The sequence below is a fragment of the Arachis hypogaea genome, chromosome 12 (genome assembly GCF_003086295.3).
Source record: "Arachis hypogaea cultivar Tifrunner chromosome 12, arahy.Tifrunner.gnm2.J5K5, whole genome shotgun sequence".
Lineage (NCBI taxonomy): Eukaryota > Viridiplantae > Streptophyta > Magnoliopsida > Fabales > Fabaceae > Arachis > Arachis hypogaea.
Genome location: NC_092047.1, coordinates 41274833 through 41346921, shown reverse-complemented (window position 1 = coordinate 41346921; position 72089 = coordinate 41274833). Strand labels below are relative to the sequence as shown.

Sequence of the window (72089 nt, the reverse complement as noted above, 5' to 3'; positions counted from 1 at the left end):
TTGTAGTTGGCGCTGCCTTGGATAATGCCCCCTTCTTCTTGGTGTTACCTTGGAAAACGCCTTATCATGCTCATGGGCCATGGGTTCCACTTTTAAAAGCATGGCCTAAGATTCCAAAGCGTATCCAAGCTTCAAAATGTGTCCAAAATCTCCTATTTTCTTCTTTTGAGCTTGTTTTGTGCTTTTTTGCTTTTTTTCCTATCATTTTCTACAAAATTCATCAAATCAAAGAGATCAAAGCAATAGATGACTTAAGCACAAAAACACTCAACAATTGAGCATTATGAATATATTTTTGATATGAAAAAGTAAAGAAAAACACCACATGATGCGCATGCATCAAGTATAACACAGGAATTCTCACATATAACTCAGGTACTCTCACGTATAATGCAGGAATTTCCAAGTATAATGCAAGAATTTAACGCAAGAAGAGGCTATGCTAGATGCATGTCCCTTATATACTGTTATATATCGTTTAAAATCCCTGGATGTTAGCTTTCTAATGCCACTAAAATCTCTTCATTTGGACCTCTCTAGCTAAAGTTATGCTCGTTGGAGTATGAAGAGGTCATATTTTGGCGTATGTAAGCCAAATGGCATGCGTATAATGTAGGTTTCAAGTATGTACACCAGGTTCCACGCATTATACGCATGGGCTAAATTTGGCCACTAGAAGATGCATGTTTTGTGCATATAACGCCTAGGATTTGGCATATAATGCATGGGCTTTCTTCAATACTCCAGGGGCTTCAATTTTTGCATGCTTGGTCTAGAGAGCTCTCTGTTTGTTCTAGGAATCTTTTTGTTTGCTCCATAGGCTTCTCTATTTGCCTCTCCTTCCTTGCTTCTAGTGCTTCTCTTGCTTGTTTCTATTCATCCTTGTTCTTAGTTATTTTCAACACTTTCCTACACATACTAAAGCTCAAAGCAACTTCAAGATATATTGATTAAGGCACTAAAAATCTCAATTATAACAAGGAATTCAGTAACTTTATTAAGAGATTACTAAAAAAAATAACTAAAGATCCTCATGCATCACAACACCAAACTTAAGATTTTTCTTGTCTCCAAACAAGAAAAGGACTATGCACAAAAGAGGCCTCTAAATTGGAGTGTGTTGAAGAATTATTTGACATTTTAGTGAGTGAAGTGATCAACTGACAGTGGGGTGAACTTCGAATTGTATGAGCATGTATTGATTCCAATGCTTACTAGGCTTACAATTGAAAGTCTTAGAACTTAGGAATTCCAATGGAGGTCTCTTTATAGATTTTTACCATGAAGACAGCTTCCTCTTATCTTTTATTGAGTTCTTTGCACCTTAAGCCTAGACGTGACTCTAAAAGTTTTGTCTCAAGCTTTACTCGACACAGAAACACCACAAGCACTTAATTGGAGAATTCTTTGAGTCCGTGCTTCTTTTTATTCTTCCCAGTTAGTGGTGCTTAGAACCTTTGGCTTCTCTTTTATTGAGTTATTTGCACTTGGCTTTGACTCTAAATATCTTGTCTCAAGATTTCCTCGACACAGTCACATCACAAGCACTTAACTACGAAAACAACTAATGAGCAGATATTTTATACGCTTTTTGGCATCATTTTCATATAGTTTTTGTTATGTTTTGTTTAAGTTTTATTATATTTTCATATATTTTAGTTCAAAATTCATCTTTTTGGATTCTAATTTGAGTTTGTGTGTTTTATGGTGATTTCAAGTAAATTCTGGCTGAAATTAACAAGTTTTAGAAAAGTCTGATTCAGAGACAAAGAAAGGACTGCAGATGCTGTCAGATACTGACCTCCATGCACTCGAAGGAGCATTTCTGGAGCTACAGAAGTCCAAATGGCGCGCTCCCAATGGCTATGGAAAGTCAGAGCTTTCCAGAAATATATAATGGTCAATACTTTTCTCTAGAAATGAAAATTGGCATTCAACACCAGTTTTCAACCCCATTCCTGGCGTTGGACGCCCAAAGGGAGCAGCTGGCGCCCAACGCCCAAAAAGGAGTCTAAAGCTAGCGTCCAACGCCCCAGAGGGAGTACCACTCGTGGCTTCATCCCAAGCTTAGCCCAAACACTCAACTCAAGTGGGCCCAAGGATGGATTTTGCACCTCTAGTCTAGCCTTTCATACTTTTGTACTTCTTAGTTATTAGATTAGTATGTATAGAACAAGGATCACCCATGTTCAGCACCTTACTTTATGCCATATTTTTGAATACATTACTACTTTCTGTAAGCTATGAGTCACTAACCTCCTAGGTTAACGTTAGGAGCTCTGCTAATTCTTATGAATTACTAATATCATTGTTCTATTTCAATCTATGCTTGATTCCATTCTAAGATGTATCTTCGTTCTTCATCCAAATGAATTGGGAGTGTAACTTGACCGTCATCCCTATTCTACATGGGTTCTTGTGAGTCCTTGACGGGATAGTATTGAACCACAAGCTTGATTATACATCTCTTAGACGGCTAATCCACAACTTCATTGGGGACTTGGAGACATCAGTTCAGCCGAGGTACGGGGCGATTTGGGCCTTTGTGATATAGGCTAGAATCAATGGAGCAGCATTCTCTGATCCAAAAAATCCAACCTTGTCTGTGGCGCTTTGAGTAGGATCATCAAGGGAATGGACTACAGGAGCTTCACCCCCGTTCAGATTGGATGACCACTGACCTAGCATTTGATCTGAAGCAAAGGAGAGTAATGACCACTAACCTATCATTACTCACTTACAGCCTGCCATGGAATGAATCATCAGAAGTTGAAGTAGACAGTGAGAAAAGTTGATCCAGAAGGAAGAAGTATCTCCGAAGCCTTAACCATTCTCCTATCATTGATTTCACACCACTTACTAATTCTATCTTTATCTTGCTTTTATGTGTTTTCTACAATAACTATATTTTTCAATCCGCCTAACTAAGATCTACAAGATAGCCATTGCTTGTTCAAACCAACAATCTCTGTGGGATCGACCCTCACTCACCTGAGGTATTACTTGGATGACCCGGTGTACTTGCTGGTTTATCTGTGCGAATATTGCGGAGTCAATTTCGTGCACCAAGTTTTTGGCCCGTTGCCGGAGATTGTTCGAGTTTGACACACTACCGGACTATCTTGTTGCTTAGATTAGGTATTCTTTAAGCTTTTGTGCTCTTTTGTTTGTGTGTCTTTTGTTTTCTTTTTCAAAATCCATCTTTCTTTTGTCTTTTGTTTGAGTCTAGTGTTAATTTTGTAACTTTGGTGTCCCTTGCGTGTTCTTTATTTTCCTAAAATTTTTTCGAAATTGTTCTTGAGTGTTCTTCTTGGTATTCAAGCTGTTCTTGTTTCTTTTCTTTGCTTGATCTTAAAATTTTTAAATTTGGTGTCCTTTGGTGTTTTTCTTTTTAATTTTCGAAAAACTAGTGTCTTTGATCTAAAAATTTTAAGTTGGTGTCTCTTAGTTGTTTTTCTCTTTCTTCATTAATTCGAAAAAAAATAAAAAATATTTCTTTCATATTTATTCAAATTTTCGAAAATCTTGCTTTCTTTTCTTATCATGATTTAAAAATTTTTATGTTTAGTGTTTTCTTGTTAGTAAAGTTAAATTTTAAATTTCAAATCTTATCTTTTTCAAATCTTTTCAAATCCTGTCATATCTTTTTAATTTAAAAACTTTTCTATCTTATCCCCTTTTAAATTTTTAATTTCAAATCTTTTTAAATCTTTACTATCTTTTCAAATTTGATTTTCAATTCTTTTTAATTTTAAATCTTATCTTTCTTAACTTCCTTTTACATCTTTATCTTATCTTTCTCTTTTTAATTTTAAAACTTACCTAACTTATCTTCCCTTTCTTTTTAAAATTGAATTTCAAGAAAAAGTCAAACAAAGATTTTGAAAATCACTTTTTCTTTCCACTTTTTCGAAAACTACCTTTAAAATTTTCAAATCTTTTAGTTGTTTTAACTTTTAATTTCCTTCTTGTTTTCGAAATTTAATAATAAATAAAATAAAAACAAAAATATTTTAATTCTAGTTTCTCTTTTTATCTCCTAAAATTTGAATTCTTCTACCCCCTCTATTCGAATTCTTCTTCTCATTCCTCTACCCTCATTCTTCTTTCTTCTTCACATCTCACTGGGAGTTCTCTATACTTTGACATAGAAATTCCCATTCTCTTTCCTTCTTGTCCTTCTTTTTCTTGTTTATGAGCAAAAACAGAGATAAAGAACCTTTCTTTGATCCTGATCCTGAACCTGAGAGGACCATAAGGAGGCGTTTACAACAAGTTAAAGCACAACACTCCAGAAAGAATCTCATAGAACTTTTTGAACAAGAAGCTGAAAGTACAAAGGTGGCAGCCATTCCGAATGATGGAAGAGATACAAGGAAGGTCCTTGGTGACTTCACTACACCCACTTCTGACTTCTATGGAAGAAGCATCTCCATACCTGCCATTAGAGCAAATAACTTTGAGGTTAAGCCTCAATTAGTCTCTCTAATGCAACAGAATTACAAATTTCATGGACTTCCACAGGAAGATCCACATCGATTCCTATCTGAATTCTTGCAAATCTTTGATACTGTTAAGACCAATGGAGTGGATCCTGAGGTCTATAGGCTTATGCTTTTCCCTTTTGCTGTTAGAGACAGAGCTAGGATATGGTTGGATTCACAACCCAAAGAAAGTCTAGACTCTTGGAAAAAGTTAGTCAATGCATTCTTGGCTAAATTCTTTCCACCTCAGAAGATGAGAAAGCTCAGGGTGGAAGTTCAAACCTTCAGACAAAATGAGGGTTAATCCCTCTACAAAGCTTGGGAAAGATACAAGTAGCTGATCAGGAGATGTCCTCTTGACATGCTCTCAGATTGGACTATCCTAGGTATCTTCTACGATAGTCTATCTAATATGTCCAAGATGTCCTTGGACCATTTTACTGGTGGATCACTTCACTTAAAGAAAATGCCTGAAGAGGCATAGGAACTCATTGAAATGGTTGTAAACAACCAATTCATGTACACTTCTGAGAGAAACTCTGTGAACAGTGGGGTAGCTCAGAAGAGAGGAGTCTTGGAGGTTGACACTCTGAATGCCATATTGGCTCAGAACAAGATCTTGACCCAGCAGGTCAATATGATCTTTTAGTATTTGACCGAAATGCAAGCTGCTGCTGGCAGCACTTAAGACACCTCCTATGAAGGAGATGCTTATGATCCAAATCAACCCATGATGGAGGTGAATTACGTGGGAGAACCCTATGGAAACACCTACAATCCTTCATGGAGGAATCACCTCAATCTCTCATGGAAGGATCAATAGAAGCCTCAGCAAGGCTTCAACAATAATCAAGGTGGAAGAAACCAGAATAGGTTTAACAGTAATAAACCATTCCCATCATCTCAACAACATATGGAGACTTCTAAGCAGGATCTCTCTGACTTAGCAACCATAGATAATCCCTGAGATCCCTCCTAACACTCTTTCTAGTAACACTGAAGTAAACCCAAGAGAAGAGTGCAAGGCCATCACTGTAGAAGTAGAGGCCAAATCTAAAGGGAATGGTTTGGCGTTGAACGCCAGTAAGGAAGTCCCTAATGGGCATTCAATGCCCAAAGAGGAGCCATCCCTGGCGTTAAACGCCAGTAAGGGAGTCCTTACTAGGCGTCCAACGCCCAAAGAATAGCCATTCCTAGCGTTGAACGCTAGTAAAAGAGTCCTTACTGGCCGTTCAACACCTAAAGTGGTACAATAGCTGGCATTGAACGCCAGTAATGGGGTAACTGGGCATTCAACGCCCACTAAAGACTTCCCTATTGAAGAACTAAATGCAACTAAGGCTCATGAGGAGACCCTAGAAGTTCCATTGAATGCCTTGTTACAAATTATGGATTATGAAGATCGCTCCTCCTCTGATAAGGAAGAGGAAACTAGGGAAGAGCAAGTTGCTCATTACCTAAGAGTCCTCATGAAGCTAAATTCCAAGTTATTTAGAACAGAGACATTGGAGGAAGAACCTCCAGTGCTCACCAAGGAACTCAACGCCTTGGTTCAAAAGAAACTACCTCAGAAGCTTCCGGATCCCGGACGCTTCCTAATTCCTTGCACCATAGGCACCATTACCTTTGAGAAGCCTCTGTGTGATCTAGGGTCAAGCATAAACCTCATGCCACTCTCTGTAATGGAGAGACTGGGAATGTTTGAGGTGCAAGCTACAAGAATCTCACTAGAGATGGCAGACAAGTCAATGAAAAAGGCATATGGTTTAGTGGAAGATGTCCTAGAGTTCATACCCTGGGCCGAACTGTAAGGCCCGGGTTGGGCGAAAACAAAGGACCGACCTCTTCACAGGTCGACCTGTTGTAGCAAACTGTCACAAAGAGTTCGGACGAATCACGACAGGACCCAAGAAAGGCCCAAAGAGGCCCAAAACAAAGAGTCACGGCCCACTAGAAGGCGGCTAACCAAAAAGATAAGGAACTCACCCACAAAAGATAAAGATAAGATAACAAACTTATCTCAAAGGAAGGTCATCAAAGCACTACTATAAATACACTGGAGCACCCAGGTATAATTCATACTCCAATTCTACAAAAAATCTGCCTAAAGTCCGTACTGACTTAAGCATCAGAGTCTCTTGCAGGTACCACCCCCCTCTGGTGACGAGGACCAGCAGCGCCTCCCATCCTAACAAGTCGGACACGACAACCTCGATCAGTCCAGAAGTTCTCATCCGAGATCGACCTCCCTGTTTCAGGTAACCCTCAGAACATTGGTGCTGTTGCCGAGGACCCTGGAAGTCATCCCATCATCATGGCAAACAACCCTACCAACGACCATAACTCTGGATTAGAAGAAGGAACACCAGCCAAGAACACGGATGGTATACCAACCTCCCCAAAAGAAGCACACCAGTCCAAGGGAGACAAACAACCTCAGAACACAGAAATCTTGGACGCCATCCATGAACAGCAGGATCGCCTCAGACAGCTCGAACAAGAAGCCGAACGTCAGCGAGAAGCCGAGCAAAATCTCCGAAGAGAAATAAGACGGCGTCGGGAGCTGGAAGACAAGCTCCTAAAGCTCGAAGCTGACCTGAAAACTAAAACCGCTCGATCCAACCATGAGGATAGCCCCCACAAGGATCAAGATCCGTTCACTAAAGAGATCATGAAAGCTAAAGTCCCAAAAGACTTCAAAGCTCCCGACATGACCCCATATGATGGTACGTCCAATCCAAGCCACCACCTTAGCAACTTTAGAAGCCGAATGTACCTCACAGATGCCTCGGACGCAAACCGTTGCAATGCCTTCTCGACCACCCTGACGAAAACGGCGATAAAGTGGTTCGACAGCTTGCCTTCGAGATCGATCACAAGCTTTGACAACCTCGCCAAAAAATTCCTAGCTAACTTCTCCATACAAAAGGATAAATCCAAACACGCCCCAAGTCTGCTAGGGATTAAGCAAGGAGAACGGAAAAGCCTCCACAGCTACATAAAAAGATTCAACAAAGCATGCCTTGACATACAGAATCTCCCTACAGAAGCGGCCATTATGGGACTCATCAACAGCCTACGAGAAGGACCCTTTAGCCACTCCATATCCAAGAAGCATCCAACATCTTTGAACCAGGTACAGGAATGGGCCGAGAAGTATATCAATATGGAGGAGAACTCCCAATTAGGAGAAACTTCCAAGACCGGATTCTCCTACCCACCTCAAGATAAGGATAAGGAGTCCAGGAAAAATGAAGACCAATCCGTAGAGAAGCCCAAAAAATACCACAACTACACCCCTCTTCGGGTATCCCTTGTAGATGTCTACTGAGAAATATGCAACACAGAAAAGATCCCACCACCCCGCCCAATAAAGTACAAAAGGGAAAGAAGTCGGACCGAATACTGCGAATACCAGAGAATCTATGGGCACCCCACTAATGAGTGCTACGACTTAAAGAACGTCATAGAAAAACTGGCTCGAGAAGGAAAGCTAGACCGGTTCTTGGCCAACAAAATGGACGAGCCAAAAAAGAGAAGAAGGGATAAAGAGGAGGGACGAGCTGAACGACCTCCTCACACCCAGAAAGGCACGTTCATATGATCAACAGAGGATTCGCAAGAGGAGGACTCTCCAAATCATCCCGGAAAAGACACCTTAAAGAAGTATACTATCTCCGGACACGATGACCCCGTGGTCATCACCATCATCCACTTTTAGTACCTCATGATCATACTAAAAGTTTAGGTATTACTTACCTCTAAACCTTTTTATTTTATACTATCTTTATTTAGTATCGAGCCTTTGCCAATACGAACCGAAACTTTAATTAAGAAAACGAAAAGTCTTCACTTAAAATCACTTAATCACAAAAATATATATATTCACATAGCAATATATGCATAGACTTATTCAAAGATCATCAACTACAAGTCCTACCCCTCTAAAAAGCCAAACAGTAAACGATGAGGGAAAATAAAATCTAAGATTAAACTAAACATAAAAAAGTATGAATACATATATGCGTAAAGCTCCGTAGTTCAGTTGCGGCTCTGCGCCAAGGATTCCTAAACTTATTGCTAAAAAAAAAATTTTTACGGGGTGAGAACTTCGTCCTCGCAGGTTTCAGTAAGGACAGTGAATGCCGTGAGATTAAGGAAATAAGTTGCAAATAATTGCTTTATAACTTTAAAATAATTACCATTAGAATTCCTCAAAACTTACTTTAAAGACTTTAGTTAGTTCCCTTCAAATTATATTATTCTAAACAAATCCCAGTTACATCACTCAATTTTCGAGTTACAGTAATCAGTTCTTAGCTATCTTAATCCTTGACACATACAAGAACCAATAAGCACAAGCACACACGCAACACAAACACACAAACGGTTCACACATAAATCAAATACAAGGAATTCACAAATAACATAGCACATCATACAGGAACACTTAAGTAATTCATGCAATGCATATGATGAATGCCTTTTCTATGCAGGCCATGAGCTCATGCGTCGGTTGCCTATTCGCACCCCGACGTTACTCGAAGCGAACCTTCAATATGGTTTCTTTACCGTGTCAGTCAGACACAATAATCATCATGGGCGAACCCATGTCAATTAGGATATCTTGGCATCACGGTAAGAAACAGGCTATCAGTTAGGCGAACATTCCCACATTAGCAACCTTAGGCTATCAGTTAGGCGGGCACTTCCGCATTAACAATTTGGCACAAAGCCCCTTCAACATAAATTATGCTATCAGTTCGATAGACATTCCCGTATTAACAACCTTAGGCTATCAGTCAGGCGGGCACTTCTGAATTAGCACTTTAGCACAAAGGCCCATTCAAACATACAATATTCAATTATCCTTTCATTCCTAGTTTCTCATTCTTTTTCTTTTTTTTCATGCCTCCGCATCACTAAATAATCAATCGCACGTCCGCATCACCACATATTTATTCACACCTCCGCATCACCATATTATTGTTCACACCTCCGCATCTCTAGAAAGGTACACGTTTAGTCGCTCATCCCTCATAATGTCAAAATGCTTAATTCCTAAGTATCCAAACTTCTTTAACATTTAATCAAGATAAAGGTCATTTTCTTAATAAACCGAACCCAATTTATAACTTAAAACAAAATCTTTTCTCAATAGACTGAAATTAAAACATTATACTTTTCTTAATAAATCAAACTGAAAACAAGAATCTTTTCTTAATACATCGAAATCAATTAATACGATTTTTAAATCAAATTTTCTTTTAAATAACGCTTTAAACAAAGCATCAGTGTTTTATAAAAATTTCTGCAGTATTTCTTCTAAAATTCGGGCTTTGCCACCCTCCAAGGGTCTCAACCAAACCATTTCTCAAATATTCTGAATATCAAATCGTTTTCATTAGTCAAACCATTTTTCCTTTAAAGGTAAGCCACTTTCTATTCCAATAAAATTAATCCCGTTTCAAATCTTTTGCTTTTGAAATTAAAGAAAATTCATTTCTTCATTCAAACTTTACAAAACCTTCCGACCATATTCATTTAGCATTTAATACTAACCAAAATTACCTTTTCGCATATTTTTACCAGCCTTTCATCAGCACTTACTCACCATCATACTAACACCAAAATCAATTACCATTCACTTCCACAACCATAAATTCCAGCATCAATCACAATCTCAATTCAAATTCAATTCATAAACTCAATTCATATTTCAATTTAACAAGCAACACCAAATTTATCAACATTCTCAATCACAATTCAACCAATACTAAACACGTGTAAATTATTTACAATTACTCAATAAGCTTTTTGGCATTCTTGAATTAAAATCTTTTAGTTTAAAAATGAAATTCTCTACCTCCGCTTGAAATCAAAACAACAGAAATTACGAAGAAGCATTTTGACCGAGCCGCTGAAAAAGAAAACGTCAGAAATTATCTGTACCTCTTAGAACTCCAATTGACTGATCTCAAGGGGAAGAAGAACTATATCACCATCAATTTTTATCGGACAAAAATAACGCCAACATATAAAAAAAAAATACAAATACTTTTACCAAATTAGATTTTTTATTAGAGTTACGAATCTCAAAAAATTGGAATCCAAAACTCATGGTTTTCATAGAAGCTCACATTCTCTGTCGGTCTTTCTTTCTTTTTTTTCCCAAGTTCAATTCGGTGGTGAAAGCAAAGAAATGAAAGTGATAAGACTGATAAAAATAAATTGATAATTTGTGGTGGCTAATGTTTCATTAGGTGTCATTGATTAATAAATAAAAGTGGTATGTGTAATATATATATATATATATATATATATATATATGCAAATTAAATCAGCACATAAGCCACCTTTCTAATTCTTTCATTTGGTTATATATAAAGGGAACATGTGTCATGTTATAAATAAGTATTAATATAATATTATAATAAATATAATACAAGCCACGTTTGGCTTTCTTTTTTTTTAATTCATTTTCTTTAATGGCTTCGGCCAAAGAAAAGATAATAATAATAATAATAATAATAATAATAATAATAATAATAATAATAAATTAATTTTTATCTATTATAATATTTTTAATAAATAATTTAAATTTAATAAAATAAGTTATAATTAAATTAAATTTTAATAATTATATAATTCTTTTTAATTAATTTTATTTAAAATAGTTTTTTTAAAAATAAAATTTTAATATAATATAATAACTCATAAATAATTAATTATTTAATTTTTAAAAATATGAGTGTTACAAATCTTACCTATTAAATTCCCTATGTCTAATATTAATGCCTCATTATATTTTAGTTACTTCCGTAATATTCTTTTTTTATAAATAAAATATCTAATACATTATATTTTTAACTTATATCATGTGATTGATTTTTTTCTTAGTAGAATAATGTATTAAATCTTGTTATGAATGATTGATTTTTTTTATTAATGTCATTATATTTAAATTATATCACATAATTATTCTTTGTATTAATCTGATTCTTTTTAATTAAATGTATCCTCATTTTTTAATTATATCCTGTGATTGTTTCTAATTATAAATTTTTTTTTCATTATTGTTAGTTCGTGGAAAAAATACATTGTGATCCTGATACTTGTTTTAGGCAATTTACACTTCTTTTATGAGGTTCGTTCCAACACATTCAACACCCTTTTTTATTATCATGGAGACTCCTCTAATTTACTTTCTTTTATTATTAAATTTTACGGGCCTGCTACACATACAAGCAAAAAGGCCTTACAAGTTATCCAAGCTACCAGCCCACAATCCTTCCAGACGCGCAGTGAACAGCATTGAATGGAGCTTCATTTACACGCGCTCCACTCAAACGGTTACGCTTCGCGTAAACCGCCCCTTAATGGCAGACTCTTCCACTTCTTCCACTTCTCAAAGCCATTCAAAGAAAAAGCAAACATTCCATTTTCGAGCATCATTCGATACTGAAGATATACAACTCGTCGCTAAGATTCGAAAATTCCATCAACACAACATAGAACTCTCGATCAAGAATCTCCAGAGAAAACAAAGCTATAATACTCAAGGTACGTTACATTACCATTCCTGTATATTTTCCACATTTCAAAATTGAAGAACTAGGTTTTACTGTTCTTCTACGTTGTTGTACGTTTTACTATTCTTCTTGCTCTACGTCTCATTTTACAGTTTATCATGTTCTACTTGTTCTAGGTTTTAATGTTATTCTTGGTTCTATGTTACACTGTTCTTCTTAGTTCTTCTAGGTGTTACTGTTCTTGTTGTTCTAGTTCTTCTGGTAACTGATTTTTGGAGGTATATTCCATAGTTTGGTGGGTGTATATGAGGTAATTTGTTGGGTGTATATGGCACAAATTGTTGGGTGTATATTTCTGAACTGATATACTGTAATAGTCAGCAGTTGCAACTGTTCTTATATTTGCTTGTCCATGGGTGTATATTGCTTGACCTTGTAATGTTGCTTGACCTTGTATATTGATGCAAGTTTGAGTGATATCTGACTGATATCTATGGGTGTATCTTACTGATATCTATGGGTGTATCTGACTCATATATATGGGTATATCTTACTGATATCTATGTGTGTATTTTTCATTTCAGAAAAAATGGCAGCGAGAAACCAAGCTGGAAAAAATGCAAGAACAAAAATATGTCTTAGATGAAATCAGTTTTATATAATAGAAACATATCTGACTATAATTTTATTTTTGTTTACAGCAAACCAAAGACCTTAAGTGTGCAACACATTTGTTAAGTGATAAATTCAGAAACATGAGTGAGGAGAAGAAAACGATTGTGAGGGATTTGGGATTCGGTGGCTTGATGCACATCCCACCACTAAGGGTGCATCACAAAGTGTTAAGGGAGCTGGCTAACAACTTCAAATTAGGGGAGAATGGACTGTAAACCGGATACGGTTCTTTTAAAATAACACCAAAAAAAATAGGTGATGCGCTTGGCGTCAATGCAACAGGTAACTCGCTAAAAATTATAGGTGTATATTAACTGACGCTTGGGTGTATTTTAGTTGATGCTTGGGTGTATTTGAACTGATATTCATACTTTGTTGTTTTTCTTTTTGTAGGAGATCTATTTCCTCAGAAAGTCAATTATAAGAAACTTTCTGAGGATGACAAAGAAATTTTTAGAAGATTCCAGGGTAAGACCCTCAAAAGTCTTACAGATGAGATGATGGATATTGGCGTTGGTAACGAAGAGGATCGCCTAATGTTCAAGATAATTTTCATCCTCTATATACATATGGCGTTCCTTTTACCAACGACAATAAATAAAATCTCGCCTGTGCACCTGGCCCCAATTTTTGAGATAGACACCATAACAGAGCGAAACTGGGGAGGACATGTTTTGAGTTTTATCGTCAATGGCATAACCGACTACAAGGAGAAAAAGAAAAAGGCAATTGATGGATGCCTCTTTACCCTGATGATAATTTACTTTCATCTTTCTAAAAATAAAGGCAAGAAGAGGGCTGAAAGACCGCCAAAACCCTGGATTGCCAACTGGAGTAAGGAGCAGTTGGTCGAAAGAATGAGTACGGAAATAGAGAAAAATATGGTAAGTGAACATAATATGTTGGGTGTATTTTATTTACCTGAACGCTGCTAACTAAAATTTCTAATGTTTCAGGAGATTGTAAAGATGGCGCAAACAAGAGAGAAAAATGAAAAAAATAGAGAAAAAAGAAAAAAAACAAGAAATCAAAAACACAAAAAAAAGGAAGGCAACTTCAACATCGTCTTCGGAGACAGAAACAACTGATAGTGGCAGTTCTACCTCTGAGTCTGAGACTCAAGAAGACTCAGACGATTCACCAAGAAAACAACCCAGCAAAAAAGAAAAAAAGTAAGTACCATACTTGGGTGTATTTTCTTTATCGAGTTGGGTGTATTTTGTGGAACCATTTGCGTGTATTTTCTTTATCAAGTTGGGTGTATGTTGTTTATTAAGTTAGGTGTATTTCGTTTGTTGTGTTGGGTGTATATTATCCATTCAGTTGGTTGTATCTTGTGCATTCATTTGGGTGTATCTTATATCTTTAGTATGTTCTAAATAATTATTGTTTGCCTTCCAGAATGGACTCCAAAAAAAGGAAGAAGAGTCAAGAAGATTCAGATTCTGATTCAGAATCTGAATCAACTGATGAGTAATGTTCTGAAATTATTACTCCTTTCTTTTGGCTTAATTATCAAGATTTCGTGTATTAACTGAAGTGTCTCTTATTAACTTATAGAAGCGAAGAATCATCACCGGTGAAGAAGCAAAAAAAAAAAAGAAAAAGACACAAAGAACACCAAAAAAGTAAGCACTTATTTGGATAATATTCTGTGATAAAATTAATTTTTTATTTCTGATTCATACTTGTTTTTTCCACCCAAAACACAATCCAAAAAGAAAAAGGTTGTTGTTGAACATTCATCTCCTGAAGAAGATCAATCCTATGATGGGTACAGTACTTCGTAAGCTATATTACCGTCTATCATCATAATTATTTTTGTTAACATCTTTTATGAATGTAGTGAGAGATATGAAATAGGAAGTGAAGATCTAGATGAATTGTTAAGGGAAAACAATGAAAAATCTGCTGCAGAGAGGTATGTCTTGTTGGGGTGTATAATCTTGTTATCATGATTTACCTGTATCATATTTTGTCTGAATAACATGAAATCTGTTTAGAATACCGGACGTGAACTTGGGAAGTGATGATCCTTCCTCTCAAGGACACACAGAACAAAGTAGTGTAAACAGGCCTGCAGAGAGCATGTAATTTCTCTTTCAAATAACCGTTACTTTTATTCTTTTATTACCTTCTACTTCTAATTCTGTATATATTTTTTTTAGAAAAAAAAAGCCCTTTATTATTTTATTCGAGAAAAAAAAGGCACGAAAAAAAAGCAAAAACTGCAAGTATGTAAGTTCTCAAAAAACAAAGCCTGTCTTTCTTTTGAATTGTTCGGGTGTATTTTTTGACTTTCTTTGGGTGTATTTTAGGTTGAGTTTGGTTCAAGAGTAAGCAGTGAGCCGACTGATTCGAATATAATGGTTGTGAGGGAAGAGACACCGTCGGAAGGGCTTGCAATGTGAGCTTTCAAGAATATTTCAACCTTATAACCTTATTATTTTCAAAGGCGTTGTTAACCTTTCATTTTTCTTCTTGTTTAGAGTTTTGATTCAAGTGTTTGTGCCAGTGTCCCAAACAACCACTGTGCCAGAATTTGAAGAAACACCTGAGACAGATTTTGAACCAACCCCTCTGCTACAAATTGAAGGAACTATAAAAACGTAAGAAATAGTATTGGGTGTATATTTGTTTAGAGTTTGGGTGTATATTGGGTTACAGTTCGGGTGTATATTTGGTTACAGTTTGGGTGTATATTATTCCTGAATAATTTTTTTTATGCCATGATTAATTTTGTGTAACTGTGCAGCACTCCTGAACCCCCCCAACAACTTGAAGAAAGCACACCCACGCTTCCCCCAGCTCCATCTAAAATGTAAGTTCATCAGAGTAAAATCAATCTTTGCTTATCATCCGTATATTATTACTCTTATAATACATTAAACATGATCGCGCAGTTATCCAGCTGCAGAAGACGCTGCTGCACTGATGATGATGGCACGGACAGCATCGTATGTTCCTAAAACAGATCCAATGCCATCATTCAGCCTTGGCTTGACTGATTCAAGCCAAGAAGAAGCAGCAATACCGGAGGGAGCATCAATGCAGGAGGCAGACAGGGCAAAAACTCCAGAAACTGCAAATTTGCTAGAACAAATAGAGGATTTGGTACAAAAAATAGCAAGCAATGCGGCGAAAGAAGAAAGTAAAAGTCCACAAATTCAAAAGGAGACTGGCAGAGAAAGTTCTGGGAAGTTTGAAACTCCTGCGGGAATAAATCAGAATACGGGTGATATGAAAGAGAAGTGCTACATCTGGTGGACGCGAGTGAAGACATACGTAGATGGCAGTACTAACGAGTTTGACAATGTGTGTACTCTGATTGCCCAAGATAAATACATTTTGAATAGAATGCACCTTGCATCGCTCCAGGCAGAAAGTTATATAGAAGCTGAGGTAATATTAGAATAACATTAATGTTTTTACACCAAAGTTAACTGCATTGTTTATTAATGTAAATTGATTTCGGCATATATTTCTAGATTGTATCTGCCATGTGCCTCATCCTCAAACAGAAAAATGATAAAAGGTTTCAAGAACAAGTATACTGTCTCCCCCCTGATATTATGGTAAGTGTTACTTCTACGAATTTTGGGTGTATTTTCTGTATTTCTTAGGGTGTATATTCTCTAATGAACGGGTCTGTTTTTGTATTCATTTGGGTGTATTTTTTATGTTCAATTGGGTGTAAGTTGTGTAGTCATTTGGGTTTATTTAAAGTATTCACTTGGATGTATTTTCAGTATTTCATTTGTTGCTTCACAATTGTTGCAGAACATGGCCGTTTCGAAGCACCCAAATGGGGAATTCATATCACCTAAAACCAATAAAGAATTCAAGGTGGAAGACTACCCAATGTTTATTCCCTTCATAGATGCAAAAAAATTAACTTCGCATTGATATGTAAGTTTTCATTTGTAAAATTTGTTAGTACCGTTCTTTACTTATATGCCAAATAAAATAAAACACTGTTGAAATGTGGCAATCCTTCAGAATTTTGTGCCTGTTTGCTACTCAGGCCATTGGTGGTTATGGGTGATTGATACAACAAAGCAGAGATTTTATATACTTGACCCGCTACATAAGAAAGCTCCAAGCAATGAGAGAAAGCAGCTTAATAAATTCACTGTAAGTTGGCTCTGTGTTCTTTATTTTAATAGATAGGTGTATTTCAATTCAATATAAGGTATATGTATGTTTTGCTTTGGGTGTAAGTATGTTCTCCTTTGGGTGTATTTCATTCGGGTGTATTACTGATTTGTTTTATTTTTTAAGGGGTATGTAATTTCAAGAATGAGAGCATATGCTGGCGGGGCACCTCTGAAGAAAAAGGAGAATGAGTTGGAAATTAAAGCAACATACGTTAATATCTCAGGCCAAAAATCAAGGTATAAATTTGTGACTCTGAACATTAAACTTTCCTAAATGAGATTCGTAATTTATTTTCTTCGTTTTCAGCTATGACTGTGCTATTTACGTTATGAAGTGGCTTGAGTTAATTGAGCCCGAAAACATTAAAAGGGTGAAGTATGAATGGGATAATTGACCACATGTAACTGTCTTTAAAACTATATAACTCTGTATTACTTTACTGAATTAATATTGTTGTTTAAATAGAATATACTTTTTAATTGTAGGACGAGGTGGACCACTATAGAGTAGAATATGCTTCGCGGATACTATTCAGTGAAATGAATAAAGAGAGAGATCAAGCAATTAGAGTGAGTAATGCAATAAGACTGTCCAAGCCATCCTCAGTATTATTGAGTCCATTTTGTCAGATAAATTCTACTGATATAGAAACTGAGTAATCTAACTGCTAGCTAGTTTGTAAATTGAACAAATGCTGTAAAAATTTGCCATTTATAAACAACTTTTATTCAATGAAATTTTTTTCCATAGTTAAACTGTCTGTGCTGTTAAACTGTCTGTGCTGTATTCAAAAGCTCTGTATTACAGGTGGTAAAATATGAAAGAAAACATCAAGGCAGATCTAAACACAAATTATAAACTTTTACACCCAACGGAAGTTTAATATACACCCAAGATTGCTTAAATATACACCCAAACTGTCTGTGCTGTATTCAAAATGTATGAATTACAGGTACTATAATATGAAGAAAAATATCAAATCAAATATACACCCATAACCTGCGATTTTTTACACCCAAACAAAGTTGAATATACACCCTGAATCTATCCCCCCTGATGCTTTGAGCCTAAAACACTGAACCCTAAACACTTAAAACCTAAACCCTTACCCCTAACCTATAAACCCTAAAACCCTAAACCCTAATATTATATATATGTATCTATATGTAAAATGTGAATCACAAGAAAATTCACAAAAGTACACCCAAAAGAACAGTGCTTTTACACCCATATTCTGTAACTATACACCCAAAGAGTTATCCCCTGCTGCTGGTACCCTGAACTGATAATTCATAACATGTCCTTGATATTGGCTAGAATTTGAATGCACCACTGATGCAGCATCAAACAAGTTTATCTGAATATAAGAAACTCACATATTAGCTAAACTATTAACGAGAAAAATAAACTCACCACAAATTTAAAGAACATTACTTTTACCTCGCTTAAAACTTTCGTTTTCTTCTTCTTTGTGGCATTTGCAATCTGTTTGTCCAACTTTGAACCTAGCCTATTTTTTGGACGTCCTCTTGTTTGAATCCTTGGCGGGCTTTGAAGCTCGTTAACGGATTCCAAGTTGGCGTCTTCGTGGGATAAAGAAGATGTCCCCTTCCTTTTGGCTTTTAATGATTCTATCTCAGCCATGACGTTATCGTACGCACGGTACAGAATTGCAGTCAGCTTCTCCGATTCGGATGCAAATTCGCAAATATTTTGCGAACGAAAAACCAATTGGTCAAACCTCTTGCTTCTTGACTCCAATAGTGGCTCGTCGTGGCTACTCTTGATGTGTGTGTGTTGCCTCTTTACCTTCTTGCTCCATCGTTCCAGTATATATCTAGGTGACACTTGGCTTACTTGTTCAAAGCTTAACACGCTTAGTGCGTGATGACACAGTATCCCTCTCGACTCGAATAATAAGCATTGGCATTTTACCTCGGCTGCAACTGAGTCGTAAGTAACCACAAACTTGTTGAATATTGAGCTGGAAACTTATTCTCCAACTTCGTATACTGAATAGCCTAGAGTGGAATTCGTTAATCTGGTGATGCAATTCGCCTTTCCTCTGAATTGCGCTTGGACTTCCCTAAACTTTTGATGAGTGTACACATCTTGAAACTAAGCTTCAATGGAGGATTTGGTTACACACGGTATGACCATATGAAAATCTGCAGCATCTGATTCTCTCTCTGCTTGCTCCCTGCTTCCGAGGCAATTATCGTATTGTTTGACAAATTGAATAAGCGAGTTGTTCCGGGTGATAAACTTGTTAAAAAAGAAATGCATGCTCTCACTCCTTTGTGTGCTTCTCATCCCTGCCCAAAAGTGGTGATCCAGATAGATAGGAACCCATATATGACGGTCTTCATATAGATCTGCAGAATACCCCGAAACACAGACTATAAATACACCCGAAAAAACATGCAATTTACACCTCTGCTGCAGATTTTAAACAAACATTACTTGAAAGCCACTTGTTGTCCACAAGACCAAAATTCAGCAGAAAATCATTCCAATTCCTATCGAATGAGTCTTTGCTATGAGAGTTCCAAATAACTTGGCTCATTTCTTGTTCAATATCTGCATGTCCCTTGTACCCGTTTAATTTGCTTGGAATCTTCTTTATGATGTGTCAAATACACCAATGGTGAATTGTTGTTGGAATACAGGCCTCTAAAGCCCTTTTCATTGATGCGCATTGATCGATGAGAAACCCTTTCGGAGCGTTTCCTCCCATGCAACGAAGCCAACATTGAAATAACCATTTGAATGATTCAATTTCTTTGTTTTTCATCAAAGAGCATCTGAGAAGTGTTGACTGGCTGTGGTGATTCACCCCGATAAAAGAACCACAAACCAAATTATACCTGAAACAAATTACCATAGTGCAGAATGCAAAATCATTAGGTACACCCAACAAATGCTTCGTATACACCCAAAAAACAGCCAATATACACCTCTGCTACGGATTCATAAAAATACATTAATTTAGCATCATAAACAGGGGCAGTTTATTACCTTTTTGTATTGTAGGTGGTGTCAAATGAAATAACGTCTCCGAAATACTCAAAGGCAGCTCTACTTCTTGCATCGGCCCAAAAAGCCAGCTTAATCGATTGATCCTCCTCGAGTTCAAGCTCAAAAAAGAAATTCTGATTCTTCTCTTTCATTCTTAACAAATATTTCCCGAATTCCTTTGCATCTTCTTGTTCGGAAACATTCCGCACTTCCCTGGTAATATAATTCCTCACATCCTTTTCGATAAAATTTAACTCGCGGTGACCCCCGGCAGCTGCAACAAATGATTGGTAGATTTTGCTTGGTCTGATACCGGCCTCCTTGTTATTCTCTATTGTACGACGAATGGACATGCTTAGTTCCCTGTGCTGTTTGAGCATCTCTGCTTTACTTGGACAGCAGGGGTGTGAATGATCCAGCACAACCTTTGAAATCATCCAAGCACTAACATCCTTCAATGTGTGTATATAAATTCCTGCAGGACAGTTTAAACCGGCTGTCGAATTAGTCTTCTCGGTCAGAGATATTTTAGATTTCCATTTTCCCTCTCTGCTACATGTAATCAATTGATTCTTAATCTCGTTTCCCTTCCTATTTGTGCTCCGAACTCTTGTAGAAAAACCTGCAGCCTTGGCGTAGTTCCTGTAAAATTTTCCAGCATCTTCAAGGGTGGTAAAGGTCATTCCAACCTTCAGAACAAACTGGTCATCAACAACAGAGAGAGGCTACAGAATACACCATGTCAAAAACTAAAAATACACCCAATCATGTCTGATATAATACACCCGAACCGCAACAACTCAACAAAAATTATAATAAAAGCCATAAACTGTAAATACACAGGCTGCAGAATACACCATGTCAAAAACTAAAAACACACCCAATCATGTCTGATATAATACACCCGAACAACAACAACTCAGTTAAAATAATAGAAAAAGCAGTAAACTGTAAATACACCCACACTTCCCGCAAAAATACACCAAAAAAGGTTTTGATCTGCACCTGATCGTCTGCTATAAATTCCAGATAATTAATCAAAACTAATACATTACATTCAATCCATAGATTTATCTTTATGCGTTATTTTGACAGACAATGTTCAGGAATTATTCACCTACACAATGCTATACAAATTACTACAACAAAATTCATAGTAATCCTATGTAAATCAAACCTCAGGAACTTCGTTAGATTCAAATTCATAATCTACTTCGCCTGGATTCAGTTGACAATCTGAGGTTGAATCATCCATTATCTTCAAAACGAGTTCAAAATTTGATTTCAGAAAACAAAAAATCAAATAGAAAATGAAGCTGGAGTTACAGAGAGATGAACTAACGTAAATGACGAAGAAGAAACGAGTGAGAAAGGAGGGGAAAAGAACGATCGAAGAAACCAGGGGAAGTTTCGCGAGAAGAAGAACGAGCAAATCTGCAAATAAGAAAAACGAAGAAGGAAACAAATCTTTTAAATTTGGTAGTTATATATAGCGCGTGTATACAACGTAACCATTGGAGCGGGTTTTAGGTTTTATTTGTTAACTAACTTGTAAAGCATACAAGTCGTTAGCGCTTGTATGCAGAGCTTTTCTGTAAATTTTAAATATCTAAAATATCTTTTTCTCTTCTCTCCATTTGTATACAAAAATATCCCAAACAAGATTACATTTATGAAATTCAATCCTCAAGTCAAACGTATATATATGTGACTAATCAAATTGAACTTTCAAAAGACTTATAACTTAGTATAACGGAGTTTTACTGATTTAGTCCTTCAATGTCTATCTTAATCAATGGAAAATAATTACAAAACTGATTAATCTAAAAGGAGGATTGAGATAGGGGATCCTTTCTCCTCATTTCTTTTTGAGTTGGTGAGAGGGGTTTTAAACAATATGCTATAGATACATGCTTTTTGGGGAAGCCAAGAGCATTGGAGGTGGGAAAGGAAAGTATAAGGTTGTCTCATTTTTAATTTGCTGATGAACTGATTTTATTCTGCCATTGTGACACTATTCGAAATTATAGGAGAATTTTCCAAAACTTCAAGGTAATAACAGAGTTGAAATCAATAACGATAAAATATGTTGTCATTACTTTAAATAGTGATAGTAGTAGAGTGCAAAAGGTGTTAACATTCTCCGTTGCAAAGAGGTGGATGGATATATTCCGATGAAATCTCAAGGTGGAAGAGAAATTCAAGGAGTGGAAAGGCAAATATTTATCTCAAATTAGTAAGTTGGTTTTAATCAATTCAGCAATGAAATATATTCCGATGAAGGGTTTTGAGGAAATATCGAGTGGTGGGAGAGGCATGACAACTGTTAAATGGAGTATTCTTCAAAATCTAAAAAAACCAAGGAGACCGAGGCTAGGTGATATGGTTTTTGTTAGTTCTACAATATTTCATAGTGTATTTTGATAATTAACAAACCCAATAATTTATATTTTTATTGATGTGCTATCTAACATTTACTTAAATTTAAAATGGACTAAAGATTATTTCTTTAAGTAATATAAGGGAACCAACATTAGTTTCTTAGTTAACAACTTCCATCCAAGGGAAAAAGAAATGACAACAAATTGGATTTGTTTGGGTTTTATCCGACTATTTCGATCATTTGATCCAATCTAGGAAAGAAAATGTAATCAAATCGGAAAGGATTTGTGAGTTGAGATTTTTTGTCTTTTTGTTCACCCCTACTATTTTAAACAAGAGAAAGGGAAGCGACACCCGATGCAATTACAATTTGCTTAAGAGTAGTGTTAGGGAGCCAATGGTATATGCATACAATCTGTACAATGGAATAAAATTTTTGGCCCAATATGAATTTTTTAAAAACAAAACCCAGATTTACCCTAGTGGATAAGTGATGTTCAGTTTAGAAATAACCACCCCACAAAATCAGGAATCCTAATTTTCCCTCTACCCCCTTTTCTTCTGTTACCGTCACGTTAGAAAACAAACCTTTCATATTCTATTTTGAACATCCCACCGTCTCCCCCATTGGAACTCTGATCAGCGCTGACCATCCTTCAACGCGACCATCCGTTGCGTGTCTCTCGCAAAGCAGAATCCACCGGCTCTCTCGTCGTCATTGGTGCACAACACGCAGGCGGCTCAGCTCAACCTCCGCCGTGCCTGACCATCAGTGCAGTAAGGAGAACAAACTCTAAGCTTTCCTCAGCGTCATTTCACAGTAGCAACTCCCAGCTTTTTTGCGGCACCACCAACCCCGGCCTTCAACCTGCCATTCCACTATTAGTTACGCGCATGCAGTACAAACCGAAGGCTACGCGCAAGTTTCATGTAGCCGCAGGTTAGTGCGTAGTGTCTTTTTTTTTCAGTCATTTGAATTGGTTTTTGTTGTTCCTGGTATGACATGCATTGACCTGTGTGTTGGCGTTTGATTTTAATTAATGATAACATAAAATGTTCGATTTCCAATGGACTAAAACGTCCCCAACCAGCTGTAGGGGTAGAGGTTTACTATTTAAAAAGTCTTGGCACGGGAAGGTTTTCAAAAGTTTGTCCTGTTGTTGACTGGTGTTGTCCTGTTACTGAAAATGTGTCGATGGTTACCGTAGCAAGCTTTCATATGCTTATTTTGGTATGCATTTGGATGTTGTTCAATATTTAATGGTTGCTGCGATATTCATTTTTTAATGTTTGCCGGGTAGGTCCGTGCTTTATCGCAGGTGGTTATAATTGTCAATCATTCAGCCTTATTTAATTCTTCCCGAGCAAAGAGTTTCATATTGAATTGAAGTTTTCCGGATTTCTGTTTGTGCTGTATCTAGTGCTAGATGTTGTTTATCTCGATTTGTTGGCGAATTTCTAAACCTGAAATCTTGACCTTGCTGCATTTTATTGTGCGGGATCATGTAGTTTAGCATTGTGAAGTGAATTCTTTTGCTTTTGATGTAAGCTGGCAGGTTATTTTATATTGTGAATCTATAGTCTTTCCCCACTCTAAAGGCTGTAGATTGTGCAGTAGAAAATTGTCACTACAAGAAAATAAGTCTATTGCCACGCTTTTAAAGCGTGGCAAAAAGCTGAAAAAAGCGTGCCGATAGCTTTTCGCCACGCTTTTTGAGCTACCGCCACGCTTTTGAAAGGGTGACCTATGAAAGGGTGGCGGTTGCTCTATCGCCACGCTTTTTCAGTCTATCGCCACACTTTTTTTTTGCCATGCTTTTTTACAAATTGGCACTTTTAAAAGCGTGGCTGTAGGTGGGAGATATGGCCACGCTTTTAAAGCGTGGCAAAAGGAGAGGTATGGCCACGCTTTTAAAACGTGACAATAGGAAGAGATACGGCCACGCTTTTAAAGCGTGGCCATAATAAGATATACTGCCACGCTTTAAAAGCGTGGCGAAAGCCTTGTTAAATTAAAAAAAAATTCTTTTCCTTACTTGATCTTCATTGCTACACAATATAAATTTTCAATCCTTTTTTATTACCAAACCTACAAATATAGTATGCAATTTTTCTTATAAGAAATATCAAACAATAATTACTGACATATATAATTTACTATAATTGTTTTATACATTAAAAAACTAATATTCAAATACAAAATAAATCTCGAGTTTAAATTCCAAAACTAAAAACCGAAGAAAAATACAGAAACAATACAAGTTAGAGCTGCTCATAATATATCAAATTACACTAATAGAGATGCTCATCAGCCTAAATACTTGGTAAAAGATCATAATCAACCTAAAACTGCTCCACTTTGTGCATTAAGCGTTCAAGTTATCCATTCCAATACTAGTCTGCAGCAAAATATCAAGAACAATAAAGCAACAGAAACTAAACTATGCTCACTGATTGGTAAATGCAAATCTAAAAGTACAATAATACGAAACTAAACTATGCTCAAAATACCAAACTAAAAGCAACAGACCTTCTGCAAATTTGATTTAACAAATGTTTCCCTAGATGGAGTTTTGTTCACTGATTCTGGAGGGAGATTAAGTTTTCGAACATCTTCAGGAGTCACCTTAAAAGTTGAGAAAGTACCTGTAAGGAAAGGAGGGGAAAAAAGTTATTGTCAAATTCATGTGCCAAATATTTTCCACATATCATAATAATTTATTATAAAAATTAGATATTATTTTTTTACCTTAATGCTTTGGCCCCTAGCAAGCAGAAAAGAAATTGGGACACCTGTTACTCGAGCCATCTCCACATAATTATAAATGAACATCAATTTATCTAAAAGCCGTTGAGGGAGATAAGCATCCTGCACAAAGATCAGAATAGATTGATTCACCGTTTTCATTCACATTCTACTATAAAAATTCATCAGCATTATGCTAATAGGAATAAAAATAAACTTGGTCAGCTTAACACAAACTTCTGGATTATTACAATATACAATTAGTATAGTAATTAAGTAATTAAAATTTGTACCAGAAATTTATGATTCTCCTCAAGCACCGACGAGAAATCGGTACAAATTTTTTTCATTTAAGGTTCAAATTCCCCTCCGCAACAAAGCACTTGCATGAATTTTTCCCTATCTGAAAGAAGCTTCATTGCAACCTGCAGTAGAACTATTTTCTTCACTACTTTGTACTTCATATTTATAGATACATCCATAAGAAAAAATAAAAAAAGGTCCATAGAATTAAAATTTAGAAGGTGCGGAGAGCAGTATAAGAAGTTATTGCTAAGTACTATTATACTGAACCTGACTCCATTGATTGCAATTTCCCCGAAAAAAAAAGATAGATCATCATGACACTAGTTCTTCTTGGCTCCTAATGCAATTGTATGAACTCTTTCAACATCAATCCAAGCCTCTGCAGCCTGCAGAACCAGATCCAAATCTTCTTCGTAAAAAACAAAAGGCATAATAAAAAAGTACACAATCGGTGAGTGGCAACAAATAAAACAATGACTCCATCAACCAGAAAAAACTAGAACACCACTTTAAAACACTTGTAGATATGTTAATCAATAGTTACACGTTAACGCAAGCGATAAATAGCATGTTTCCATGGTGGTCATTGATCAAGGGTCTTCAAAATGTGAATATTAAAACTTAAGTGCAATCACATAGATTGGTTATTAACATATTCTTTGCATGATGCACAAATTCTTTGAAAATATAAGAATGTCTGCTATTCCTTTAAGAATGATAGATTCTATTATCAGGAAAGAATAGCTTAGATACTAATAATGCTTTGATTTTCCAAAATTTATTTGAAGAATTTCTCTTTAAAAATAACTGACATTTGAGAAAGGTGCTGACTAACATTAGTAGAAACAGGAGATGCAATGCAATTACATCAAATATCAAAGCATTATTAGCAATTTACAACAACCATTTGTAATGTCTTAGCAGAGAAAAACAAAGAAAGGAGGCAGAGAAAGGAACAATGTATTCTCACCATACATTTTCAAGCTCCTTCTCACAAGCTTCATCACATAGTTTCGGCTTATCTTCTGGGGGCAAACCAGCTCCTTTGCCTTCCAATGAACCAACAAAGAGGCTTGAGACTCCCAAAGTCAATCCAAGAAAGTCTCTGCGTGAACTGCTATTAACCATAGCAGCACATTCAGTTGTATCTGAGGCCTTTGCTTTTACCACCGATCTTTGGTATTGCGGAACCAAGCATCGAAGCCTGTCAGCAGCAATGCCTTGAGGATTGCAGCCCAAACTTTTACAAGTAGAACCTACCCCAAAAAAAAATTACATACTTTAGAAAACAATTGTGACAGTTAAACCCATAAGAATAATTTCTATGCACCAACACTTTAAAAGCAATTTGAAACTTTCAGCCAATAGAAATTCAAAAAGGTATGAAGTCATGGTGGATAGTTGTGATGATTTGGCACTTTCTTGAATTTCTATTAGATGACAGGGAGAAATTGTTTTACCTCACCATCAATGTCTAGAAATCAAATCCTAAATGAATAGTGAAATTGAAGAATGGAAGCTGGGGGCGGTGATAATAGTTGAGAAAATTTCAATTTCACAGAAACAGAAGTGGATTACAAAGTCACAATGAATTCACCTTTACTATCCTGTAAATACAATGCATGAACTCATTAACTCAACAATAATTCGTTATTACTTATTACTTTCCTCTTAGAAAAAACAACTTTTTGGCACCACTATCATTCATCTAAGAACATGACACAACAGATTATTGAGTTAAACAATAATTAGTAGTGCTCCTCAAACTAAAACCTATACAAGAGTGGAAGCAATAACAATCTGAGGTTGTGAACAAAACAGAAACAAGAAGCAATGACAATGTAACATTGTTTGAGTTGTGAAATGAAGAAAACAATTGGAAATTTAAGGAAGCAGCACATAGAATAGATACCTAGTGGAAGAAGTAGAGAGGAGAGAGAAGCAGCCATTGTTGGCATATCATATCCAAGGTCGAAGGTTGTAATATTATATGTCATTTGATGTGGATAAACCAAATCCACTTAAACACATCACCTGTCAGAAACTGTCCTTTTATCTTTTTCTTTTTCTTTTTTTTCTTTTTCCTTTTCCTCCCCTACAGATAACATAAAATCGTAATCCTCAATAAATCTTGTAGTAGTATAAAATAATTTATACCACTCAAATCTTTTATTTAATATGCAAAGAATAGAATCATCAATAGAAGCAATTGTTTATTAAACAGCAGCAGTAAATAGCATGTTTTCCAGGTTCAAGCAAGCAGCAAACAGAATTCATATGACTTAACCAGTTCCACAAACTGAAATCATTGCAATTCATATAATATGGACCAAGCAACAAGCAGAGCAGCACTCAGCAATAACAAACCAAGAAAAATTAATGAAACAGTAACACTTTCACAGCATCTATTTTGGACAATGAAAAAAAATACAATAAACAGCAATCACAAGTCCAGAATTCAACACCAAAACAGCACAATAAACAAGTTCATCCAGGGCAACATTCAGAGGAAATAAAAAATCTAAAATAAAGTGAATTGATAACACTGGACATCAGGCAACCATCATTGTAAATATTAAAATGCAAATCAAAAGACATACCTTTACAGATTCATATATATCTTCAAACAACAAGCTAAGATCACACTAACCCGGTTTTGATATCTTTTAATACAATATTTATTAGGTTTCGAGAACTTTAGCTAATCTGTTTATTAGCTAATGAAGCTACCGAATTCATATATACAAAAAAATTTCTTAGGGCAAGAAAAAAAAAAGTAGGCTACAGTTTAGGGATTGTAAAAATATATAACAGCTAAAATATCAAAATTCAAAATGCAAGTTTCGAAATCTGAATATCTTCTCACAAATTCCCCAAATTTTTAAATTACGCCAATCACCCGTTCCCCACCAAAACCTCCCCAAATTGTGTACAACACTAAAAAAATTCCTAAAATTATCAAATGCACGAACCAATTTCATATCCGAAAAGCAATGCTGGCGCGAATTGAAACATGAAAGAAAGAGGAGAAGAACCTGAAACAACACAACGAAAGCAACAATTCCTTAACAAGGGCAAGACTGACATTGACACCGAGCAAGAGATGCAGAAAACAGTTGCCGCCTCCGAGCTCCGACATCTTCCCACATTGTCCCTTGTCGTATTCACTTTTGGAAGGAATCGGTTGAAAGAGGTGGCGCTGACGCTGACGCTGACGGTAAGGATGCTGGTAACGGCGACGAGGAGACGAGGCGGAGGGGGAGCGGAGGCTAATGACGCAGCGAGGGTGGTTCTGGTGACGGCAGGGATGTGAGCTCCTCCAGGGGTAGCCAGGGTGAAAGAGTGACAAGGGTGAAAGAGTGAGCTCGATCGCGAAAAGGGTAGCTTGATTAGGGTTGGTGACCGGGTTGAAATCTCTTCAATTGGGTTGGGGACCGGGTTGGGGGCCGGGTCTGGTTTTTTTTTTTTTTAAAAACCTTTTGGCCACGCTTTTAAAGCGTGCCAAAAGAGGACCAGGATATGGCCACATTTTGTAAGCGTGGCCGTAAGGAAACTCTGTCACCACGCTTTTAAAACGTCCCTTTTTCTCTCTATGGCCACGCTTTTGAAGCGTGGCAGAAAAAAAACGTGGCCGTTTCTCTAATCAATTGCCACCCTTCAAAAAGCGTGGCCGTTGACCCTTTTCGCCACGTTTTTGAAGCGTGGCAAGAAAAAACGTGGCCAAATCTCTATTCAATCGCCACCCTCACAAAAGTGTGGCCATTGACCACTTTTGGCCACGCTTTTAAAGTGTGGCAAAAAAAAAGCGTGGCCATAGGCCTATTTTCTTGTAGTGTGTTTAAGTATTTTTATTTATGTACTAATTTATTTTCATTTTTTTTAGTTTAACAGAATAGTAATTTTAATAATAATTTAGCATGCTAGATTGATGTAATATGATATAATAATTTCAATTTTTTGAATCTGTTTATTTCCCCTTAAACAGTGAAGTCACCCTAGTTATTCCTACTTAAGTATCTATTGATAAATGGAAGGTGTTTATTTCACTGAAGTCAATCTCAGATCTCAGTCGGTGAATCATTTAATAGTTCGAATTCTGCTCTGTTTAATAATGCCATTTCATGTTCAAGTTGCCATCATATTAGTTGTATGGTTGTTGACCTATGAAAGTGGATGATTTGTCGGTTCTTTGTAATGGTCTGCATGAATATTGTGCAAGTGGTTTTTTTTACAATTTTTTCCTCAGTTCTTCGATTTAATGTTCCTCGACAGGTTATTTTAGAATGTGTCTTGACACTACTGTTTCACTCTTGGGGCTGTGATTGCTTTAAATAAATATCGTTTTAATATTTGTAATGGTTTAATTAGTTTTTTCCCTGGTTATTTTTTTCCATTTATATTTACTTAAAAATAAAAAAAATTAAACTAGGACAAGTTGTGATCTATTTTAAGATTTTCAATGCTGTTCACCCTTGGTTATTTCATTATTTACCAAGCCAAGCTCTCTAGGTTGCTACTCATTTAGAAACATTTTACCGTTGTAAAGGTTTTATTATTTTCTGTAAAACTCAAGTTAATGAACTTGCTCAATGAGTTAGTCACTTAAAAAATGAATTTTCATTGTCTTTTGTGTGACACCAGCATATCAAGGTTCCTTTAAGTTTAGATTTATGGGTGTTTAACTATGAAGGTGGCATCTATGAATATTTTACGTACTTTTATTATGGTTTGATTCTTTCAATGCAAGTGCTAAATCAATAATTTTATCTCAATGCTTGATTTTAATTTTATAACTAATAAAGGGTTTGTTTTGCATGTCACTTGATTGTTCTCATCCACTTTATTGGTGCTGATTTGGTTGAAACAATTTTGTTGCCATCGTTCCTCTTATTCTATCATTTTTCCATTCCTGTTTTTTGTTTTCATCCAAAACGAAATTATTTAAAAAAGTCTACCATGTGACTTGGCTGTATAATGTTTATGTTGCTTAGGTGTTCATTTGTAAAAAATGAGAAGATCACAATGCTGAATGATTATTGTGCCAGAACTTCTTGTTTAAAATAGTATTGTGGAGTTGGTGGCTGTAATATTTTTTTTCCTGGCGATAGGTATTTATTTCCTTAGTTTTGAGTATGTAGATCTCTTATGTTGCCTGCATTTGTTCGAAATTACTAGATCGTAAACTCTGCATGTTATTGAAGGGTTGGTTTTGATATGGGATTACCTGTTATTATAACTCTACTTTTACCTTGGGTGCTGTACTTTGCCCCTTTTAATTTGACGCATACCCATCCACCCAAAGGCAGGAATGAACATCTAATATCTTATGGAAACAAACATGTAAGTTAATTTTGTCATACATACATGTTATTTGATGTATCCAAGAAGTATCTACATAACAAAGCATCATGTTTCAAGAGAATTTTAGACTTCCAACTTAGACATAATAACTTTGATGTCATTCTCTTTAAGGGGGCATTGCAGATAAATTTAGTCCCACACTACTATGTGTGAGGATTAATCATGTCACTTTATCGGGTAGAAATTTATTTATGATGAATTAATAAAATATACACATTGGTGAGACTAATTACTCATACATTCCTTCCAGGCACGAACTTATTTGGATTTTGATCTATTGAGGAAAAGTCTGATGGAGAAAAAGGTAATCCATGTTGCATCATTCAGCAATCTTCCTTTTCATGGCTTATACCTTGTTTTATTGATGTACACAGAAACGCGCTGTTCACCATCCTATATCAATGGCATGGTTACCCATCTGGAAAGCATTACTACCGTGGAAAAGCTACTGGAGATCGACACAATTGGTTTTGGTTTTGTGAAGAGGATTCCAAAATGGTCGGTGAAGCAAAGTATAATGAAACAACTTGCATTTGCATACGATGTGGATACGAATACGCTTATTGTGGACGTTGGAAACATCTGCATCAATTCTGAGTTGATAGGGAAGGCATTAGGCATACGAGACGGGGGTAAGATACCAATGTTCCATTTTTAGTATTTACTTAACATATCCTGGTTTGATACCCTTGTCGTTGCGTAATAGTTGTTGTTCACACTGTTCTACACTTGATAATGTAGGTGATTTCATACCCGAACTTGACAAGAAGAATCCGGACCATCGCGCCATCAAAGCACAGTTTCAAAAAAAGACAACAACCCAGTTGTGTGATTTCGTGTATTCCTGTCCCATGGATACTGAAGCGCAACGGGCAGATTTCAGAAGGCACTTAATCCTTCTGGTGCTAAAAATGTTCTTATGCCCAACAAGTCAGCAAACCATCTCTCCGTGGCACATCCCTCCTATTCTTGATGTGACCAACCCCAGCAGATTTAATTGGGCTCATAAAACATTCAAGTGGTTAAGGCTAGCAATTGATTAATTCCAATCTAAGAACCACGAAACCTGTGGTGGCTGCATGTTCGCCCTTTTGGTATATTGTAATGTTTAGTTGATTTTTTTAATTGATTAGTTCTATATGGCAGACCATAACATTTCTAAATTGGCTTTCAGCTATTATACTTCCAGCGATTGCAGCATGGTCCACTTGAGCGATGTCGAGAGCAAGAACCATGGGTCATTGCATGGACTGCTGCAGAACTTGAGAAGAAAGCTGCCAATGTGCTAGCTGAGGTACTATGATGGTTAATTAATTCCTTCCAATATGCTAACCCAATACTAGGATTGTACATTATTGATTTCTAAATACCATTGACGTGTCCATACTAGGGTTGCATCAGAGATAGGAAGAGAGGGATCAAGGAATCAACCTCCACTAAACAAAGCCAACGGAGGGCACCGAAGAAAAGAGAGGCGCACAAGGTATTGTCTTTCGTAGATTTTTAGTTTAGTACATTGTGTTTATAATAATGGTAGTTATAGACATGATGATGTAATCTGTCATCTCGAAAGATATGTTACATAAACTTTTGTTTGCATACCATCCTGGTGTCTCTATTATATGTGTCAATTACATACGTAGCTCGTTCACATACCAGGAGGCCTGATAAACCACTATTTTATGATTTATCTTGTACTCAATTGAGTGGTTTTTATCTACTCTTTACCACTTACTCATACTATTTGCATGGTTTTATATTTCCTTCCTAGTTATGTTTTTTGATTGAAAACATGCTTCTTTGATCTTATATTTGCTTATTATTAATCCTCTCCTATTACCATTAGATGCCTTGATATGTGTGTTAAGTGTTTTCAGAGATTATAGGGCAGAAATGGCTCAGAGGATGGAAAGGAAGCATGCAAAAGTGGAAGGAATACAAGAAGTTGGAGAAATTGCTAAGCTGTCCAGCCTGACCTCTTCGCACTCAAACGGCTATAACTTTTGCTACAGAGGTCCAAATGATGCGGTTCCAGTTGCGTTGGAAAGCTAACGTCCGGGGCTTCGATTTGATATATAATATGCTATAGTTCCTCAGAAGCTAGGCGACGCGACCGCGTGCTCCATGCGGCCGCGTCGCAGTGACGGAAATCAGCGCATTTAAATTCTTCTCTAGCGAATTCCGGGCTGTTTTCGACCCAGTTTGCGGCCCAGAAAACACAGATTAGAGGCTATAAAGTGGGGAAATGTATCCATCCATAAGAAGGCTCTCATATTTACAATTTTAGGAGTAGATGTAGTTTTTAGAGAGAGAGGTTCTCTCCTCTCCCTTAGGATTAGGATTTAGGATTTCTCTTAGTTTTAGGAGTGACTCTCAATCCCAGGTTCTTTATTTTTATTTATTTTCTCAATTTAATTTATGAACATCTATGCCAGATTTAATTTCTTTTGTTAATGCAATTCGAGGTATTTTCAGATTTAAGATTGCTTTGCTTATATTGATGCTTTTAATTTAATTTAGATATTTTTCTCCCTTTTGGTTTTGGTCAAGTGATTGGTAGTACTTGAGTTATCAAACTCAGCAAGTGATTGAAATTGGTAGATTTTGCTTTAGCTAGGATTACTCTAACACTAGTCTCTCCACAGGAGTTGACTAGGACTTGAGAATCAAGCTAATCAGTCCACTTAACCTTCCTTTGTTTAATAAAGGCTGACCAAGTGGGATTAAAACCCAATTCTCTTTACACTTGATAAGGAAAACTAGGATAGGAATTCCAATTTCTTATACCTTGCCAAAAGTTTGTTTTAAAGTTATTTATTTATTTTTATTGCTTTGAAAATATACCTGTGCCCATTGCCCAAACTCCAAATTTCCCCAATTTACAAACTCATAACCAATAATAAGAACATACCTCCCTGCAATTCCTTGAGAAGACGACCCGAGGTTTAAATACTCGGTTATCAATTTTAAAGGGGTTTGTTACTTGTGACAACCAAAACGTTTGTACGAAGGGATTTCTGTCGGTTTAGAGACTATATCTACAACGTGACTGTTTTTATGAAATTCTTTACTGGCAAAAATCCCAACGTCAAAATGGCACCGTTGCCGGGGAATTGCAAACGTGTGCCTTATTATTGGTTATTGTAAATATTTTTCTTTTTTGATTTGTTTTTATTTCTGTTTTTATTTTTTTCTGCTTTTTCGTAAATTAAAAGGTTATAGGTTTTTATTTTAAAATTTTTTATCTTATCTTATCTTATTTCAAAAAAATCAAATTTCAAAATTCAAATTTAAAAATTTTCAAAAAATTTTAATTTTCAAATTAAAAATTTAAATAACCTTTTAATTTCAATTTGTTTTTATTTTTAATTTCTATTTACTATGAACTCTCACCCTTTTGGCTATGAGTCTGGTTACAATTATGTTGCAGGAAGAAGAAATTACAATGAGAACAGGCATCAAGGTTGGAACAATCAAAGATGGGAGGAGCCACAAGGATTTGATCAACCCTCATGGCAACAACCACCTCCAATGGACTATCAACAACCACCACCATATGCCTATGAACCCTTTTCTCAACACAACTTTGAACTACCACACTCACAAGCCAACTACCACCATTCACCTCCATATGACCCTAACCCTCAACCACCATACCAACCACCTTATGAGCCATATGAACCATATATAGAACCACCCCAATTCCAACCCACTCACTCCCAACCACCACCACTTCTCTATGTGTCCTGTCTAAATCCGGCAACCCGAGAAGCAGAGGTTCGCCTAAAAAAAAAGTGGATCGATTTCAGGCAACCATTCATCAATTGGGGCAAGCAATAATGAGTCGATTAGCTTCCTGACGTTCGGACACTCAAGGAACCCCATGGCTTCATGTGGACAATCTAATGAAGAACGTAGTATGAAGGAGATACTAGAAACTCCAGTGAACAGTACGGAGCATGACTTTGTATTGGAACAAGTAGAGGAAGCCGGAATTATTGAAGAAGAAGAAGTGGTTGAAAACTTAGGAGATGCAGAACCTCCATGGGAAAGTCCAGTCATAGAGCCTCCTTCCAAGATGGTTGAAATTGATGCTGAGGAGGGTGTACAACCTCTAAAGCATATCATAGTTGAAGACTTGGAAGAGGTTGATCAAGAGATGGAGATTCAAGAAGAAGAAGCACAACCTCCCATGCCCTTGGAAAGCAATGAAGAGGAGATTGAATTGAAAGAGAGCTACCAAGAGGAAGAGGTTGAAATTGAAGAAGCTTGCAAAGAGGTGGTAGTTATCAGAAAAGAGGACAAGGGAGTGGAGCTTGCAATTTTATTAAAAATACCTCCCCCTAAGTTGCCATCATCCTTCACAACATTCAAGTGGGTAGAATTCATATCCCATAGCTTTCTAATCCCACTTGAATATGGGCTACTGGAGACGGATGGTCAACTTAGAGCTCTTTGTGGCATGAAGAGTAAGAGGAAGATGGCCAGTGATAAGAATTGTCAAGCAAGGTTCAACATGGTTGTGTGCTCAAAGTTTAAATGCAAAAGTTGGTGTAAAGCTCAACTGAATGGGTCTAGGAAGTTGTTTGGCCACTTACGTGAGAATTTAGACTACTTGCCACCCGGATGGAACAATATTGCTCAACCAAAAGACGGGTGCAAAGGCAAGGTCTGGGACCCAGGAATCCATTCTATCAATCACCACTCTTGGGGCCTGGTCACTTGCTTTAACTTACTTGAAGGCTTTCTGCGCCTAGTTTGGGATCAGGAGGCCATTGGAATTACAAACATTGGTGGAGATTCCTGGATGAGTTCAAGCACAAGCCACCATAACAGGGAGCTCACCAAATGTCCAACTTAAGGACTTTAACTAAAAGTGCTAGGTGGGAGACAACCCACCATGGTATAATCATTCCTTTCTCAATTTTAATTTTATTTAGTTTTGTTTGTCTTTGAATTTTATTTTATTTTGTTATATTGAACCTGGAGTTTTGCATCACATTCATATTAACACTGCATTCTGCATTTTTCAGATTATAAAAAAAAAAAAAAAGCGAGCACGCGACGCGATCGCATCAGCGACGCGTCCGTGTCGCAAGGAGATGGGAGACAATATTAATATGAACAGAGAGTTTCGCAGGAGCAGCGCTGGAGGCGTGCCAATGGCACAAATCACCCCACGCGACCGCATCGCTGACGCGACCGCGTCATATGGGAATAATGGCCTCCCACGCGACCGCGTCACCTACGCGGCCGCGTGACCTGAAATCAGCGTAAAAAAAGGTGCATGGCCGAAAGTTGTGCTGGAGTTGGGCTGGACTCGTGCTGGCAGCCCAAGCCCTCCCACGCGAACGCGTGCCCCATGCTTCCGCGTCGCCTAACCTTATTTGCGCACCAAGCGACCGCGTCACCCACGCGACCGCGTCGCTAGCGTCGCACACCTTAACCTCATATGCCAAAATATCTTGTCTTTCTCTTCCCCAAATCCTATTTTCTCTTTTCCCTCCTTATTTCTTACTTACTTCTCCTCTCCTTCTTTCCCTTCTCATTCTTCTTATCTTTCATTTTATTTTACTTCATTTATTTGCATATTTCATTCATTGCATTATTTTCACTGGTGTTGGAATTTTATTTGGGCCATTGTGGATTATTGCATAATTATTTGACAATTATATATTACTTTTTAAAGGATGCTTGCATGTTCAATTTAATACTTTCAAATAGCTTATTTACCATACATGCTATGTGTTTGTGAAAAAGCCCATATGGCATTATGCACTTCTCTATTATACTTTATATTATTTAATGCTTGCTTTTCATAAACCCCCTTTACTATTTTAATTGAATATAATTGTCAATACAAACATGGTAATTTATTACAAGTAATGCTTGGTCTATGCTACTCATGCCCTTTTCCGGCATGCCAATAAACACCCTGCATCCACTTATCTTTCGATGCACTGGCTATTTTTCATTGCTGGCTTTTCACATGTACTCGAGAGCATGTGTTAATGTCAATTACATCCTAATGTGCATCCATCACCACTCTTCCATTCTCTTCCTTGCTATATATCTATTTGAATTTAATTTACTTTCTCTTCCCTTCTTCAGGATGGCCACCAAGGAAGGAAAGGAGAAAGCTACTCCCAAACTACCGGCAAGGAAAGGAACAAAAAAGAGCCCAGCTGAGAAACCACAACCCCCATCCACTTGCACATCTTAGCATGCACCGAGGACGGTGCAATCTTTAAGTGTGGGGAGGTCGATACCGATCTCCATGGGTTAGTACTTTCTTGTCTCAAACACCAATGTTTAAATTTTCTTTGTAGACTAGTTGTTGCATTTGCATGTTTGTTTGATTTTTGCATATTTTACCACTTGGTGGAAGTAATATTTTCTTTTTTAAGAAAATTTTTAGAGAATTTCACTAATTTGAATAAAATTTAATGTTACACTTGTTTGAAGAGATATTATACTGGAACATGGTTTAGAACTCGAACACACAAAACCTGTGAGATTTTTGAGCCTATTTGAATTGGTTACATTTTATCAACCAAAATTCTGTTTTAGTGTGTATTTTTCTCTCTAAAATTGTGATCTTTGTCTTGCTTAATTCTATATTTCCATTGTTTGATGTATACATACACTTATATGATTGAGGTCTTTGTTTCACTGAGCTTACATACCCATATGGCCTTACCTTTCATTATCCTTTGCAAACCAATTTGAGCCTATTTTACCCCTTTGTTCTTTACTTTAGCACATCATTAACTCTAAGCGGAAAACAATATTGTCCTTAATTTGAATCTTTGGTTAGCTTAGACTAGTGAGAGTGCTCATGAATTAAGTGTGGGGAAAAGTGGGTTTGGAAATATTTGGTTTAAGAATTGGGTGTTATATATCTTTATGAAAGTGTGAAAGAAATGTTTAGGACATGTTCATGCATTCAATAATTTAATCATATGCATTGAGAAAAATAAAAGAAAAAAAAAATATATATATATAAGAAGAAAAAGAGAAAAAGAAAAGAAAAAGAGAGCAAATAAGTAAAAGGGGACAAAATGCCCCAAAGTAAATGTTGAAAGCAATGCATATGTACTGTACTTAAAATTAGAATGCATGAATATGTGGAAAACATGGTTAATGGATAGTTAGATTTTGTATTATGATTACATGGATTGTTTAAGTTAGGTGGAAAGTTTAAGTTAATTAAGGATTCAGATTTTAGTCCACTTGGCCAAATACAATCCTACCTTGACCCTAACCCCATTACAACCCTTAAAAGACCTCTTGATATGTGTATTTGTGCATTAAATTTTTGTTGATTGTTAGATGAAGAGCAAGCCTTAGAAAGCAAGGATAGTGAAGAATTGAGAGAATCGAACCTTAAACACTTGAGTGATTAGAGTGTATACACTACCAGTGAGGGTTCGATGCTCAATTCCTTGTTCCCGGCTTTCATGAGCTATTTTCTTCTACAAATCTATTTGTACTTCATTTTCATGATTTGAATTAGTGAAATCCAATTCATATTTATTCTTAAAAGATTTGTTTACTTTTAACCAAGTAGGTAAAAGCATTTAGCATGTAGTTGCATTCATAGGTTGCATTTCATACCATTCCTCTTCATCTTTATAGCTTCTCTTGAGCTTAGCATGAGGACATGCTAGTGTTTAAGTGTGGGGAGGTTGATAAACCACTATTTTATGGTTTATCTTGTACTCAATTGAGTGGTTTTTATCTACTCTTTACCACTTACTCATACTATTTGCATGGTTTTATATTTCCTTCCTAGTTATGTTTTTTGATTGAAAACATGCTTCTTTGATCTTATATTTGCTTATTATTAATCCTCTTCTATTACCATTAGATGCCTTGATATGTGTGTTAAGTGTTTTTAGAGATTATAGGGCAGGAATGGCTCAGAGGATGGAAAGGAAGCATGCAAAAGTGGAAGGAATACAAGAAGTTGGAGAAATTGCTAAGCTGTCCAGCCTGACCTCTTCGCACTCAAACGGCTATAACTTTTGCTACAGAGGTCCAAATGATGCGGTTTCAGTTGTGTTGGAAAGCTAACGTCCGGGGCTTCAATTTGATATATAATATGCTATAATTCCCCTAACGCTAGGTGACGCGACCGCGTGCTCCATGCGGCCGCATCGCAGTGACGGAAATCAGCGCATTTAAATTCTTCTCCAGCGAATTCCGGGCTGTTTTCGACCCAGTTTGCGGCCCAGAAAACACAGATTAGAGGCTATAAAGTGGGGAAATACATCCATTCATAAGGAGGCTCTCATATTTACAATTTTAGGAGTAGATGTAGTTTTTAGAGAGAGAGGTTCTCTCCTCTCTCTTAGGATTAGGATTTAGGATTTCTCTTAGTTTTAGGAGTGACTCTCAATCCCAGGTTCTTTATTTTTATTTATTTTCTCAATTTAATTTATGAACATCTATGCCAGATTTAATTTCTTTTGTTAATGCAATTCGAGGTATTTTCAGATTTAAGATTTCTTTGCTTATATTTATGCTTTTAATTTAATTTAGTTATTTTTCTCCCTTTTAGTTTTGGTCAAGTGATTGGTAGTACTTGAGTTATCAAACTCAACAAGTGATTGAAATTGGCAGATTTTGCTTTAGCTAGGATTGCTCTAACACTAGCCTCTCCACAGGAGTTGACTAGGACTTGAGAATCAAGCTAATCAGTCCACTTAAACTTCCTTTGTTTAATAAAGGCTGACCAAGTGGGATTAAAACCTAATTCTCTTCACACTTGATAAGGATAACTAGGATAGGAATTCCAATTTCTCATACCTTGCCAAAAGTTTGTTTTACAGTTATTTATTTATTTTTATTGCTTTGAAAATATACCTGTGCCCATTGCCCAAACTCCAAATTTCCCCAATTTACAAACTCATAACCAATAATAAGAACATACCTCCCTGCAATTCCTTGAGAAGACGACCCGAGGTTTAAATACTCGGTTATCAATTTTAAAGGGGTTTGTTACTTGTGACAACCAAAACGTTTGTACGAAGGGATTTCTGTCGGTTTAGAGACTATATCTACAACGCGACTGTTTTTATGAAATTCTTTACTGGCAAAAATCCCAACGTCAAGGCCCGTACAGGCACGCGTAAAAAGTTGCCGATCATCAGGGGCAGATCCCGCGACAATAGCACAGCAGCTTATGAAGGCCCAAGTTGCAACGAGAGACATGTTGAACCTTCAGAATCCGACGAAGATGATGATGTGCCCATTGCTCAACGAAGGCGCCGACCTGTTGTTCCTTCAGACTCCGACGATGACGATAATGTACCTATTGCTCAAAGAAGACGCCGACTCTTCCAAGACAACTTGAACCCAAATGGTGAGAACGTAAATGAGCAAGACAGTGCTTTTCCTGCACATAATCCGGATCCAATTATACCCTCTTCAGTAGTTGTGGAAGTTCTTGATTATGATTTTGACAGGCAAGTTCTATACAAGTCAACTTATTTGGTCCCCTCACTTATCTCTTTCTATTTCAACGTATTAACTAATCGCGTTAAACCATAGTAGGTAAAATTATGTAGTTGTAATGAAATTAAACTAGAAACACGTCTTCAATTAGTTGTAACATATTACACATAAATGACATTGATTATTTCCGCTGACAACCTGTTGTCTGGATCAAAATTGCATGCCTTAATTTTACTATGATTTCAATGGTTTCTACACGTGTTTTGTAAGTATAGTTGCTTTCATTGTAGAGAATTCGACGTGAACTTCGTGCAGTGTCAAGAAGTTGAGGAATTATTGGAAAAGTTTGAACAAGGTGGGAATACAAATCCAATTAACGTGGAACCCCTTCAAGTGGTCGTGGCTAACAAGTCACGCTATCACACTCCGAGTCCTGGAAGGCCTAGCTTTTCCCTTGGCTTGACACAGCTAGAGAATTCACCAGCCACACCCCTCCCATAACGGTCCATCCGAACCTTAAGGGTGTGAAGTTAGGCGAGAAGAAGGAGGAAATGGTCCTGTGCTGGATTCTAAACTCTCGCCTTGACAAACACACACCATTGGCAACCTATGAAGGTAGGTCGTATCTTAAGCTGTCAAGGTTGGATTTGTGGACTCTGAAAGCACGCGGTTGGGTCAGTGGCAATGTAAGTTATTAAAAATCATGCTCTATTTTCAGTTAATTTGTTACTTGTATGCTGGATTTCATGTGTAATTACCTTTTCTACGCAGATTATTCAATGGATGTGCAATACGTTTAACGATGCTCTGGCTGCGCGCTTCAAATGTGATTTCTATTGCGTGTCTCCAGGAATATTAGTATGAAGATTGTAATTTTTACGAATTCTCCTAATAGCTATAGCATCACTGGATACTTCTTTGGCAACAGGAAACGGTGATAACACAGCATAAGTTGGATGCATTCCAGAACGGGCCAGTTCCAGTGTATGATGGATTTGGTCCGAATTTCAGAGACGACAACAGATTTTTTGACAGAGTGGAAGCATCAAAAAGAAATTGGGTTAGACATTATTCTTTTTTTTTTTACACGTGGTTACTCTTTTTAGGATAATAACTTATTTCTCCGGTTCACTTATTCTTCTTAAACGGATGGAAATTCTGAGAATTTTTAAAGGTTCTCTCATATGTATTCTGCATGCACCTATTCATCGTACATCCTATATGTGAAAGTTACATTGCTAAGTCATTTAACCAATAATGGTGAAGATTGAACCAACCTGTAAAGTTTATGATATGTTTGTCGTGCATCTTACTCCATGGATTAAATATTTGCATGAGTTGTTATTTGTGCTTTCTTCTTGCAGTGGTTTATTCCAATGTGTTGGAAAAGACACTGGTGGCTGTATGCTTTTAATGTGACAGAAAAACGGGTGTTGGTGCTTGATAGTCTGAAATGTAAGGAACCTACTGATGAAAGGAGGAAACTAGATGCATATGTGGTAAGTTAGGACCCCAAGTGTGTGACTTTTTCGAATTCATCGATAAATAACTTCAACAGTTAACACAGTATTGTTGATTTTTTTACAGGGTCGATTGCTTGAAGACATGTCCAAGGTGGCTATCCCAACTTACGAGCATACTTTGAATGGTCCAACTATTGCATATGCGTCAGTCCCCGTGCAACCCAATCGGTAAGTGTTAGTAATCGCCGCACATAGCAAGTTCATGCTTTAGCAATTGCTTTGACATTAATATCACACTGATTGTACCCTCGTTATTTACATAGCTGGGATTGTGGCATCTTTGTAATTAAATTCATGGAGTTATGGACTGAAGATTGTAGACTACATGAATATGATGATGTAAGTTATTCTATCTCTCATTTACAGATTTTTAATTCCAGTTAATGTGTCTTGCAAAATTCAATCACTATCCTCATCATGTAAATATCCACAGGATATGCTTCTAGCTTTGAGAGGTCAGTTAATGCTGGACATTGTGATGGGAGCGCACAATGAGAGAATAGGACAGGTGCGAACCTTGTTGGAGGAAAATGAGAAATCTGCTCGCCGGAACCCTGGAAGACACAAGAAAAAGGAGGTCCAATCACCATTCACGGCACCAAGTACAAGGACATTAATGAAACGGGTCAGGGAACAACCTATGAAAAAAAAAACGAAAACGGAGAGCTCAATAGTTGAACATAGTCTTAAGAACATAGAAACCTTTATTAACTTATGTTGATTTTTGGCTTAGGTGTTTATTGTCTTTTGTTATTAGACTCTTGATATAAGATATATGATGTACATGGTTGGTTCTCTAAGTTCTCTGAAAATAACCATTCAGTTAACAACAGGGTTGATCATCCACTTTCCTATTTAAATGAACATCCAGGTGAAAATAGCTCGGCAGAGAAATGATAGTTCCCAAAAGTAACTATTCAGTTAAGAGAAAGGTTGAACATCCGCTTTCCTATTGAAATAAACATCCAGGTGAAAATAGCTCAGCGTAGAAATCCTAGTTCTCAAAAATATCCATTCAGTTAACAGTAAGGTTGAACATCCGCATTCCTATGAAAATGAACATCCAGGGCAAAATTTTGGTATAACATTACACATAATAAGCCACGAAAATCTTATATTACCATCTGCATATAAGAAGTAACCATCCGCTGTCTTACATGTTCAAACATCCGGATTACGAATAACACTAAGATAAAAACCAAAATTCACCTAAATAATACAGAATAACCATCCGGTGATACTAAGAATTATAAACATCTGACATCCCATTGAATTGAACATTCAATGGAAAATGCCTGAAACTGATCTCACACATGCACGTTACTTATTCCAAAACAAGTATACGCAGAAAGCCTTGAATAAACATGTGATTTCTGTATTGATTCTTACATCGAAGTTAACACACTAATTAGAAGTCATAAAGAATGCAACATGTTAAATTGGTTTATTTGCAACAAATGTGACTTGTATATTGCAGTAAATCATGAATAGATTCTTGGAACAACTTCATTCAACCCCGTAAAATCAATATTCATAACATAATACTACCCACCTCATCTATTACCCATGGTACATGAATGCCATCCGGAATAATATGTACATGAAGATGAAAAATAAACAACGCACACCCATGTCCCCCATATTCTAACTTTTGTCAAACGAGCTTAGCAAAGACATGAAGCTCCCCACTTGTTCGGGCACAGTCCGGGCAATAGGATCACCAGTGTTTGTATCCTGATAAGTATTTGACCGAACCACCTGCTAAACGACCCAAAAATAACAATATTGAACTAATAGCATAGTATAATATCAAAATTAATAGTTCAAGTCATATTGACACAAGGATTGTACCCGGGAAGCATTCTTGTTTTTCCTCCGACTAGATTTGTTTAAGGACTTCTCAAGGGTTGATCCGAGCCTCTTACTCTTTGACCGGCCCTTTGTAGTGACCAACGGTGGTGCTTGGATGTCAACAACACCGAGAACATTCGAATGTTGTGAGCCAATGCTGGTGTGGTTCTCCGCCACGCTCACGGACCTCTTCTTAGCACGGTGCTCGCTCAGCTTGGCCCTTGTTTCTTCTAAAGCAGCATGCAGCAATGCTGTTTCATCGTCATCATTTACGAACTCTTGCGCAATGTTCTAAAGGTGTGCACATAGTCCCTTGAATGCATCATGACTCACATCTGACCGACTGACGTCGTGACTGCTCTTGATATAAGTATGCTTGCGCTTTATATTCTTGCTCCAACAAGGGAGAACATAGCAGCTAGGTACTTTATACACTTTAAAAGAGTGAAAAATTTCAAGACAGTGACAGCACAACACACCTAAACTCTCAAAAAGATTGCACTCACAACGAACCTCTTGTGTGGAGCGGTCAAAGTGGACAACATACGAATCACAGATCATAGTATCATGTACTAATTTTTTCCTCTTCCACCTTCATGCATACCACTGGCCAGTCTTCAGTAACTACAGATGCTCTGCAATAAGCCTTTTTCACAAACTCAACTTGAACATCCCTAAACATGCTAGTAGTGTACTCCTACTGAAATTGTTTTTCCATAGGCGAGCTCGTTGCACAAGGTATTACCCCCCTGGAGTCTACTGCATCATCCTCCAATTCCCTCTGCTCCTTGGATCCAAGCACATTGTCGTATTCGTGAACAAATTGGACCAAGCTAGTCTTGCTGTGTAAGATTCCACCATAGAATGCGTGCATGCTCTCACTCCTTTGCGTACTCCTCATGGCAGCCCAAAATTCACCCTTGAAGAATATAGGCACCCACATGCGTCGATCATCATAAAGATCTACAAATAACACACAGTTTCTATATCAAAAACCTTTCACTGAACTCATTGTTACAAAACAAATAAAGCCAGCTACCGCATTATTATGAATTGGAAAGCAAAACGTAATTGAAAAACTACAAACCTGACAGCCATGTGTTGTCATGTAAATTGTACTCCTCCATAAATTCAAACCATTTTCTCTCAAATGACTCCTCCATCCAAGAGTTAAAAACAATGTTCCTGAGGTCGGCATACAACTCTCCGTACCGACGATAACCTCCAAGCTTCTGCGGAAACTTCTTCATGATGTGCCATATGCACCAACGGTGACGTGTATTGGGTAACGCCTTTCTAATCGCACCAAACATGGATCTGCATTGATCAGTAATGATGCACTGTGGAGCTGTTCCCATGCACGTCAACCATTGGGTAAAAACCCACTCATAACTCGGAATTTCCTCGTTTCCCAACAGCGCACATCCAAGGAAGGTTGACTTACCATGGTGGTTGACACCGACGAACGACGCAAACGGTAACCCATGCCTACACACAACCATATGCCATTATGAATTCTCAGTCACAACCACGTGGGAAAAAATTACCAAAACCAATAAAACCAATTACAACACCTGTTACCTGTTTGTACTGTAAGTGCTATCGAGTGACACAACGTCTCCGTAGTATTCATAGGAAGCCCTGCACCTTGCATCAACCCAAACTGCACTCCTAAATCTACACTCATCGTCCAATTGCACTACATAGAAGAAGTTCGGATTGATGTCTTTCATTCTCATAAAATAGTTCATCATCTCCCTAACATCCGCATTTGCGTTGCTTGTTCGGAGTCTTGCTGTAATATAGTTTCTTAAATCCTTTTCTGAGAATCCCAGATTCGATGGGCCCCCAGCTTCATTGGCCAAAGATAGGAAGGTCTTATTTGGTCGAATCCCAGCCTCATCATTATTCTGAATCACGTACTTCGCATGCATGCTCAGCTGCCTATACTCACAGTAGTGCACTGCCTTCTTCGCCGAACATGGGTGCGTGTGCCTCAACTCAACCTTGAAAAAAAGCCACTCTTGCTTCTCCTTATCAAATTTCACATATATTCTTGCCTTGCACCCAGCGGCTGAAATCGGGTTTTTGTGCGTTGGTGCTTTGACATGAGACCCGCGGATGCGATCCCGATTACAGTGGATAGCCTGGTTAACGGGTTCCTTCGTGATCTTGTCAAATGTTGTCGTCCTTATCTTAGTTGCAAATCCAACTTTCTTGGCATAGCTAACATAAAAATCATGAGCTAGTTGCAACTTCGCAAAATGCATCCCGACGCTTGGTATTTCATCTTCCTCCAGGGTATCGTGATCAGGCATCTACGTATCAAATAAAAAATAACAGAAACAAAGCCATTAATTATGACATAAAAAACGCAAATCCTGACTACACAAATTTAAACTAAAATCCAAACCTCGTCCCAAATATCCATCTCATCACTACCAACATCAGTAACATCCAACATTTGCGTGGCTTGCACTTTCAACATAAACACACAAATTACAACAATAAAAAAAAAAGAAACAATTTTTATTCAACATCATGTACATGAAACCTCACTTACTAGCACAAAAAAATTCAAACTAAATTTATAGATCAATTCATCCACCCAACCAGTATAGGCTTTACACCAAAGTCATCTAAATGCTACTCATGGTAATTGAATCAATTAATTCATTTGAAATATTATACAATTATTGTGACTACTACCTAATCTATTTCACGTTAACACTGCATACCATACAGCTAAACATGCATCATGTACAAATCCTATACACAGTTCCTTCCTCGGTTTCCCAGCCACTGGTGCATATTTTTACTTTAAAGTGATGCTTTCTTTATGCATACATTGAGCATCATGGATAACTGTATCTTCTAATACTAACGTGCAGGAAGCAAATACAATAAAAGCATCAATATATTACTCCTGCATTCCTCCTTTTCATTATCAAAATAAATTCTCCATATCTATTATACCATTGATTACAACTCTAGTTCAATTAATACCTCTTGCACTAGCATTGTCTACATGCCCCTGTATTTTATTTATGAGGGAGTATAGATTATTTTAATGAGTTTTCATATAAGCTTCTTCAACATATAAATATTTTCTTCCAGAACCACATTTCACATACATATAACAATAGAATGATATGTCAAAAACTTCCTAAACTTTGTTGACTAATTCATGTTGTTCATGCATCTGAATACCAATTAACAACATACACTTAAACTTGCATTGATTCTAAACTGCCCAATCAAATAAAAATGACAATCCATTGAAAAGCATTTCGTACGTAACGATGTTCACCTTAGTCATTTGCACATGATCGATGACGAGAGGTTCAACTATATTTTCATTTGAATTGGATGAAATCTCATTTCCGCCGGGAGATGGAACACAATCCACCGGTTCAGCCACAACGCACTCCATTAATGAACTCCGGCGGGGTGACGGGGGTGGAAGAGCAACCACACTTGAAACCCCTTCTACTTGCGACGTCGACATCAAGCACAAGAACCACAAGCTCTCTCTTGCTGTACACGCTGGATGTCCGCGTGGTTGCCGTTCCAACGCAGATCGAACAACAAGCGTGTTGCTGTTGCCGGAAGAGGGCCTTTGCGGCCTATGACGGTGGTGATAGTCGAATTCAACGGCGGTAAGTGACGGGTGGGAGAGTAGTTTTCGTTCAGACCTGGAGATGACGGAGACGAAACGGTATTGATAAATTTCCGTCTACGTTGTGCTTCTATAACTGCTCCTATTCCTATTTTTTTCAAAATTTAAATTTGAATTAATTCAAAATTAATTAATTATCCATTAATTTAAATTTTAATTCAAAATTAACCCCCATTGTATCCATTGTACATCAAGCACATTGGCTCCCTAGACTTTCTCTTTGCTTAAAGCTTTGAGAAGCCGCAACATCGAAATAGCTTGTAATACACAAAATCCATTGATTTTGCAACAATGTTATACGTCTCTTCATGCAAAATTTTACTCTTGACAACAATTTATAATTTACAAAGCCTCATCAAAGAAATTCTAGTAATTACCAAACTTTTTAAACACGAGCATTGACACAAATGCTGTAATTCCATCAATAACTTAAAACTGTTACAGAGCATTTTCGACTATGGCAACGGACAAGAACTAACGTAATCAAACCCCCCTCCAACCCAAAAAAAAAAGGGCAAAAATATCATCTATGAATTTTCCAAAGTGATCGAAATTCAATATACCCTCCTTTCCTTTGCTCGCTTCCAGGAATTCCGACCCCTAATCTTCCACTTGGTATTCCCCACAGGTTGATTTTGTTCTTCAATTTCACGTACCTTTCGCTTCCTACAATGAAGATGATGAACGAGGTGAGTAAATATCCCAAAAAGCATAGCAACAAGTACAACTAAACAAACAAACTTAAGAATGGTATTTTTTGAATGGTCCAAAATTTAAATGGTCAAGACTTTTTATGACCCAACTGCCCTTATTTTGGCAGATAAATTAGATGATCCCACCGAATGGTCAATTTTGACAACCCTAGTATTTTCTGATTAACCAGTGAAGTGTGTCTTTTACTGCAAGTGCCTATTTTACCTATATGCCGCAAGCTTTTGATCAGAAAGCAACTCATCTGCAATGGTTGCTTTCCTCTCCTTCTTTGTTAATCTTTCTGAGTAGAATTCTGATGCATCTTCTACAACTGTTCCCACCTGGTCATATTCAAATGACAAAAATAATAAATAAATAAATATAAAATAAAATAAAGTAAAAATTGAATGCTCACCAACAGAGATTGTAATTTTGTAGCAAGTAACATCAATCATATGCTTGCCTATGATATATATACAGATTGGGTATACAACAATGAACTTGCCTGGAAATACTTTGGAAGTGCCTTTGATTTAGAATCACCCTTCTTATAGTGCCATTTTGGATCTAACGCAGACCTCAACTGTAACAATAAACACAGGAGTGTAAGGATCCCATTCCACTTGTGAAACTAAGGGATAAAAGTTTGTGTGTTGTATAAAAAGTAAATGTTAGGCGACCAATATTTTTCTCTTGTATTTGTCTTGCATTTGAGCCAACATTAATCAACTCATTTTTTTTCTTTCACTAAAAGTATTAATCACCTAACATTCTCCTAAAATATATTACATAGCTATTATCATGATACAAATAATGGGAAACATCCAAATTTGTTATTAATGAATACTATATACATGCCTACACATTTTACTCCCCAAATGCTAACCGATCCCATTGGACTTTCAGCTGCCTGAAAGTTTGTCTTCCCATTATAAACATATACAATATAATTTACTTCAATCAAGCTGAGAACACTAGCTATGTTTTCAGGAAGCATCAAACACCCCACAAATCATTGAAAATAGTTAAGTTGGCCCAAAACAAGGGGTAAAATGGACTATGAACAGGGATCTTGTTAGCCAAAAAGCCTAACATGAAGTAAAGTTAACTTGACAAAGAATTTAAATCTGAGTAACTGTGCTTTCCATTTTGAATGTAGGTGAATGTTGCCCAATCCAAGGAAAATATAAAATGGCAAAGATATCAAAACTCAAAAATCACCTTCAACAACTTTAGATCTGTCTGCAACTCAGGAGTGATGGTTTGAGTAGGCATGTCAAACCTGACAAACATATACATAAAATCAGATAACTAAATGAGATAGACTAAAGAAAAATTGACCCTAAACCCTAAACCCTAAACCCTAAATCCTAATTCTATTTGATTAAAAATGGAAGTCACCACCCTTATACCCAGCCCAGCTAGTCAGCTGTGTAAAACTACTTAAACAAGTAATAAAAATAAGATTTTTTTGTTTTAAAAAACAAAAAGAAACTTAACCATGGTTGCATTGCAAAAGAAAATTTGCTCCAGAAAATATATTGCATACCAATCTTTTCCAGCAGTATCTTTAGCTTGTTTCCTCAGTAATTTGTTTAACTTTCTGGGATCATTAGGAGGAACGAAAATGCCATCAACAAGCTCTGTATTGGGTTTCCAAAGACTACTATTAGATGCCTCACTTTGAGGTTTGTTATGACAAGCATCTGCGGCTTTTGATGATGATGGAATCAACAGCTGTGGTTGCCATGAAAGTCCAACCAGCAGTTTACCCTCCGGCATCCCTATACCGAAGCCGATTGCACAATCAAATAACCAAGCGTTACATTTAATCTCTTTTTTAAAAGAAAAATTGACAATCTAAATGAGATAGACTAAAGAATATATTCTTATGTATCAAAACTATAGTAAATTTCATAAAACATCATGGAAACTATGCAAATATTTATGGCAAACTTTGAGAATTGCAGCAGTGTCTAACAAAATGAGCATGGTACGGGACAAACCAAATTAAAATTAAGTAATATTAAGTTAAAAAAGGCATAAAACTTAATATAAGGTTGGAAGTGCATAAAAAGAACAAAATACAAAATCTTATTCAGCCACGGAACTCAAAAAAAGTTTATATTTTCCACCTTTTTGGGAATTTTTCAAAATAAAATACCCCTTTGTAATTATCAAGACAACAAAAATAACCCATTAACATTTTTATTTCAGCATAAAGTTTTAATTATCAAAACCAAGATACTAGACAGCAACATTAGAACCAGACTAAGAAAACTTTTCCTAGGCATGATATTTATTTTTCCCATTGTTACTTTGATAATTAAAATTTTTAAATATATTATACAAAACGTCATCAAATCACATTCATAGCACATCTGAACCTCGGTGGCTTCAAGTTACAATATCAAACTAAATTACATATGAATTAATTATGACCTACTTATAAGTTTTATAGTTTTCCACCATTATGGATACCAGACTAGTAACTACACCTTGTTTTCAAAATGAAAGACACTAGACCTCTGGTTCAGCCACCAAATTACTTGGCATTCTAAATTCAATAAACTATTTGAGTATTGATTATTGTAACTCAAATTAGGAATAGGGAAATGATATGCAGTTAGAATGCTAACAATTTAAAATCATATATCATATCTCATATCTATTTTTAGAGGAATCCGATCACACACAAACACTTCATCATCATTCACACTCCTTCATTTACCCAAACACTACCATTACCACACAAACACTTTATTGTCATTCACACAGTCACAATTGCATATACATACAAAATTGTTTCTGGTACAAGCAAATTAAGGATCCAGAATGTTAATTAGTTCATTCTGTTGTAAAGTAACAAGGTTTAATCACAAAACTAGAAGATATCGACAACATATATTCTTAACAGATTAGGTTATCAACATTCAATAATCAATTAATCACAAATCAAGACATCAAGAGGCAAAAAAACCAGAAGAGAGGAGATCGGTGAAGGGCTCTGACTGGCAGCGAGAGAGAGTATAGAGGAAGCGACCGAGACTTGGTGAGCAGAGAGCACAGAAGCGGCGGAAAGGCACAGAACACCAAAGCGAGAGACTACATCAAGAACAACAACACAGGTCAAAACACAAGCATTTAGCAAATAAACAAAACACAAGCATTTAGCAAATTAATTCAGCAAACTAAAAAGGAAATAAATAAACACAAGCATTTAGCAAATTAAATAAATATAGCCTTGACTACATCTCTTATTATCTTATTGAGAGTGACACATGCTTATCTCTAATGCACCAAACTTGCCTTCAAATTCCCATTTTATCATCCTACTTCCACGTAGAGATGGCAACGGGTCCTCATGGAGGCGGGGACATGCAAATACCCTCCCTGTCCCCACGATAGGGACCCCATCCGCTGGATATCCGGATTTTTGCGAATTTAAAAAAAAATCTAAAAAATAAAAAAAGAAAGAAAAAATTGAAAAAGAAAAAGATAATCCTCAAGGTAATATATGTTCTTCTTTAATATTAAATATAAGCTTGCTGATTAAATTATATTAAGAATCAGGGTAATATATGTTCTCTTCTCTTTATCAATTATAACAACATTAGTACTGGTCTTTCTTAAAAGAACCAACTAAAAAAAGAAAATATAACATAATTAAAATAAAGATATTAAAATGAGTCAAGGCAACACCAAATCATATGAATTGCGGCAAGTTCTTCTTTAATATCTACATTGCATATACAAAACTTCAAGATACAAATATGCATGACAACGATAAATTCAAATTCAACAATGGAACAAGATTAGTTGTATACACAGCAGCTCACTAATTTTATAATTCAAATTAACAATCGCCCAAGAGGCATACACACTGAACCATTTTGTTTAATCATCCTTAACTCATTTTCAAAACAACAACAAACACAAGTAATAGTGCTTTTTCAGCAACAACACCCACAATCATCTCATCATCATCATCATCATCATTATTAATCACTAAAACTAATCAGCACCCTCAACAACATTCTTGCTATAATAATGGTCTCAATCTTCTACATCAGCATTGCTTTGTCTTCAATTACCGCACTCTATCAAGTTCGGAAGACACACACCAAATAAAATCACAGAAGACTTACAGGAAGGAAGAGCGGCGAAGGGCGAAGAGACTGACGAACGAGCTGCGAAGAAGACCGGCGAAGATCTTGCTGGAGGCGGCGACGTTCAGGCTGCGACGACGATCCTGTCTCGGCCCTAAGAAGCGGGAATACGAGATTTTGCGGTTAGACCGTGAGAGTGAGAGATGGTGGCGGTAAGAGGAGAGGAACGTGGTGGTGAGAGGGGAGGAGGGTGGCGGACGATGGTGAGAGAAGAGCCAGAGGTGCGAGTTTTTGAGCTGAAATTGTGAGAGATGATGTGAATTTTGGAAGTGGAGAGAGTATGAGCTATGAGGTGACGGCACTACAGATAGCGCTGGCAATAATGGCCTAATGGGTAGGGTAGACCTCCGAATTGAAAACTTTTTAAAAATTCTATCATACTTTATTAGTGGATTAAAAATTTTTCGATTCTAACTTACTCCTATCCTAAAATTTTAAATTCTATCTTATTTAATTCTATTTGTAAAAAAATAAAAAAATTTTAAACAAATATAAATTCAACTATTTCAAATTTTATACATATAAATAAAATAAAAAATAAAAAATTAAGTTTAAATTAAAAGTAAAAATAATAAAATTTAAAAAAAAAATCTAACATAAAATTACAAATAATATGATTATCAATTAATTTACTGGTCATTTCATATTTTTATAAGAGAAGGATTGTGAATTTAACATTCAATTTCTTCAATATATATAATATATTAAGGGTGCAAGTAAAGTAAAGTAGGGTATATCCTAAATCCATATTCTACCCTACTCGCAGCGAGTAGGATAGACAACCCTACCCGAATGAGTTGATCCGAATTGAATACCCGTAAATAGGATATAAATTGCCAGCTCTAACGGCAGAAAAAGATGATAGGGTTAGGATTTCATTCTCAAAGGATAATAATTTTTAGTTTTAGGGTAATTTACTTTATTAATAATCTTATTTATTTTTAATTCTTCTTTTTCTTTAATGTATTAATGATCCTTTTTCCTAGACTAATAATTTTAAATTTTTCTATCAATTCATTTATTTGTGTTTTTATTTTTGATTTTAAATTAATATTATCTATACTCTAAAGTTTATATATGTCTTTCTATTTTGATAGGCTTTTTTATATTCTCCATTCTTTTCAATTAGTTTTTTATTATATCTAATATGATATTAGTAAAATTTAACTGTTAATGTAATTTTTTAATTTTTTTTTCATTATTTTTATAAGAAGCTTTTACTTCTAGATTTTTTTATTGGTATTTTAACGATTTTTTTAACAGAATATTCAAATTCTATTATTGTTTTGGTACTAATTTTTCATACTGATGTTATTTTTATTAATACATTTTCAAAATAGTATTTAATATACCAATCAAAGAAATAGAAATTAATCTTATTTTCTTTCATATAATCATAAAATAATTCTCTAATATTTATAACTTCATTTTCAAAATGACTTATAAAATACCAATCTTTTAATGGTTTGTTATAGATAGCATTAAAATCTTGTCTTATCCATTTTTTGTCAATTTCAAATGGTTCTTCTTTAATAATTACTCCTAAAACTTGAGATTTAGTTGGAGAATAATTAGAATCTGTTTCATATATTGAAATAGCTATGTGTGATTTTGTGTTATTAATCCCTATAATATTGTCGATATTTTCTTGAGACGAATTATCTATAGAATTTCTATGATTAATTGTTTCTCTAATATTTAGAATTCTTATAGACGGTAATCTATTTATTCTTAACCTAATATCTGTTCCTTCTTTTATAATTTCTCTTAACTCAGTATTTTTTATGTGTAATTTTTCAATTATGTCAGAAAGTATCCATTCTTCAGACATCTTTTTTAACAATTCTTTATGTCTTAATTTTCTTGGTGTTTGTGTATTAGATCTTTTGAGATTTGCATGTTTCTTCTTTTGACGACTGTCTTAACGTTCTAAAATTATAGTTAACCTTAGTAATTTTATAATATATCCTATAAATTATTTCAAATGGATCATATTTTTTAGGTTTAATTACTCTGTTGGTCCCTAAAGTTTCGCAAAATTTTTAATTAGGTCCCTATATTTTTTTCTTTTAATTGAGTCTTTGCACCAAATTTTTTTTAATTGAGTCCCTATACTTTTTTTTCTTTTATTTGAGTCCCTTCACATTTTTTTTAGTTGGGTCCCTATACAATTAAACCAATTACTGTCAAGAGGGACCTAATTGAAAAAAAAAATTAGTGCAGGGACCAAATTAAGAGGAAAAAAAGTATAGGGACCTAATTGAAAATTTTGCAAAACTATAGGTGTAACAACCCAATTTCTGGTACGTCATGATCACACTAAAAACTGAGCGCTACCAACTTGTCTTCCTAATTATTATCTATTATTTATTGTATGAGCCTGATTCGTTGTTAAAAGCGTAGTTATTTTGCAAGGTACTTTTTTTTTTTGAAAACGTTTGGATTAATAAACAGAATCATTCATAATCAATTCATAAATAATAACAGATAAAATAGTTATAAACAACCATACATAAATATATCTCAAGTAGTTAACAATATTCAGTGATCCAACCTTTTTTAGAGTATAGACTTTTAGTTAGAACACCCGTAGATATAGCTAAATAATATCTATATACATATATATACATACAACATCCCAAGCCCTGACCTGTTCAACAAGTCCCTAAGCTGCCGCCTAGGCTAGCCTAGATTCTATACTCACCTAGTCCCTCTAAACTACTAAAGCAAGGGAAAGTATATTCTAAGTCTTCAAAACTCAATTCAGGCGGAATGTCATCAAAAGGTGGATGATCGTCTATTACTCTTCTGCACGATCATATGTTGTCATATGACGTCTCACTGGTACTTCATCACGTAGCCACATAACAGGAGTCTCATCCACAGGATTTAGGTTAAAGTTCGCATACGAACGGGATGCAAACGTTGGCTGGTCTCACAGTATATACATATAAACAGAAAATGAATCTCGCTCTAGACTCAGAAGACTACCAAGAGCAGAATCCTTTTGCAGAATGATCATCAGTGGACTACGGAAGGATACTCTTGCTTCCATCTGAAGGGAAAAAGGAGAGAGAAGGGGTAAGAACTGGGGAGTTCTTAGTAGGGCTGGGGTTATTAGTTAAGTTCATTAATTCTGTGTTGTTTCACAGACGAATAGCAGAATACAGTAAAGTAGTAAATAGAAGATACAGATAAATAGACAAAATAGAGAAAACAGAAAGCAGAACACAAACAAAAGAATACAAGAAAATAAAACATAAATACAAAGAATAGAATACAAACAAAGAAAAGCATACATTCATACAACAAACATAATAGAGAAAATGCACAACCGATTATGATGCATGTCTAGCCCTAATGCAGGTAATGAGCTCAATTGTCGGTTACATACCCGCTCCCGACGTTACCCAGAGTCCTTTGACCAAGTAAGGCTTCCCTGCTGGCAATGCCCCTCGCAAGAGTCCTTTGGCTTGTGAGGCAAACCACTGTAAGAGTCCTTTGACTTGCATGGTAGAGCTAGTTAACTTATACTTAGCCAACACACTCACTGTAAGAGTCCTTTGACTTACAGGAGTATATGCTAGTTGTGTTTTCTCGATATCTCTGTAAGAGTCTTCTAACTTACAGAATAGCAATATAGCTAAGTATCCCAGGAAAGCACTCTCAGTGGTCGTACCACCATCTATCTGACTGCCTCAATGCAGCAGATGAACATACAAATATCTCTGGAGTTGCCTTAATGCAACAAATGACCTTTCAACAGGCCCTCTGCTTGTTCTCTATTCTCTTTATCTTTTTACTCTACTCTGATTACTCTTTTCTCTGTATCCCTTTATTCTGCTCTGGTTACTCTTTTCTCTGTTTAACGTATGTATTTATAGCTTATGTAAATTTCGGTATGAATAATTAACGTGTCCCAAGAATAGGTTCATTAAGTCTATACTGAAACAGTTTAACTTTTCATATTATAGCTAACCCTACCCGCAACTCAAGGACTAACTATGTTGCCCTAGTTCGTTTACTAATCTCTGTCTGTATTTCTGTCACTAAAACTTTACAGACTTTTTCTTTGATTTTTATCTCTTCTTTAACTTTTTATCTTTCCTTTATTTTTACCTCACTAACATGTTATTACCACTCCCTAAGTGTTTTATGAAGGTAATTATGATATTCTGAGCTTAAAGTTGTCTTTCTAAAGCTTTTACGAAAAACTGTCCTTTTCGCATTATTTTATTATTTTTATTAAAATATTATTTTTAATTAAATATTATTATTTAATATTTTATTATTATTTATTATTTTATCATTAAATTTTTGAAAATTAACTTACATTTTACTTTTAACTTTAAAATTCACTTTTTACCACCTGTAACTTTTAATATTTCTACTTTAACCACCCTAACTTTTGGAAATTACAAAATAACCCCTCAAACAACAAAATAATTAAAACCTTTCCCTTTTTAAGATCTAAAAGGTGTTCTTCAATGTTCTTCATCACACTCAAAGTGTTCTTCGTAAATTCTTCAGATTCTTTCTCTGTTTTTACCCGTTTTTCAATCTTTTCAGCAACCGATTTTTACCATAATTTAAAATAAAATTGCAGCCACGAAAGTCCCATATTTTCCCCTTGATTACAACACAAATTGAACCCCAATTTAAGGGTTAGGGTTCATTTTTCCAGCAGCTCCAAGAACACAAACTCATAGCTTGAATTTCATCAAATTTCATCAAATTTTCACCAAAATTTCAACAAGAATCACTCATATAAACGATCAATTTCAAGCATAACCAAACCATATCATAATTACACAACTCAAACACAATTAATCAAGATTAATTTTACCAAACCCTACCTTGATTTGCTGCTCCAAATCCGGTTACTCTTTGAAGTGTTCTTAAAGTACTTTTTCCTCCTAAAACACATCAAGAACAACTTTGAATCCATAAAACCTCAACTGACCAAACCTTAATCAACATATTAGGAAGGGATTCCTTACCTTAAACGTGCTGGGAATTGAAGATTCTTGGCTCACAAGTCAAGCTAAGCAAGAGATCTAAGGAAGAACATCAAGAAAATACATGTTTTAAGCATGCTTCCTTGAAAACCGAATTCAAAGGGGAAAGGGACAGCCATCTAACCTTATTTCCAGCCTTGATAAGTTACATGGTTATTTAGAGAAATAAGCGAGGATCATTTTGGTGTAATCGGAGTTTTGATTTGAGTTTTAGTTTAGAAGAAATCAAGCTTTCAAGATTTATGAACTAAGAACTTTCTCTCCTTTTTCTCTTGATGATTTTCGGCCACAATGAGCAAATGAGGCAGCCTTGGAGGTCTTGGGGGTATAGGGTGAGTTGTGATTGGTTGAATTGGAGGTGGATTAAAATAATATTAAAATATCTCAGGTGTATAACTACTAAAACAAAATGTATCGGAACACTCGTAAAAACATCTCTAAAAATTATTTTCTGAGCTACTAGCATAAATGAAACTAGTAACATATTTAATATGAGAATAGAATATGTATGATGAGGCATTAGCATTACTAAAGTCACCAAAGAGTGCTGGTGCTAAGCTGCACCAGTAAACTGTGAACCCGGTTAAACCGATTTCCTATTTTTTAACAGACCAAGTAACCTTATAATATCATTCAAGCATCTTCTAATACTAATATAATGATAATATTATACTATTATCTCTCTTCTCTCATGAATCGAGTCCGGTTCATCAAACAGAGACTATTTACGAAAACTAGAATAAAAACTCCTAACTGATATGGTTCAAAAACTAGGTTCTTTATGATTGCGTTATCGAGCTTGTCTTAGAAGAGGTTCTAGCTTAAGGATGACATAATGACAATGAGGATTGAGATGCTTGATCATACAGTAGAGGTGCTTCCTTTACTGATCTTCCAGAGAAATCCGTGCCTTCAGAAAAGATCTGGCGTACTCGAAAAACGGGGTTGTTACAATAGGGACCAACAGAGTAATTAAACCTATTTTTTATTTATAATTTTTTCATTTGACTGAACATGTAATTTTAAATCTTGCCAAGTATATTTATTTCTTAAATTCATAGCATAATATGAATAACAATTAAAAAAAAAAAAGCAGGTCCATCATGACAATTGCTTTCTAAAACTCCTATTAGAGAATTGCTGAATTGTGAAAATCTCGTATCTCTTAACAATATTAATATTGGAACATTTATTCCTATTCTAAAATTAGATTTTACCGCTACTTGTATTAATCCTATATGAATAAAATTATATCCTTAATCATTATGTTCTTTTAATCTGTCTTCTTCTAAGATAGTAATTGTCTTATTATTACTTGTTCTAGGATAACTATATTCTAACATGTGAATTTCATAATTTTTTTCTTCCCAAAAGGATCTCTTTTTATACACTTCATTTTTTTCTACTATAGGTATATTCGAATTATGGGAACTTTGCTCTAATTTAGCTATTTCTAATTCGTTTTTTGTTCTAGAACTTGATGCTTCATTACTATCTGTTTTTACTATTAAACAATTATTGTTTCCTAGATTTAAGTTACTCATCGTTCTCAATAATCTAACCATTTTATGGTTAAAACTTGTAAGTTACAGGACCACCTTTTATTACCAACGGATTTACTACCTAATTCAGACTTACTACTGAGACCATGACCTGGCCTGACCAACGTATTAACAGCTCTTACTGCTACTACAAGTCTTTAACTATGAAATTTTTAGATCTTTAAGAAGATAAGTAATATGAATCTGGGTAACAATAATACCAGAATGTACCCTATATGAAGGAATGGCTCTAATACCAACTCTTGTTAACAATATGTTAGTAATACGTGCTTGTCATGTAACTCGATTAATTCTAGTTAAAGACTTGGTTTTCAGTTTGATTCTTCGTTGGTTCAGATAATTTTAACTTTTAATAATTTTTGGTAGTCTTTGTAAAAAGCTTATAGCTTTTCTAATATTAATTAATTTCTTGTTTAATTTTCCTATCCTATAAGTTCTTCTATTAATCTCTTCTATAAGACTAGCCTTTTTAGTGATTATTAATCTCCTTTTGTTTCAACAATTTAATTTTATTAAATTTTATGATCAAAATTCAAAATAAAGAAACTGTATAATAATTAGGATGATAAAATATAGCAGATAAATGATACTAACAGAAATAATTTCTTATTATTACTTCTTGAACAGTTGATACAATCTTGTAGAAGATTATAGATATCTTTGAGTGATATGATTGCAAATATTTCAGAGTGATGTGAGTGAGAGAATACTAAAGCTTTTCAGTTTTCGATGCCCTTTCATGAATGAGGAATTCGGAATTTATAGGCATCAAAAAGTCACTATTTACTTTTACTATTTGCTACTTTTTACTATGTGCCAAAAGTACTATTTACTCTTACTGTTTTGCCAACATTTACTATTTGTCGACACTTTTTTTTTACATTGATATAATCTTATTACTTCTTTGTTACATTTCAAATGGATCTTGAAAGTCTTGGAAGTAATAGGTTGGACTAGATTGGACTTCTTCATCCTCCCCAAGAGGTACGGCCTGAATAGCTTGTAAAGAGTTCTAGATATCTTCTTCTGATGTTGCTGCTGCTAAGGCAGCCATAATTTGTTGTTTCTGAGCCAGGAATAATGATTCTTTCTTGCATATGCTAACATTACTACTTGTAGCTAATAAGGCAAGGTGTTTTTGTGAAGTTGTTATAGGTTAGGATCTAGCTGATTCCCATGGCTGCTATAAATGATATGAATTTGTATTCGGGTAGGAATAAAGTTTTATTTTTGAAATATTTATAAGCCAGACTGGCTTCTTTTGGGAAAAAGTCTTGTAGTGGTCCAAAGATTTGAAACCATTTCGAAAACTGTAATGATATTCGTTTTCTGAACTAGATAAACCAAGAGTGAGGGCTTGGTGCTAGGTATAATATGTCATTCCATGCTTCTTGATAATCATAATAAGTATAATTTTGGGGTTCAAATTTTAATGAGAAACTCTTAGATTGATATGGGGGTAGTTCCCAGTCTTGTAAAGATAGTATCTTGATGATTTTTATTTTTGAATAGATAGGCTGTTTGGTATTAGGATCCTTATAATGTGTTACTTCGATAGATCATGTCTCTACTAATATCAATTTATAAAATTTTTGGGATTTTTTGTGGGTTTATAAGAATGTAATAGAAAGTGTTTCGAAAAATAGTTTTGTATAAGGTTTTTCTATCTTTTTTGAACCAGTCTTTTTTCAATGGTTAATATTTTGATGGATTTTGATTTTTCATAATATGAAAAATGTTCTTTTAATGGTTGGGTTTTATACAAATATGATGGTTGTAATAAGGTAAATTTGTTACTTGTAGTAATTTCAGAGCTTTTATATGGTAATGATGATGATGAAGACGCTTTTACAAGTTGTGACATAGTCAGAGGTGTAACAGCCTACCACACTGAGTCTTATGCTTAAGTCATAAAACTGAGGTGGTGAGGTATTACGACCTCTAAAAGTAAAGTTATATAATATAATATAGGTGAAAAGTTGTTTTATCTAGGAGCCTTTGAAAGAAAGTTAAAATAAAAGCGTTAAACCGAAAAGCGCGCACACACACACACAAGAGGTGACTTTCAAAGATACAGATAATAAAGCTTTTGACTCGATTAGCGAAGTTAAAACTGATCAGAGCATATATATACATGCATATATACAAGGATAGCCCAAAATACCAAAAATACTGTTTACAAAACGTATTTCTCCAAAGCCAACCTCTAGGAGGGACAAAACATAATATATACATAGTGGAGAGATAAGTGTATCCATATATACAACATAACCAAAACATAAACCCAAAACACAAGAATCCTTCATTGACAGATGCTCTAGAATGCCTCAGCGAGGTGTCACTTGATCTGCATATGAAAACCACAAAATATATATGGGGTGAGAATCAGAGATTCTCAACATGGTAACAGTGCCCACATAACTAACATATAATGTCCCGGAAAAGTTGAAGGCAATCCTAGAGCTTCCGACAACATATTACAAACTTAAACTATTCTTTACAACCATAATTGAGGCATAAACAAAGTGGGATATCTAAGGGTTCAACTTCTAACTCAACCTAACTTGATCCTTTAGCTTCTCACCTTCCCCCGTTTCTATGGCTGATGATATCATCTGTCGGTTATATAGCCAACCCGACACGTCCTGGTAGCTAATCATGGACAGAAACACCCATTGCGAAGCAAGTGAGTTTGAGCTACAACTCTCTTGCTACTACCCACTTAACCCAAAGCGAGTGGAAGAACCACTACTACCGCTACTACCCAGACAGGTGTTTAAAAGCTCAACCTGGAGCAAGTGGAATAATCAACTACTGCTGCTACTACCCAAGCATCACAATCACTAACCTGGAGCAAGCGGGATGAACCACAATCATTGCTACTGCCCAGGTATCTCAAACATACATTCATTCAGTCTAAAACAATCATCATCATTATCAAATCTCAAGCGTTGACCTGGAGCAAGTGGGATGAAGTACAATCCTTGCTATTGCCCAAGTATCTCAACCACACATTCATTCATTCTCAATTCAATCATGAATCATCATATCATTAAGTATCATAATTTAGCCATCAATCACAGCATATACAATATCATATCCCTTCCTTATTCATCATCATCCGCTTTACCTCTTTCCTCATCATCAAGATATCTTCCTCAACAGTCCCAACCATACTCCACTACCCTAAAATCTATCTACTAGGCTTTAAATGAGAGTTATAAAGATTTTGAAAGCCAGAAGAATGGTTTAAAAACATAAAAATTTATATTTCAGAAAATAGGGGCTGTGTGTACGCACACCCCTGTCATGTGTACGCATATGATTAAAAATGGTTGGTTGCGTACGCGACCCCCTGCTCGCATATGCGAGTGTTCCAACCCGAATGGAATGCTTGAAGGTTTTGTGGTTGAAGGTTGTGTAAAGGGTACCGTTCATATCTTTGGGTTTGGTATGCACATTGGGGAGGGTATGCCTCATTGTAACATGGGGGAGGTGGTTTCCATGAGTGTTGCTCATACGCAAACAGTTCCTCCTTCAATTGATTCTCCCACTCCATGATGCAATCTAAATTTGAAGTCATCATACCCTACAATATAATCACATCCAAACTCCAAGCAACAAGTGTGAGAACTCATAGAGAAAGTAGGAAATAAAACCAAAAGACATCAATAAACAAGAGAAAAAAATGCCTAAGTATTAACAAAAGCAACCAAACAACTGAAAAGCAGGCTACAAACTATTAACATATTCACAACAACAAAAAATACGACACCAATTGCATAGTCGCCGGCAACGGCACTAAAAACTTGACGAAGGCCAAAAATGGGTTTGGAATTTCACAAAATAGAATTCCTTCGTTGCAAATATAGTCCCAAACCAACAATTGACCCGAATCAAAGTTTAATTCAAAAGATTGTCACAATCTAAAACAAATAATAACCGAGAGTTTTATGTCCCGGGTCGTCTCCCTCGGACTATGTAATTAAGATGTCACATTCTTGGTTGTGAAGAAAGGGGTTTCTTCAATCAAGGAATGAAAGATTAAAAGAACTAAGAAATAAAAAAAACTAACAAATGATCAAAAAAGGAATTAATGCAATTAAAAAGGAAACAAGATCAAAACTTAGTAAAAATGCTATAAATGCATAAAAGAGCCTTGACTTGAGAATGATAATTATGATGAGTTAATCTTGCTTCGTCAACCCCTAACATCGAGGAGTAAGTCAAGCAAGCATAATTGATCTTAATCCATAAGTCCTAGCTAACTTACTAATTTCTTAGTAAAAAGCTAGCGTCAATGGAAACAAGAATCAACTAACAACCCAAGAATTACCACTGAATATCGGACATTATGACTCTAGTATCCTAGGAACTCATTTCCCAAGTCAAGGCATGAAAATCTACTCAAAATCCATAATTGACATGTTCACAAACACCTTGTGGGCATAAAAGCAAAACATGTAAAATTGCAAAGGGAAATGAAAACTATAATCAAACTATTCACAATATCAACAATAAAAACTCAACCGAGCATATAGGAATCATAAAACATCAAATTCATAAACAAAAGATTCAAGAAATCAAAATTGCATATATTAACAAAATAACTTGAACCATAAGACAAGTAGCAAAATTAGTGTAATTAAAGAGAAGATTAAAGAGTACTTACAATAAAGATGAGCAAAATCCAAGACCAAAATTGAAACTATAAAATTCTACAATGAACCCTAAATAAAACCCTAAGAGAGCATTCCCTAAACTACACTATTCCTACTCCTAATGTGTTTTTCTATCTGAAAGTGAGCCCCCCTTTCATATGGAATGATGTACCCTTGATATAGCACCCCAAATGGCTTCAGCAACTCCGAAAATTGGGCCAAGAGAGCCCCAAATTCGCGAGCCACGTGCTTCACTAATGAAGTCATGCATTGAGACTTGTGCATACGCACAGATGTGTGCGTATGCACACTTGTTTGTATGCACAGGAGGTTGTGCATACGCAAACTTGACTGTGTACTTCCCCTTTGTTTTTTTCATGTATTCTCCCTTTTTGCATGCTTCCTTCCAATTTTGCCTAGCTAGTCTTGTCTAATTGATTTGAAATCACTTAACAAAATATATCATGGCATTGAGTGGAATAAAAGTTGAATTAAAATGATCAATTTAAACACAAAAATGCATGTTTTCACATTTAGGATCAAATTAGAGAGAAATCACAAAAGTATACTATTTTAGTGATTAAGTGTGAGTTTATGTGATGAATTTTGTCCAATTCAAGCAAAAAATTATCATCAAATATGGACTCATCAATTCTCCTACACTTAAACAATAACATGTCCTCATGCTAAACACAAACTAGGAGAATGATCAAAGGGTAAACAACTTATTAAATGCAACTATCTATATGCATGCAACTATACCAAATGCAAACTATTTCTATCTATACCATAGTTTCCTATTGATTTGGTGAAAACAAACTAATAAATAACCAAGTAAGCATATGGACATATAGGGCCAAACAAAAAAATTGTTCAATGTAATCCCAATCCAATGAATTGATTCAAATTTCAAAATGAAGCAACTTGTAAGAATACATAACAAGAGGTGTGAAAACATAGAATTGAGTAATTGAACCCTCACCAGATGTATATACACTCTCAACGCTCAGTGTCTAGGATTTAATCACTCAATCCTCCTCTAATCATGCTTTCAAGGATTTGCTCTTCATCTAACAATCAACAAGTATATGATGCATGAATGCAAATATCATGAAGTCTTCTTAGGGTTGTAATGGGATTAGGGATAAGGTAGGATTTATATAGTCAAGTGGACTAATAAATTGGATCTTTGATTAGCTCAAGTATCCCACTCAACCTATACCAACCTACTCATTAAAATGCATTCTAACTACCCCTTACTTTCTTTTTACACACATTCATGCCTCTTTTTCATCCAAATTCACATATGCATTCCTTATTCATATTTCTTTCTTTGGGAAAATCTTTATCCCTCTTTTTTTTCTTTTTTTTTATGGCAAATGCCTATGGTTAAAGCAAGTTGACACATGAATGTGCACCCATTTTCCAAATTTTTTCAATGAATACCCAAAATAAAAAATTTTTTTCATTTCTTCTACCAATGTTTCCCAAAATTCCCCCACACTTAAATGACCAACATCTTAACCTAAGCTAATCAAAGATGCAATTCACGGTAATTCATGGTTCTTCACTTAAGGTTGGTGATGTGGTAACAATTAGAATAAAAGGGGATTAAAAAGCTCAAAATTATCTCACAAAGGTAGATATACGGGTACGGCTATATAGGTGAATGAGTTTAATTCAAAAATGGCCTCATGATAAACCCCAATTTTGTAGTTTATCTTGTACTTAATTTAGGGAATTTTATCAACTTATCTCACATTTATTCAATGAAATAGCATAGTTTTGTGAATTTCTCCTAATTTGTGCTTAAGAGTGAAAACATGCTTTTTAGGCCTTAAATTTGCCAATTTTAATTCATTTTAATTCCATTCGATGCCTTGATATGTTTGTTGAGTGATTTCAGATTTATAAGGCAAGTATTGGATGGAAGAGGTGAAGAGAAAAGCATGCAAAGTGGAGAATTCATGAAGAAATGAGCATTTAGAGAATTGAAGGCCACGGGCACGCGTCACCCACGCGTACGCGTGAAGAGGACATTCAAGCCACGCGCATGATGATTGGACTTTTGTGTGGTTTAGAATTCACAATAAGTCTCATTGTAATATAGTTTCTAAACCAACATCAATCCTTTCATACAAAAATTTTGTTTGTCACTAAAACAAACCCCTAAAATCTATAAACCGAAGTACTTAAACCTCGGGTCGTTCTCCCTAGGAATTGCAATAAAATGTCCTTGTTATTGGTTATGAAATAGCTTTGGGAGTTTTTGAGTTAATGAACAAGGAATGTAAATTGCAAAAGAAATAAACTAACAACTATGAAAAGCTCTTGGCAAGGTTATGAGAATTGGAAGTCCTATCCTCATTATCCTCCTCAATTCTGATGAGAATTGTCCATTGCTACCACTTAGTTAACCTCTAACCATGGAGGAAAGTCAAGTAGATGAATCAACTTGATTTCACAAGTCCTAGCCAACTCTCAAGGGAAAGACTAGCTTTAGTGGTATCCAAATCAATTAGTAACTTCTAATTATCAATCAACAAAGGAATTAGATAATTCAAGAATCACTAATTACTCTACCAAAGCCAAAAGACACAAAATCTACACTAAAATCCAACCAAGCATTTCATCAAACACTTGAAAGGCATAAAAGGAAAGCATAGTAAAATAGCAAGGAAAGTAAATCTACACTACTCAATTGCAAGGAATTAAACAACAACAACAATTCAATTGAATAATAAAGAAACATGAATCATAAATTGCATTAAAGAAAAATAGAAGAAACAAAAGTGCATGAACATAAAAGTAGAGAATTACAAGAATTAAATGCTAGACTAGAGAGAGGAGATGTAGAAGAAGAAGAAATTGCAAAGGAAAAGTAAATCAAAGCATGAAATTAAACTAGATCTAAGAGTTTTTAATCTAGATCTAAAATCTAATCCTAATCCTAGAGAGAAGTGAGAGCTTCTCTCTCTAAAACTAAACTAAACTAAACTAAAATGTGAAAGTATGTAAAGTATGTAAAGTATATCAACTCCCCTTCAATCCTTGGCTTAAATAGCATCAGAAATGAGTTGGATTAGACCCACAAGGCTTTAGAATTCGCTGGCCACGTATTGCTTTAAGTGGATCATATGGCAGCAACGATGTGTGCGGGTACAGTGCATGTACGCATCACCATACGTGTAGCAACTATTGCAAATCGTATATCGTTTCGAAGCTCCGGATGTTAGCTTTCCAACGCAACTAGAACTGCATCATTTGGATTTCTGTAGCTCAAGTTATGGTCGATTAAGTGCGAAGAGGTCGGCTTGACAGCTTTTGCGATTCCTTCATTTCTTCATGAGTTCTCCATTTTTACATGCTTTTCCTTCATTCCCTTGATCCAATCTTTGCCTCCTAAACCTAAAATCACTTAACAAACATATCAAGGCATCTAATGGAATCAAGGTGAATTAAATTTATCTATTCTAAGTCCTAAAAAGCATGTGTTCACTCTTAAGCACAATTAAAGGAGAATTTACAAAACCATGCTATTTCATTGAATAAATGTGGGTGAAAGGTTGTAAAATCCCCTAAATCAAGCACAAGATAAACCCTAAATATGGGGTTTATCAACCTCCCCACACTTAAACCAAGCATGTCCTCATGCTTAAACCAAGAGAAAGCAAAGCGCATCAACATTTATTCAATGTAAACTAATCTAATTGCAACCTAAACTATATGCATCTATCTACATGAATGCAATTGCTTGGTCAAAATAAATCAATTCCCAAGAATACATATATGCACAAGGGCTAAGGGTATTAACAACCATGCCAAACTACAATTGAATTGAGCTATTAAATATTTTTACAAACTTGCATGAGGAGTGATGATCATAGGTGGAAAACATGTAATTGAGCAATCGAACCCTCACCGGTAGTGTTTGCACTCTATTTGCTCAAGTGTTTAGGGTTGATTCACTCAATTCTCCCCTAATCATCCTTTTCAAGATTTGTTTTTCTTCTAACAATCGACATTTATTTCATGCATGCATACAAGTATCATGAGGTCTTTTCATTGGTTGTAATGGGGCTAGGGTTAAGGTAGGATGCATATATGGTTAAGTGAGCTTGAAATTTGAATCTTTGATAAGCTTAAACTTTCCACCTAACCTATGACATCCTATACAATTAAGTTCTAACCTAACTACCTATTTTTCACTTTTTCACATACTCATGTATTTTCTTTTCTTGATCACAACACATATGCATTGATTCTTATTGACTTTCGCTTTGCTTTGGGGCATTTTGTCCCCTTTTTTATTTCTTTCTTTTTCTATTTTTCTTTCTTTTTCTATTTTTTTCTTTTCTTTTCTTTCTCTTTTTTTTGTTTTTTTTCTTTTTTTTTTGTTTTTCTCATTTTTTTCTTTCAAACTATATACAAGAACATCAATGCATAAGGTCTATACATTCATTACACATGAGCATGTACCCAATTCCCAATAATTTCAATAAAAATACAAAACTACCCTTTTATTCCCCCAATGTCCCAAGGTTCCCACACTTGAATGATATACACACTCTAGCCTAAGATAATCAAAGATCCAAATTAAGGACTTTTATTATTTTCTGCTTTAAGGCTTGTAATGTGCTAAAATTATGAACAAAGTGGGTTAAGCATAGGCTCAAATTGGCTAACAATGGAAGATAAAAGGTAAGGCCATTTGGGTAAGTGAGCTAAATGAAATGATGGCCTCAATCATATAAATGCATGAATACACAAAATAATGGACATCAAGAATCAAACAAATCAAAGATTACAATCATAGAAGGAGAATAATGCACACAAGAAGGAAAAATAAGTGGAAATATAAGATGTAACCACACAATTAGGCTCAAATCTTACTTGCTTGTGTTCTTAGCTCAAAACATGTTCCACAATATATGTAATTCAAGCAAGTTTCAATGAAAAGTTTTCACTCAAATCAATTGGTGCCCTATAGATAGAAATCTTGAAAAATCTCATTATCTTGACTAAGCTTATTATGTATATATATATGAAAAAATAAGAAAATAAAACAAAAAAAATCCTAAAAGACCTAAAATGAAATGCAAAAGTGTTGAGATTAGAAACTTGTCATCCAAAATCGCCGAATGGTCGGACGACCTCCCCACACTTAAAAGTTTGCATCATCCTCGGTGCACTCAAAGATGAGCAAAGGGGTATGGCGACTTTTTGGATTGCTACCTTCAGCTGGTAGATCAACCGGTTGCTGCGTGATGAGCGGATAATTTATACGCTTTTTGGCATTGTTTTTAGTATGTTTTCAGTATAATTTAGTTAGTTTTTAGTATATTTTTATTAGTTTTTAATTAAAAATCACATTTATGGACTTTACTATGAGTTTGTGTGTTTTTCTGTGATTTCAGGTATTTTCTGGCTGAAATTGAGGGACTTGAGCAAAAATCAGATTCAGAGGTTGAAGAAGGACTGCAGATGCTGTTGGATTCTAACCTCCCTGCACTCAAAGTGGATTTTCTGGAGCTACAGAACTCCAAATGGCGCGCTTCTAATTGCGTTAGAACGTAGACATCCAGGGCTTTCCAGAAATATATAATAGTCCATACTTTGAATAAGGATTGACGACGTAAACTGGCGTTCAACGCCAGTTCCATGCTGTAGTCTGGCGTTCAGTGCCAGAAACAAGTTGCAAAGTGGAGTTCAACGCCAGAAACACGTTACAAACTGGCGTTCAACTCCAAGAATGACCTCTCCACGTGTAAACTTTAAGCTCAGCCCAAGCACACACTAAGTGGGCCCCAGATGTGGATTTCTGCATCATTTACTTATTTCTGTAAACCCTAATAACTAGTTTAGTATAAATAGGACTTTTTACTATTGTGTTTACATCTTTTGATTACCTTTAGTTTCATCTTTAGATCATGTTTGGGGGCTGGCCTCTCGGCCATACCTGGACCTTCATCACTTATATATTTTCAACGGTAGAGTTTCTACACACCATAGATTGAGGTGTGGAGCTCTGCTGTTCCTCAAAGATTAATGCAAAGTACTACTGTTTTTCTATTCAATTCAACTTATTCCGCTTCTAAGATATTCATTCGCACTTCAATATGGTGGATGTGATGATCGTGACAGTCATCATCATTCTTAACTTATGAGCGCGTGCCTGACAACCACTTCCGTTCTACCTTAGATTGAATGGATGTCTCTTAGATATCTAATACAGGGGACCGAGTCCGAGATATTAGAGTCTTCGTGGTATAAGTTAGAACCCATGGATGGCCATTCCTGAGATCCGAAAATTCTAAACCTTGTCTGTGGTATTCCGAGTAGGATCTGGGAAGGGATGGCTGTGACGAGCTTAAAACTCGCGAGTGCTGGGCGTAGTGACAGACGCAAAAGGATCAATGGATCCTATTCCAGTATGATCGAGAACCGACAGATGATTAGCCGTGCCGTGACAGAGCATTTGGACCTTTTTCACAGAGAGGATGTGATGTAGCCATTGACAACGGTGATGCCCTACATACAGCTTGCCATGGAAAGGAGTAGGAAGGATTGGATGAAGACAGCAGGAAAGCAGAGTTTCAGAGGGACGAAAGCATCTCTATACGCTTATCTGAAATTCTCACCAATGATTTACATAAGTGTTTCTATCTTTATTTTCTGTTTATTTATTATTATTATTTGAAAACTCCATAACCATTTGATATCCGCCTGACTGAGATTTACAAGGTGACCATAGCTTGCTTCAAGCCGACAATCTCGGTGGGATCGACCCTTACTCACGTAAGGTTTATTACTTGGACGACCCAGTGCACTTGCTGGTTAGTTGTACGAAGTTGTGAAACAGATATAAGATCATGAACGTGCGTATTGAGTTTTTAGCGTCGTTAACAAGGAATGGAATGATCACGATTTTGCACACCAAGTTTTTGGCGCCGTTGCCGGGGATTGTTCGAGTTTGGACAACTGACGGTTCATCTCGTTGCTCAGATTAGGTAATTTTCTCTCTCGTTTTATTTTCAAAAAAAATTATTTTCAAAAATATACTTTTTCTTCAGAATTTTTAAGAATGAATTCTAGAGTTTCATGAAGCATGTTGAAGCCTGGCTAGCTGTAAAGCCATGTCTAATTCTTGGACTGAGGCTTCCACTTATAAGTATATGAAGTTGGATGAAGTATCAGCTGTTGTATGCTTGATAGGTATCTGCTGAAGCTTGGCTGGCCATTGGCCATGTCTAGTGTTTTGGACCGGAGCTTTCATTGAAAGCTTGGCTGGCTAGTGAGCCATGTCTAATTCCTGGACTGAAGCTTTAGACTAAGAGTGCAGGATTCCTTTTATTCATATTAAAAATTCATAAAATCATAAAATCAAAAATATTTTTGTGTTTCTTGTTGAGTCTTGAGTCAAATTTTAAGTTTGGTGTCTTGTATGTTTTTCTTTTCTTAAAAATTTTCAAAAATGAGTCTTGATGTTCATCGTGACATTCAAAGTGTTCTTGGTGTTCATCTTGACATTCATAGTGTTCTTGCATGCATCATTAGATTTGATCCAAAATTTTCATGCGTTGATTCTTTTTCATGTTTTTTTCTTTCATCATTAAAAAAATTCAAAAATCAAAAAAATATCTTTCCTTTTTTCTCTCATAAATTTCGAAAATTTGAATTGACTTTTTCAAAAATTTTTAAAATTCAATTGTTTCTTATGAGTCAAATCAAATTTTCAATTTAAAAATCTTATCTTTTCAAAATCTTTTTCAAAAATCAAATCTTTTTTATTTTTCTTATTTATTTTCGAAAATTTTAAAAAAATCTTTTTCAAAAATATTTTTCTTAATTTTATCTCATAATTTTCGAAAATATTATCAACAATTAATGTTTTGATTCAAAAATTTCAAGTTTGTTACTTTCTTGTTAAGAAAGATTCAAACTTTAAGTTCTAGAATCATATTTTGTGATTGCTTGTGAGTCAAGTCATTAATTTTGATTTTAAAATTCAAATCTTTTTCAAAACTAATTTTAATCACATCTTTCTATCATATCTTTCTAAATCATATCTTTTTCAAAAAAATTTTGATTTTAAAATATCTTTTCTAACTTCTTATCTTCTTATCTTTTCAAAACTAATTTTCAAATCTTTTTCAACTAACTAATTGACTTTTTGTTTGTTTCTTATCTTTTTCAAAACCACCTAACTACTCTTCCCTCTCTAATTTTTGAAAATACCTCCCTCTTTTTCAAAAATTCTTTTTAACTAATTAATTATTTTAAATTTTAATTTTAATTCCCCTTTAATTTTCGAGAATCATCAACTCCTTTTTAAAAATTATTTTCGAAAACTTCTCTCTCTCATCTTCTTCTATTTATTTAATTACTTACTAACACTTCTTCTCATCTCATATCTCTGCTCCTATCCTCACCCTTGTGTTTGGATTATCCATTCTTCTTCACTCTTATTCCCTTTCTTCTTCTACTAACAATAAAGAACCACTTTACTGTAACATAGATGATTCTTCTTCTTTTCTTGTTCTCTTCTCTTTCTTATGAGCAGAAACAAGGAAAAAGGCATTCTTGTTGAAGATAATCCAGAACCTGAAAGGACTCTAAAGAGAAAACTAAGAGAAGCTAAATTACAACAATCCAGAGACAACCTTATTGAAAAATTCGAACAAGAAAAGGAGATGGCAGCCGAACCTAACAACAATAATGCAAGGAGGATGCTTGGTGACTTTACTGCACCTAATTCCAATTTACATGGAAGAAGCATCTCAATCCCTACCATTGGAGCAAACAATTTTGA

At 35.6% G+C, this 72089-nt stretch overlaps 1 protein-coding gene across 1 annotated transcript; it reads right to left on the bottom strand.

The window, feature by feature from the left end:
- Positions 1–47493: 47493 nt before the first annotated feature.
- Positions 47494–49749, bottom strand: LOC112729232 (rRNA-processing protein fcf2). Its single transcript, XM_029291060.2, has 5 exons — positions 49417–49749; positions 49089–49149; positions 48373–48450; positions 48093–48208; positions 47494–47840 (listed from the first exon to the last, which is right to left on the bottom strand). Exons 1-5 carry the CDS (start codon positions 49647–49649, stop codon positions 47729–47731), a joined length of 600 nt encoding a protein of 199 aa, XP_029146893.2. The 5' UTR covers positions 49650–49749; the 3' UTR covers positions 47494–47728.
- Positions 49750–72089: the final 22340 nt, after the last annotated feature.

Excerpts from the sequence above, each read along its gene's own strand:
- LOC112729232 (XM_029291060.2), bottom strand. The coding sequence starts at position 49,649 with ATGCCGGAGGGTAAACTGCTGGTTGGACTTTCATGGCAACCACAGCTG. Across the intron at positions 48,451-49,088 it reads CAGATCTAAAGTTGTTGAAG|TTGAGGTCTGCGTTAGATCC; the intron begins GTGATTTTTGAG and ends TTATTGTTACAG. Across the intron at positions 48,209-48,372 it reads CACTTCCAAAGTATTTCCAG|GTGGGAACAGTTGTAGAAGA; the intron begins GCAAGTTCATTG and ends GAATATGACCAG.